The sequence below is a fragment of the Amphiura filiformis genome, chromosome 19 (assembly GCF_039555335.1).
Source record: "Amphiura filiformis chromosome 19, Afil_fr2py, whole genome shotgun sequence".
Classification (NCBI taxonomy): Eukaryota; Metazoa; Echinodermata; class Ophiuroidea; order Amphilepidida; family Amphiuridae; genus Amphiura; species Amphiura filiformis.
The window spans coordinates 47,543,997-47,616,085 of NC_092646.1; the positions used below are offsets into that span (position 1 = coordinate 47,543,997).

Genomic DNA, 72,089 nt, shown 5'->3' on the forward strand with positions numbered 1-72,089 from the left:
CTAAATGGGTTGCCTGTAGCGCGGCTTATGAACGATCTCCCTACCTCACGTGTGATAGACTTCTCTCAGATAGGGTGTTGATGTATATCATGTGGCTCATTGGGGTTAACGCACTTTGTGGGAATATTTTCGTGTTGTTTTGGAAATTTTCAAAAAAAGAAACCAACTCTGTTCAAAATCTATTTCTCGCAAGTCTTGCTATATCTGATTCGTTCATGGGTATGTACATGTTGATCATTGCGACAGCTGATCTCTATTTTGGCGAATACTTTCCTATGCAATCTGAACGCTGGCGATCCGGTATTACTTGTCGAATAGCAGGAGCCTTATCTATTATATCGTCTGAAGCATCTGTATTTTTAATTACACTCATAAGTGTTGACAGATTTATAAATATTCGATATTCATTTTCCACCAAAAAGATTGGTAAGAGTATGGCCAAGATATTAATACTTTTAGCATGGATTGCATCATTTCTTTTAGGTATTATACCGTCTATTTTAAGCGGGAAGACATTTGAATTTTATGACAATTCACATGTGTGTATTGGTCTACCACTGGCTTTAAACAAAAGGTTTGTATCCAAAGAGCAGTCAAGAATTGTAATGTTTGATGGGCTTACATTTACATGTCCTATATTTACTACCACATTTGAGGGTTACCAGACTGGTCAATTATTTTCATCAGGAATATTTCTCGGGGTAAATTGCATTTGTTATTTGATTATACTCTCTTGTTATATTGAAATAATTAGAGCAGCTCGAAAATCTGCTAAAGAAGCGGGTAGGACCGAAGATTTACAAAGACAAATCATGTTAACTGCCAAAGTAAGAGCAATAGTTGCTACAGATTTCATATGCTGCTTTCCGATCATCATACTGGGAATTTTGGTTCAATCTAGGGTACTCATGTTACCCCCATCTGTCTATGCCTGGTCAGTAGCATTCATATTGCCAATCAACTCAGCAATTAATCCATACCTATATACAATTGCTGAAATTCTCGCTATTCGCAATAAGGGCGCCGCCAACGGATTTGCGATGTAATCGTGATGTATCATGGGAAAAGGTCGACATCCAAGTCCGCGCAATACGAATATTACCATGCTATTACATAGGAACACGTGACAATATTTTTTAGTTTGTCAAAATAAAGGTGTTACACGCGAATCGATACTCAATAATACTTAATAATGTGATTTGAAATGTGCACAATTAATTTTTCTCTATCGATTTGCGTGTAATACCGTTATATTGACAAACTAAAAAATATTGTCACGTGTTCCTATGTAATAGCATGGTAATATTCGTATTGCGCGGACTTGATGTCGACCTTTTCCCATGATACATCACGATTTTCCCATGATACATCACGATTACATCGCAAACCGCTGGCGGCGCCCTTATTGCGAATAGCGAGAATTATATCAACTTACAAGAAAGAGGAGAATAAAGGAAAGATGCCAGATTAAAATAAAAATACGCCGATACAATTGATACAAATACTTGATCAATGCTCTGCGTGCTGGCCATGCGCTTCAATGGAAAAAGTTCAAGTTTTGACATATTTTCTCAAAATATCAAGAACTATCTTAAGAACTACTGAATCAATACTAGGCTTATTTGTACTCATTTTAATGCATTTTTATGCTGATTCCAATATGGTCATGAAAATGTACATTTCTGAAATTTTTGAATTTTTGAATTTTTTTTAAAACTTGTCGTCCGCAGTCGACACCCGCGTGAAAAGAGTAAAAGATGATCATCTGCCTTATTATTTTTGCAAATAATGTAAGAACGTTCATTTAAGAGTTAATCAACCCTGTTTCGATATCATAGCTTAGAAGTTGCAATTTTTACCTTTATGTCCTATCAAGTTCGATAAGGAATGACATCAGCAACATATTTACATATTCATATTTTATATATGAATGACATCAGCAACACATCACAGATCCTAAATACAATTTTGTTTGCTGATGATACCACAGTTTCTTATTCTCACAATGTATTATGTAAATGTGTAAACACAGAAATTCAAGAAGTTTCAAATTGGTTCAAAGCAAATAAATTGTCATTAAATGCAAAGAAAACAAATTTAATGTATCTTGGTACATGTGCACAGACTAGTAGTGTAATAAATAACAAAGAATTTGATATCATCTTGGATGGGTGTAAATTAAGTAGAGTCAGTGAAGCAAAATTTCTAGGAATTACTATATTACTTTAAATTTAAATTATTCCTGCCAAGAGACGCCATGTATAAATTATATTGTACTTTAATATTACCTTTAATATTGGACGCGAGAGGCTTCCTAAGCCATCAGGCTGAAGTCTATATTAGTTCTATATCATGATATACCATGTTTGCAATTTCACATCGTACATCACCTAGAGATAAAAAAATCAATAACATGGATTGGTCGGGCTAGCCTGCTGGCTTAGGAAGTCTGTCCAATAGCCAGGCTTCAAAAAATCGGACCAGAGAGACTTTAACACAGTTAATCTTGCGATTAATGTGTTTGTTTGTTTGTTTACACCAATTGTCTAGAATTTAGTTCAACTTAATCAGCCCACTTTAGTTACATCTGATTTGTACAAAAAGACTCGCAAAATTAGTAGTTTTTAGAGACATTTATTGATTGATTCCAAGATTAATTCCAGGATATCAAAAGCTTTGTAAAAGTCACAAAAATGATAAGATATTCAGATGACTTTATATTCGTTTTGGAGACGTATATTAATAAAGTTGAGCTCCAGGATATCAAAAGCAGTCAGATGTGACTCTACATTATTTGTAATTTCTGTAACATCTTAACCGTATATGTGGCCGTACACTACGAATGAGCCGTAAAGTCGGCAAATTGTATTCTTAGATTCTTCTGCGTCTAGCGGCTCAAGAAGCACTAACATTTGACTATTTTCTTTCATTCCTTTACCAAAAAGTATTCTGAGAAATATTATGTTATTAAGATATGCTTGGAACCAAAAAAGATTTTACCGTGGATACAATCAATACATGAGGAAAACATCCCGTGATTTTTGCTAGTTTCATAACAAAATCGTCACAAAAAATATCGGAAAATAAGAGCAAATATAGAGGACCAACCACAAGTGAAAACGAATCCATCCTACGCCACGCGAACGCGTCTTAACTCACTAGGTGGTGCAACGAAACCACTGCGAGTATATGAAAACAGGAATAATTGTGATGCGATCAAGCAAAATCAGTCGGAACTCGGAAATATTAATTTTTCAGTTTCTCATAGAATAGCAAATAGCTTTTACAAAGCTTGATTTTTGCAGAAAACCCCATTGAAATTGAACAACTAGTTCCAAAGATATGAGCAATTGAAGAGTTTCCAAAAGAAAAGGAAACAGAAGGAAATATAACTTTTTGTGGCTATATCTCAAAATCAATATTTCCGAGTTCCAACTGATTTTGCTTGATCGCATCACAATTTACCTTATGGCTTTGTGTCCTGAACTCACCACACAAAAAAGGTGGCGATGTTACGTTTTTCCAAAGACGACTCAAATTAAATGATGATATCTCTGCCAAGCAAAAAGTTCTTGTCATGCTTGTAGTCTCATTTTATTGCTAAATAAATGCACTTTTAACCCTGTAATAACACTGACACTGTGCTTCATAGAATTCAGAATGTGCAGGGTGGCGGAGGTGGGGGATGTGGAGGTGGGGATGTGGTACACACAAACTCTATGGGATTGATATTTTTTGATCATTCGTTTTGAACTTTGCACCGCATCTGTCCAATTCTTTTATGTAGCGAAATTAATTTGACATAAAAGGCCATACTCGCCGATCACAAATCGTTCTTTGAATTTTAATTTGATGTCAATCAACCTTCCATCCCAACATCTATCATGCACTATTCAACTTAATATTATGTATTAGTCTTCCCATGATGCAATGCACCATGGGAAAATCAACTCTTTTCGTGATGCATTGCATGACAGTAATCTAGATTACAGTAAGCAAGATAATTGCGGTACCAGTTGTGTATATACTAAATAAAGACAAATATGTCAAAATTAAAACAAACAGCCAATACATGTACTCTTTAGCTCTGATTTAAGATCTTATTTGTTGAAATTGGTTAAGAATTAAAGAAACGGTGATCCAAAACCTAATGAAGATACGAAATTAAAAAGTTGCACTTTTGTGTTCTAATCAAAGGAAACACAACACTTGTTTTTCGTGCTAATCAATGGAAGCACGGCACTAGATCTCTTGTTCGCGAACGCTTTGTGTACAAGTCAATAGGGCGTGTAATGTGGCAAACTGCAACTTTTAGATTTGCTTCTTCCTTGGGATTTTGGATCATCGTGTCTTTATTTCTTGAACAATTTCAACGAATGAGGTGTTAATTTGAGCTAAAAGATGCAACTATTGGCTGTTAGTTCCACTTATGACATACCTGTCTTTGTTTAGGATATACAGGGTGAACATAACTGGCACCTTAATTATTTGGCTTACTGTATACGTGGGCCTCAAGAACCTTGCTACTTTGCAGTAGTTTGATTAGCTGGTTGTCTAGTTAGCGGGTCATTTTTAACGAAAACGAGGGCGCTATTCAGAAATTGACGTTCTGAGTGACGGTTGCCCCCTGTACATAGCAGGTCAGTTGTAATTCTCATCGCAATCGTCGTAGTCAAATATATACATTGGTAATGGTTTGGCAAACTTAAGATTCCTCTAAGACTCTCTAATAAGACACGGTAGGAAGCACGAATCGCTGCCGGTAATCAAGCTCATTTTAAAGCTGAATTCATAATTGATCGCTTTTGTAGAAAAAACAAATCGCACATCAATGACCATACGCACACTGAGCATGCGTACGATTTGGGAAGAGAAATAGTAATGATGATGGTGATGATAATTCACACATTAATTTTAACAATCAAATATCCCTGGAAAAATAAAATGTGGTACCAAGAATTTAAAGCCGGGCAAATTACACCGTTCTGTTGATATCGACATATGACGTATAATGACACACTGCTTTCACAGTTATATGAGCTGATATCTGTGAAGCATTCAGCGTGTCTTCCGAATTCTCCTCTAATTCTATTCTTGTAGAAGTTGGCTCCAAATTATCACTCCGCCGTGACTCACCTCGTAACCCCGATGACCACCGGAAGTCTTGATTTACTGCGATCATATCGGCGGTTGCTGCAATTGAGGGCGCTATTACATCCGGTGCACAATCCACCGTGCTGTGGAAGGCCTTTTGCCCGCATATTGCAACAACGAGAGCTCGGCGATACTGTTTGCTTCGAAACACATAAATAAAAGGATTACAACAGGAATTAAACGATGCAATTAAAACGGTCGCATGGTAATACCAGCTCTCAAAATCCATGTCTTTCCATCCTAAATTATAAGCTAGAAATACGAACTGATTCGGTGCCCAGCACACGGCAAAAGTTACACAAACTATAGCCAACATTTTTACAAGTCGTTTTCGCGCTCCCTGTAGCTCCAAACACGCTCTTGATGCCCTTCCTGTTGATTCGGTTGTCCCTTCCTCGCTTAATGATAAAGCTTTCATCATGCGTACATAACAAACAAAAATCACTGTTATTGGGATGGCGTAAATAAAAAAAAAATTACCAACACCGACTAGCACTTGGAGTCCATAACTTGGCCATTCAATTACACACGTTCCATCGTCAGGAAAAAATATATACAACATATAGCTATTAAGAAAGAAAGCTATAAACCATATAGTCACGATCATAAAGAGTGCCCTTTTGAATGTGAATATTGTATCGTATCTCAGGGGATAGACAATACTGAAGTATCGCTCCAAAGTGACACATGCGAGGTTCAGTACAGAGGCGGTAAAACTTGTCCAAAGTGGAAACTTGGAGAGAAGCAGACGACATAGGGCTTTGCCGGCAGCGCCCTCAGGAACTGGGATCTCGATGCCTGCAGAAAGGAATGAAAAATGTGTTAATACTTTCATATAATTCGAGAATTAAAAATTCTAAAACTTCAGCAACCCACAAAGTACCGTACTGCACAGGTCAGCATCCAATCTCGCCGCGCCTTACCCCGACACCAGACACAAACTAGTCTTTATTAGATTATAAATAAGATGGATGGTCAGTGGGATAAAAATTCAGTTATTCACGGTCGGATGATGTAAGTTATTTTCGGCGTCTTGTATTCCAAGATTTTGAATTCAATAATAATGTTGCTCCAGTGGTTTTCATTTTAAAAACCTCGATGCGTATGTGGCATACCACCTCACTACCATCTAAATGCAAAATATCCTCGACTGGGTTGAATATAACGTGAATAAAATAATAACATGAGACTTTTAACAGCAGAACATTATATAGAATACACTAGCATTATGATAATTATATTTTGCCTTTGAAACGCCCATTTCATACTAAGCAATCGCGTGTTTTCTTTATGTGTTACGCAACTTCCGTCGGAAAAGTGATTGTCGATATCGGATCAACGGTTGTGTGTAGAACTGTATTCATTTTAAAGCAAAGTTGAATACCGATGGCGCTATTTATCTTTAATCTTGTTTGCATCTTGTGTAATCAGAAAAATGAGTAACAAATAGCAAGAACATTTTCTAAAAATGTTTATCACGAAATGAAAGAAATATTTCATATATTTGGGCTAAACTCCCGGGGCTAAACTAAACCTAAAAATATAAGTAAATAATGCCCTAAATCTGCGCACAAATATACAATGTATAGAATAAACATTATCACCAAAAGGATGAAAAAAAAAATCATGTTAAAAATAGCTAACAAATATTATGTGTAAATTAGTATGATAGCTGTTAGTATTTTCCAGGTGTAGAATTGAAAATTATACAATATTTTGTTGAAAGAATCAATAAATGATCACATCAAACAACCGTGGATCGTAAGTCGCTAGTATATGCCCGAGCGTCAAATCACAACCAGTTGACTTCAAGAACTTTAACGCAACGTCATTAGCAACGACTGAACATTCATAACAATTCGTCGGGCGCATAACATAGTGCCGGATCTACACTTCACGTTAAAATTCATAGTGACGGATATTGAGCTCTCAAAAAATTGCCCAAAACATAGTGATGGATAACATTTTGTAAGATGCACGATTTTACTAGATTTTAACGTTTTGAAGATATCTTTCAAGGGTCTGCTTTTAAGAGACACATGAATTGCTGAACAATGATGCCAAGCTTATAATATATGCCCATACAATTTACCGTACCTACTTAACGTTTTCCTGATGCCCATTTTTTTAAAACATTTCGATCAACATCCGTCACTATGTAATGTACCCTGGGTTTGACATCCGTCAGTAATGCCCCCGAAGAATTGTGCAAACGCTACTAATTTGTTATGTTGATCGCACGCTTCTACTGCTAATTATGATACGGGCTTAAAAGTTGCCCGACACGTAATCAATTGCGATTACCAACGGGCAAGTAGAGAAACTGATTCATGTCAGTATTAGGTTTCGTCTCATTATCCTGAAGCTCTAATGTTGTGTTTAATATACACCAGGCACAAAAAGAAACTCGTCAGTTCTATTCATCCTTTCTGTTCAATAAATTTATAATTTTGGATTATTCTGAAATATACATGTTGTTAATTGGACTTTGCTTTCTCATTTGAAACCCTGTTCGTGAAAATGAACAAGAATTGACCAAGATATGCGCCTCCAAAGCCTCAAACCCTAAAATCAAAAGTTGCATTTTCAACGATTTTCAATGGAAACGCATCGTTGTATTGCACACAAGCACCACGGGCCAATCAATAAAGCACACAGTGTAACAGGCACAATTGAATCGTTAAAATTGCAACTTTTCATTTTGGGGTTTGAGAGTTTGGAGGCGCATATCTTGGTCAAATCTTGCTCAATGTTCATGAACAAGGTGACAAATGAGAAAGAAAAGTCCAATTAACAAAATGTATCTTTCAGAATAATCTAAAATTATCAAGTTATTGAACAGCAAGGATGAATATAACTGACGAGTTTCTTTTTGTGCCTGGTGTACATCAATCTGTCATTGCAACTCATTGCATACTATGTGTCGCATTATGTGAGTTAATTACAGGGTGACACATAAGTATTAGACGATCTCGTGAAATCGTTTTATGGCTCTTATCTTTTTTAATAAATTACTATTTAATAAGTTGATAAGTGAATAGACGTTTCTCCACATACCGTAAAACCCCGCCTACAAGCATATAGTGTGCTTCTGATGAAAGCTACATTAATCCAGTCCACATTATGGAGTTTGAGCAAATAAATTACGGATCCAAGCAAGTATTATTTTAAGACCGATCTATTGCATTGGTATATTAACGCTTGCTTCGAATTAATTAAGCTTTTATAAAAAAAACCACTATATATGCTTGTAGATGGGGTTTTACGGTATACCGTAATGATTAAGTAATCATATCATTTTGATACTTTAGATAAAAGAGTATTAGACTTCCGCCTCCCAGTCGTAAAGTTGCTGATTTGGCAAATGCGAAACTTATGTCTTTAAAAAAAATCGGACTTTTTTCCTAGAGTCTGGGTGTCTGAGAATGCGTAACTGTGTCCAACATGTTGAACACGTATTTCTAAAACTTCAGAGCAAGATTCTGTCACAACGGCGTGGTAAGACATGGCGACGATAAAGTTTGTTCAATCAAAACTTACCCAAGTGAAGTGGGATTAAGACTCATCGGTATATTGCATTGTTGGATATCGTGATAGGTCCAAGAACATTGCATTGTGGGATATGAGGACAGGGTTATCAAAACTTACCCAAGTGAAGTGGGATTAGAACCACACACGTGATGAAATCTGCTATTGCCAAACTCACCAAAAACAAACTCGTCAAATTCCGCAAACCCGCAACTCTGGAGAACACAAATACCACTAATGAATTCCCAATGATGCCAAGCACAGCAATAATGCTGTACATGATCTGCCAAAATAACCCTGGAAGCGGACCTGATGACCAACTGGAATAAGATTCCACCGTAGGTGATTGATTATCAAAAGGTTGCCGGTTCGAAACCGATATCCAATTGGATTCTGGTGTCATTGTTGCTGATATGTTGTCCATAGTTAAATGGACTAGGTTTGAACTGTTTCTGGTGGTTCAGTTAAATATGAATAACATTAAAGCTACAATTGTTTAGAGCACTTGAAAACGGTATGCAAAAATGTGTTTACTTGAATAATATAGATGCATTGAAGTCCATTATACTTCTATTTATTTACTTGCACATTCCTCCCAATTGATATTTTGTCGATTACTTTCAAGAATATTGCAGTATTATCTCATGTAACATTAACGCTACATTTGCTTGGATCACTTGTGCAATAATAATAGTCACCAACACATTGGTATTGTTGAAATGTTGTAAATCTATAGAACGCAGAATTTAATCACATTCAGAGCTTTCATGACGAAGTAGCACTTTTCGTTTTAAATATTAACGATGGCACCTAATGCACGATGCCAATGCACAATATGTCTAATTTCGTTGGGTCTTGATCAGAGTCCTGACGTAATAATAAGTGGTAAACTCTGGTACGTTTTTGATACCCGAGTCCATGTTGAAGTTCTTGCTATTATGTATTGATACGTAATAATAACACTTCCACCAAATCTTTGGTTTTGCGATACGGAGTGCGATGATTTGTCACTCGCTTGATGAATAGTGGCTCTGTCACAAAATGTATCTCCAAAGCATGTTTTCGTTTTCAAACCATATCAAGAATTTTTCATTGAAGAGTCACCAATATCAAACAACAACAAATTCATTATTATCCTTATCTATGTATCTCAATTGACTGGCTATGTGAACCAACGGTTGAAGTTTCCATTCTTTACAAAATAAAATCGTTATAGAATCAAATTGAACGTGCTACCCGATACCACTGAGCGTCATAACTGTACACTAACATAGGTCCTGTTTAGTTCGTTGTTCACCAATTAAATCTTACAATTTCTACGCAGCAGGTCGATATTGTCGAATTCGTTTAATCAAGAGTCACGAAGCAAGAATTTCTTTAAATTATCCAATTTTTGGCACAGGTACACACGCAAATATACATTGTATTTCATAAGTCCATCACACAAGGGCGTTTTTCACAAATCACGATTGCTTAGTCATCTTAGGATTGCAACATTAACATGCAAGAAATGGTATTTCCCTCGTCATTATCACTGGTTCTTATTCAATTGGACATTAATACGATCGCAATTGTATTTCGTATACGTTGATAACACCCAGTCTGTGTTGCCAATGTTTTAAAGCAATGAATTTTACAATGTTGATGTGCACCAAGGTATTTCATCTACCATAACTTAGAATAACGCAGCTCGATGTCGCCACGAATAAATTCTTAAAATCTTCCGATTTCACCAAACATACGCAACGGTTTTATTTTCATGTAGTCGATAGTATTCATGAATCCAATTGTATACAATTATTTGTTCACACATTCGACTACGATTTAATGCCAGCTATATACATACAATATTACTTTCGTCGATACCATCAGCAATTATGATAATGAAGTCAGTATTTCCAATTGTTGAATTAAAATGCATCAGTAGCGCGCGCCAATGTCACTAGGATCCACAACATACTCATCTATCAGGGCACAGTTCTTTAACCCCAATACATTGGTACAGTTGTTGAATGACCATTGAAAATTTGGGTACAAACACTCATACTCTGCATGCAACTTGAGGTCAAATTTGGCACTATGATTTTTAATTGAGGTTATTGAACTATGCCATTGAGATGAGGCCATTGCGCTCCAATGTGTGTGTTCAGGTAATAATACACAGAAAGCATACTCTGCATCCGGGCAACGCGGGATTGTTCCTGTTTCAGTTTCCATACTTCTGCTCTGATTCACTTAGGGATTGTGTAATAATTATGTGTCTGGGGATGCTAGGAACAATTTCAGAATAACGTGCCAAACATTGTTCACTCTCCTTCACATATGGAAAGGTTTGACTGCAAAACGATTCTCTTATAAACGCATAATACAGTACACCATTTCGTCCAAGCTTCCAAGCAAGCGGTGAATTGTCTCTACACAGTCTTTGGTTATACTACACGGTTTAGTGCATAGCATTATAAGAGCTGTGTGAGCTTCTAGCTAGAATCTAGGCATCTGTGATTAGATTTGCCAAAACCTCAAGTGTTCCCTTCATCCAATCAGATTGTTTTTATATCGAACGAAAGCTAACACTTCCCCTGAAAAACAGCTTTTTGCATTAGGTCAGTAGATAACGCAATTCAATGCTTATAGCAAGACGAATGTGGTAGATCTGTTGCAAATGCAAGTTACTAGTTTCGCCTGTTTTGCCACATGGTTGTAGATTCAATGAACAATGAATTTGCTTAAGGGGGCACACAGGATCACTCAAAGTCGGACATTTTAGACATTGTTTTGTATTGTATCTTTAAAGGTAATGATGATAAGTACATAAAAGTATACATTTTCAGAAAGGAAATGACACAAGGAATCCAACTAGAGCAGTTGTTGAGAAAAGCGTCAAAATTGTGTCATTTGCTTTCTGAAAATGTATACTTTTATGCACTTAACATCATTACATTTAAAGATACAATACAAAACAATGTCTAAAATTTCCCACTTTGAGTGATCATGTGTGCCACCTTAAAGAACGCTTACAAATTTATATGGTGCGCCAACAACTGCTTTACACTTTTAATCTGGCAAACATTCTTGTCCCCTAGCCGCTCTCCACTTGCCTATGTTGTGAAATACACTTTTTAAACTTCAAATACAGACGATGCGGACATTAATGATGCATGAGTACGAAGATAAAGCTTATTTCACCATTTTCATAATACTTTTCCCATGTTAATATCGTGCCCTAAAATTGTGAGCCCTTATCGTCAACATTTTTCTTCAAAACATTTTTAGAATTGTAAACTTTCGAGACCATATTTGGAATCAGTATGAAAATGCATTAAAAAGAGTACAAACAAGCCTAGTGTATTGGTTGAGTGGTTCTTAAGGTAGCTCTTGATATTTTGAGAATGTATCTCAAAACTTGGACCCATAACATTAATTTAATATCCTCCCCTACTCCTCGCATGTAATAATTGCACAGACACTTAACTTGTTCACATGTTTCGTTTTTCCTCCATTTCGCCATCATCAAAATGCAATAACCACGAAAAGATATTAGAGTAGCTCAAACATAGCAATGAATTGTCAAAGAGGTGGGAGACACGTCCCACTGCAAGTTATAAGGTATATAGGAGGTGGGGGAGCCAGTCGGTAATATGATCTGGGAAGGCGGGGGGATGGGTTCCGTGCCAATATCACGCTACGACATTGCTAAGTTTCTTAACCCCAATATGTGTGCGCACATTTCTACTACACGTCTTATAATTGCAATTCACCATAACACGTCACTATTGTTATTGTGTAGATGTCAAATTATACTACCCTGCGCCAAAATTTCAATAACCTTCCATATTATGAAATCTCACTCAATTAAGGAATTTGAATGTGTTGAGCGTAAAAAACTCATACATGAGGTCACAATTTTAGATAATTATGAAACTTAAAATTGACGTTACTGTCAGAACTGTGACATTGGCGATGATATTATATTTCCTTACTGGTTTCGAGAATTGTTCAGAACTTGAGTGGCTGTTTTATTGTTACGATTATTAAATTAAGTTATGTTTGCGCTTACTAATAATATCAAACATACCTATCTGACATAGAAAATATGTGATCGAAATAGGCAACAATACGAAATATTTTCAGAACTGGAAATGGGCTTTTTAATTGTAGTTATTGCGTAGCTAGTTGTATTTAATTGCCGAGCATTATTGTGAGGCTGCAGACATTTGGATTCGTTGTCATAGCAACAGGAACGCGCTTGAAGTGACGACAATATCCCGGGCTTTAAAGGCCCATTCAGTGATTTGCTCATCCGGATGATCGTAAAAATCATCAAAATTCAGATTGTGGTACCTTTGTCATTGTCATAGATGTGCTAACATAGCCTGCTAGTGGTTTAGCCGAAAGCTGTGTATTTGAGGCAAAATATTGGGCATTTACATGAATCTGTAATTTATATACTGACCATGCTGACGACATATATAAATTAGCTACATGTACTTGAACGGGGCTTCAATTTTGTCAATACTGCTGTTTTCTTCGTTTTTTGCCAAATTTGTCATTTCAAAAATACCAAATGACAATTTGAATGATTTATCCTTCACTTTTAAGCAATATTTATAAAAAATATTTTTAATTTTTTACACTTCCGCTGGGATCACTGAATGGGTCTTTAAACACACGGTAGCTAGCTGCGATTCAAATTGCAATTTTAACATTGTAAAATGTTGTCGATGAATTACAATTTAAATAATCATGCACTGGTGACTTTGGAAGCATATAAGCATAATCACCGCATAAACAATTTCAATCAATATTTCATTATCGAAAAGCTCAGAAAGACATGAAAATGTATTATAAAATCCGTTTGAATCCAAACATTTTATTTCAATTTATTTCAAGCATTATGAGCTGAGAGTATGTGGATTACAGTTAATGTGCATGAAGGTAGATAAATCACAGCAGATAGCAGATTTAGCCATCGTAATAATATAATGATGGTTCCTTCGTTTTATTCAAAATCTCGAATTTTGACGAAACTACAGCACTTAGAGTCTTGTTTTTTGCAGGGCATGTTAGTTTAATAAAGTACATAACAATCGTGTAAAAAAAGCGCGTCCTCGTCAGCAAATGTTATAATATGGCTTTAATGAACATTTCATATTTATAGTTGCACTAATAATTGAGGGAGAGAAGAAAAGATATAGGGACGATAGAAGGAAAATGCCCGCTTTATATTGGTTACGCAAATAATCAATCAAGATAAATTGGACGATTAATCCATCAAATTAACGAACAGGGAATTCAAAGCACTTACGCACTCTCATCTTTAAGCAACGTTCTATGTATCATATTATGTTATCATTAGATCATCGCGCTAAGAGAAAATATAACGATACCCAGAATACAAAGTCCGAGATATAAGATGCATACCACAGTGTAGATTGCTATTGAAGTTGGTCCTGGCGATGAGGATTTATTGAGACCTGTTGGACTTTGGTTGACGATTGAGTAAATCATGATTGACTATTAACGTCCCCTGTAACATCTTGTTTGACAATAATATTTGAGGAGCGTTTATAGTGTCTCTTACAGGGTGTGTCAAACATCAGACGATTCTTATCATCTAAGGCTAGTTTGTTTATGAGAAACAGAAACTTTCCTAGGCATTGGGGACACGTTGTTTTCAGGAAAGAATGCTTTTTAATATTAAGACCTAACCTTTGAGACGGTTTGCATGTTTGAACAGTGTACTTCCGTTATATCTATAACTGCGCTTTTAAAAATGCGCACGTGACCCATGGGCACGACATACCAAGACCAACAAGCGTGACTAATCCTCATGCATACAAAAAGGGATAGGAACTCTGTAGATAAATATCATCAAATTTAATAAGTATTAATTGAATTGCAAAATGTGTAATAATTTGTAATATGTTATCAAAAACAACATTTTGGCGACAAAAAAATATATAACAACGTTTACTATATAATAAGTTGAACAAAATAGTCAATTTTGCTGCACAACAGTCTTTGCATTCAAATGTATAGAAAGACCACCGCTATGTAGAAGGTCACTTCGAGACTTACTGTCTATAAGCAGTTGTGGCAGCGCAGAGGTTGTCACGTGCGCATTAATAAAAGCGCATTTATATATATAACCGAAGTACACTGTTGAAAGTGAACAAAAAAACAACAACACAGGGCCTGCTGTGACAGTGTTTCGTTCACAAATTGATCATCACGACATAGTTGTAAACAAACCGTTTATGAGTTTGCGTGACAGATGACGTCAATAAACAAGTCTTTTTAATAATTCTGTCTTCGATTATAGTGCAAAGATAGGTAAGAGAACTTAATTCAGATTTATTTTAAATCTGGTCAACCAGACATACCTATTTTTGATGGACGAACCAACGTTGCGACTGAAACTTTCAGTCTTCAGCTGGGTTGTGATGCAAATGATCTTGAGTACTGGACACATCCGATGTTGATGATAATCGGAGAGGAATGTCCTTTAAGATCTTGTCCCAGCCGCTTGAAAGTTCGGACCGGACGTATCATCAACGGTTAAGGGATGGTTGCTCAACCTTATCACATGGTTTACCTCGTTAACGTCCCGCTCAAACCAACGTTGCTCGCGATCAAAAATTCGAACATCCTTGGTGTCAATATGGTGTCCACTGGATGAATTCGGCTGAAAAGGTTATACTCGTAACATTCCCAAATGTCGTATGCATGGACGAAAAAGATAACAGACCGCGTTCAAGCAGTCAAATTCTCAGCATCACCCGATAATGAGGACCGATTGTTCCATGAAATGCGACAGGTGAAACTGGTACGCACATACCTCGTATTTTTACGGTATATCGCGTAAACGCGACTGCACGCAAGGCTCTAACGCGTTTACGCGAAGACACGCAACGCTAGCGAGATTGTTAGACACGTCACGATCGCATGATCGACCCTCATGAATATGCGTGAATTCACAGCATACAATGCACGGGGACTTTGACTATTGATACGTGGTCTGTAGTAGTCTATGGTCGTATGTATTAACTGGTTCAGGGGTGACATATGCGTTTTTTTGCTGTTTTTCTTCTAGATTTCTAGATAATTTTGCAACAGTGGCATAAAGGTAGAAATATTCAATGTAGTGGAATATGCAAATAGAATATTCAAACATCCTGAACATGTAACGGTTTGCGTCAGCGCAGTTTTTATACGGCTAGTTTCCTGTTGCTTGTTCACCTCTGTGGTGACCAGTTGTGCACTCTCTCCTCATTGACCACTCGTGCTCAAGATGGTGGTTAGAGTCAAAACTGGTCACTGTATTTAAGCTTCTAGTATGTGGTGTCTAGTCCGTGGATTTTTGAATAGGCTTGTAACTTTGCTTCTTGAAGTCATATTGGATTCAATTGGGTGTCATAATGTGCAGGAATTTTTTGAAATTTTATGCCACTTTGTGACTATCGTATGTGCCACTTACGATAGTCTTGCACGGTAATCTTGTTTTCCATCTGCTGCAAGACCATCGTATGTGCCACATACGCTACTTTCTTGGACCTAAACAACAAAATCATCGTAAGTACAAAACAGTCTGTAACACATGACTGACTGTGACCCTGACGGCTGTAGGCGTTGTCACCAAGCTGGCTAAGTTCATAGCTCCCGTGACTGGTAAAAGGAGTCTTGCTATTGTAAATATTATGTGCCAAAATAAATTTACACTTGTTAAGAAACATAAAATGACAAAATATTGGACATTTGAGCCGATATTACGCATATCCTAATTCAGCAATGAATGCTACACTGTCGTGTTTGAGTGCAATACTATCGTATGTGACACATACGATAGCGTTGCACTCTACACTCATTTCTATTTGAGTGCAACACTATCGTATATGGCACTTACGACATCTAAATAAGTAAATAATTCATCGATTTATTAACTTTAACACCATTTATATAGATTTATATTATTAAAATTAAATTGCTTTATATTCCCATGTCATTTTATGGCTACTTGGAAACAAACGGCTACGCAAAACACAAATATGCTCCTCCTGCAAAACTGTCCAAACTGCACTTACGATAGTGTAGCACTCTGCCTACGATTTGTTATTCAGTTTCAAATAAATGGATTGACATTTTAAATGAAAATTTACCCTTCTAAACAAATCAAAACAATTTCTTTGCTGCTTTACATTTTACAGAGATTACAATTATATGAAATTGTAGGCACCTATACTGAATTTATGCAATTTTGCTGAGTTTATACTCGTTTTACATTCTGATGGGTGTACTTTTTCATCGAGCTGTAGCTATAACAATAAAAACACAATTTTAGTCAATTATATGGACTTATATTTTATTAAACGAAACATATCCTTCTAAATAACTCCAACAATTTTTTTTTTTTTGATTAACATATTTATAACACAATACCGTTAATTTGACATAGACCTATTCGTGAATCAGGTGTGAAGCTAGGTTCAATAAATGACAATACAAATCTAGTCTTGCACTTTCAAAATATATATATATTATATAGCTAATTAGCTACGGCAGAAAAATGTCACATTATAAAATAATGAGAATGGTGGTCTAACGAGCCGTTTGGTTAACATGTTTATCATGTGCAAAGGTCTTAATCGCGTGACCAATCGGGTAAAGTATTCTTAGAAACAACAATGATGTAATGATATTACACCAACGTCTGATAATTTTCAAGAAGTTGGATTTTACCATGGAAAACACTGGCATGATCGACGGGGATTATATATAATAAACCATTTTTTACCAAGTTCGCCTTCGCAAATATTTAAGGAGACAAGTGAAAAACGTGATCCCGCCTGGGAATCGAACCCATGAGCTCAGGTTTACAAATGTTTACAAAATCACGAAGCTCCTGTGGCCAAGTGGTTAAGGCACAGGTCTTGTAATCCTGAGGTCGGGGTTCGATTCCCAGGCGGGATCACTTTTTCTACTTGTCTCCTTTATTATTTGCGACGGCGAACCTGGTGGAAAAATTATGTTTATTATAATTTTGATTTTCTTTTCTAGATAATAATTATGTTAATAAGTTGTTAAGTCTGTCAATGTTATGGGCAGATATCCCGAAACCGGAATTGCAGTTCGTCAACTTCTTTAGGAATGTGAAGCACGATACCTCCATCGTCATTAAAGCACATGTGTGGTCTTGGTTGACCAGCCGGTGGGTTACAAGTCTCGGGTACTAACACAAATATAAAAATACACATTTGATCAGTTAGTGATAAATGGGATATTACCCCAGCAAACACAAAACGTGTTAAAGGGGTTATATTTTGGTTTTGGATTTGGTAAAATCGTTTTGATAACATAAACGTCGGTTATAAAGGTTATGAAAACGTTTTAAATGTTTTGTATGAAACTACACTACCACAATATAGATGTTGGCATGCCGAGTGAGAGGTGGAGGATAGAAATCATTTTATGACAGTCCATTTTGAAATTAGAGGATGGATCATTAGAATTGAAGACCTGAGCGCAAGAAGACCTTAAGCATGGTAAGTCCACTTGGCCCCTCAACATGTATACACTAAAGTTACGTATAGTTTCTTAGGGTTTTATAATGTTTAATACATGTTCCAGGGTGAAAACATCATGAAAGGTTGTGAAAGATCTGAACATGTATAAAACATTACCAAACTATACGAAACTATACGCAACTTGAGTGTATACATGTTGAGGGGCCAAGTGGACTTACGGTCTTCTTGCGCGCAGGTCTTCAATTATGAACATGATTGTTTTGGCGGTAACAGTAAAGATCCGTTGCCGTTTATTCTTGTTTTTGTGAAATAAAAAATTGGTAAAGATACTAACTCTTATTATATACAATATCCCGTATCAAATCGTTGACATCGTTGAGTAGTTCCTGTCCAATTTCTTCACGTACTAGAAAGCCTAAAAATCAAAAGGCAAAGTAAAGGAGTATAATCATATCTGATACAAACAAATCACCAATTATAGACTAGCTAGGCAGCAACTCTTAAACAAATTCAAGGTATAGACCTCTGCTAAGGCAACCGTTACTAATAGTTGCACGGCATACCCTCACTGACGATCAATATACATTGTTTAATTCATTAAATTGAACCGAAGCTGGCTTATACTCATCCATGTCTGGGATTTTTTTTTTTTTTGGGGGGGCGGTATTCATAACATTTTCATCTGTTTTGTACCCGGCAACTTTTTTACTTCCATCATTAGATTTTGCAGAATGTTTGAGCGACTTTTCAGCAGTCATCCAGACTACTTTATTTCCAGAATTCAGCATACTTAAGGTTTAAGCAAGACACTTTTTAAAACAAAATAAATGCTATTATGGTTTTAGAATTCCGAGGCCTCCAGATAATTTTCGGACAAGCACAAAGACATATATTTGCGGTTGGAATACTCACCCCTAAACTTGATAACTGGTCCCAGCACATCGCATATGCCACGGTCTGTAAATCATAAATTAAAACATATCAGCATTACGTGTGTGTGTGTGTGAAATCTCGGGTTTTTTTTATCTTTTATTTTATTTTATTTGCTTCGTTGATTTCATCACATTATATTTTTACATAACTCATTTGATCTCACTTTACTAATTTCTGACTTTACTAATTACTACAATTACTACATAAGCTTTCTGATTCTTAATTCAGAATGTAATAGACTGATCAAATCGGGATATTTCCCGTAACGATATTTACTAATTGACAATTTACTAACACTTATTATTTTAATTTCAAAGTTTTAGGGGCCTGAGCTTTCGATCCTAGCAGGATCTTTATCAAAGGCAGAGACCGCAGAGTGACAAGACAATACACAAACATGCATATATACGGACATGGGCATAAAGGAAAAGGAAATTAGCAAGACAATAGGAGACATGAGTTTTTCTTGGGAAATCAATTGGGGCAGGAAGTGGGATGCCATGAATGGAAGTAAGAGACGGATAAGGATATGAATGAAGACAATGGGTTGAATAGAAAAGGAAAATGAATGGTAAAAATACAACTACATGAATATATTACATAATGATAGATGTAAATAGGAAATAAAAACTAAAATAATAAAGTGGAGGGAAAATATTTTAAAATGATTAGAAAAAAAAATTAATGGGGGGGCAAAATATTATGATAATGAAAAACAATTTAGTCGTTTCCCTCTTGGATGTTGAGACCGTGTGGCTGGATGGTACGAAGGCGCTTCATCCAGAATTTCTCCCTGCTGGCACGGACGGTGTCTAGGCGGTTACCTAAAGACTCAATGCCCTGTAGGATCATGTCGGAGATGGAGCGGTTGGGGAGGTTAAAGTGATTACCAACAGGGGTGTCAAGCTTCTTGGCGTTGACAGTAGATCTGTGTCCATAAAACCGCCTCTTATGTGCAGTCTTAGTTTCTCCCACATACTGTATTTTGATTATTCTATTATTTTATTGATAATAGTATTACATTTTCCTGCATGGTAATAACCAAAGGTAACACATGCTTGTGTGGTTTTAATTTTAGCATTGTAGTGTTGCAAAATTATTCAATATAGTCTACTTCGTTACAAATTTCACATACATTACTATTTTCTTTTCCTATTTTGTTAAGATAGACTTTTGTTGCATAAAAATTACTGGTTATTTTCCAATTTAATGTCTTTAACCTAAGCTCTTTTGTTACACGAATATTTGTCCAAATTTGCTCCAATTGAATTTCATGTTTTTGAATTTATTTTCCCAAAAGGTTTGACATACAGGGTGTCCCAGAAAAAAATACCCAGGAAATAAAATTGAACGTAAGTCGAGAAATAGACATCAGAATCAAATAATGTAAAATGTAGCACATAGCTTTTGTTGTTGTGCATCACATACAAAAAATTATTTGATTCGGCTGACTGGTTGCGAAGAAATGAGCGATTCCATAATGCGTGCATCAATTCAGTTCATTCCAATTTTGATCAACAGGCGCTTTTTTCATAATCGGACGGTGTTAAGTCATTCATGCTTTCACTGAAGATAAATAACAGTTTGTCCAAGAAAACGTTGATTTCTGCAATTGGAAGCTTTCCATTCTTTATGCTGTGCAAATAATATTTTATAATATGTTATATTTTAACTTTCCAAAGAACATTTGAGCCAAGAATAACAATGATCAAGTGCGTACAGCTTTATGTGTGATTTTTGACACCAGGCAACATTAAGTTTTTAAAGATTTAAACTTTGCATTACAATTTCTTGGAAATATTCCAAAAACATTAATGTGTGAGAGAAATGTTTTTAAGCCAAAAAGAACGAAAAGGATTTCACAGAACAAAATATAAACCTCGTTGACCACTAGTGTGCATTGTGTTGAATGATCTTTCTAACAAAATGCTTGTTTTAGAGCTAAATATTGTATACAAACACTGACTGGCTGTGGGAACCTACTTTTCATTTCATCTAGTGAATGAAAGACACTGTTTTGATCATACAAATTTGAAATACATATTATACCTCTTTTAGCCCACTCTTTGTAATAAAATGTCTTATCCCTGCTAATTACACAAAATTGTTCCAACTTTATCTCCCCCAGTTTGGCACTTGGGTACTTTTTGTTGACAACCATACCTTGATTAGATTTCGGTAAAACATGGGCATGAAATCACAGTTTGCCTGCAAATCCAACCCAATCGACTATAACAAACGTCTTTTGATTCACAGTGAAATAAGTGTCTAGAGATAATTTTATTGTGATCTTTTATATTTCAATGTTTAGAATTCTGCCGCGAGCTGTTTTTTAGACATTAAACAAAACATGTGATGTATACATTAACAAAATATAGGGGTGGTGTCACGGGGTGGTGTGTGTTTGATAAGTTTGCAAATTGGATACAAGAAAGGTATTCGATCTCTAGTCATTGCAATGTAACTTCAAAGCAACTTCAAGTTTTACCCCATTGGTCATCTAAACACCTCAAAAGAAATAAGTCCCCCTCTGAACATGTCGTCATAACATCGTAAGGTTTCGTTTTGTAGCAACAAAACTAACTTTTATATAATCATATGACTGTTTACTAAGTGCTGTGTGCAAATGAGAGATTTCCATGACTTCGGGGCTGAATGAGCCTAAATTGAAGACAAAAAGTGCCCTTTCCAAAAGTCACAAAGTAGGCCTATGCTTGTTAACTGCAAGGCGTATTGGGACAAGGAATGGAACTGACCATCTTACAACTCACTGTGCTGAACTCTGCACCAAGGGGATTTGCATGGCTGAATGATCAAGAATCGATACACATTACAGTTCACTTGGTGAGGATTTTAAACTGCACTCAAACACATGGGGTTTTCCATTAGTAAGAAGCCATGAATCAACTTTTGTGACAAGCATAGGCCTACTTTGTGACTTTTGAAAAGGGCAGTTTTTGCCTTCAATTTATGCTCATTCAGCCCTAAACTCATGGAAATCTCTCATTTTCACGCAGCACTTAGTAAACTGTCATATAATTATTTCAAAGTTAGTTTTGTTGGTACAAAATGAAACCTTACGATGTTATGACAACATGTTCAGAGGGGAACTTATTTCTTTTGAGGTGTCTATATACAAATACGTAGTAGACTAGTTCTTATGGAAATATACTTAGTTCCATTTGATCATTCGATACCATGTGTTGAATTAAGGGGGCTTTCAAGGATGTTTGAGGTCATTTTGAATAGCGTTTGAAACCGATATTTTGACGCTAATATTTGAACTATTGCACTAATTGACGCGTCATAAAGCGGGGAAATATATTTTACAAATTGGCCTGTGATAATTTGTTTTGGAAATAAAGGTCATTAAGTAAGGGGCTAACTGCTTTGTTTGTGAGTTTATTAGTTGCTAGTGATAAGACTTAAAAAAGAATGCTTTGTCTTAAAGCGCTTGGCAGTTTCAAAAATGAATGTGGGATGCATTTTTATTTTATTTCTTTTTTAAAGATTTTTTAAAAACTTTATAATTATTTTGAATGAGTGTTCAAAAGTACACAGCATAAATTTGTAGCTCATTTACACAAATAAAGTACACATAGCAATTGTTTTATACCTATAATAAAATCGAGTAAATTTTCTTAAAATATCATGATTTTATGGCAAAAAAACTAACGCAAAAATAGTTTGACATTTCAGCTGGGATGGACGCGCTAAGAAAATAAATTGCAGTTGACTAAAAAGCCGCTTCAAAAATAAATATTGCTCCTTCTAAAGTGAATTAGGTTGCAATAATCAAATATTATGATGCATTAAGCACCATTACTAAGTGTATATGGTTAAATACCACCAATTAGTGCTGGGCAGGGCGTGAAAATAAGAGAGGGACTTTTTTCCTGCATGGCATTCTTAAAAGGTGCTTAAAAATCACTGAAAAATACCAAGCTGTATAGTAAAAAAGTGCAAATTTCAGAGTAACATGCAGGAAAGGCATGTTTTCTACCATTATTTTACAGTTTTGATGAAAAGTTCCCCGAAATTCATCCGCTGCATATCGATTTTGCCCCCCAACCAGTTGGCCAAAATCTGTTCACAAAAAATGAGGGCGCACTGTAAAATTGTGGTCTTTCCACTTCAGTGCTTTAAAACAAAAAAAGTCTCAGGTCATCATATGTTGACATTTTGGTCATTTGGGGATTCATCCTTCTACTCTTAATTGAGAATAATGTCATTTCACTGTGAGAGTTCATTATATGAGAAAATCGTGCTTGAAATCACCTATTTTTCCATTGAAACCTGTGTTATAGAGAATTAGTGGTATTTAACCATATGTCGTCACGTTATTAACAACATTGCATAAACTGTGATTCAGCTCAGGAGAGTCAATTTCAACGCCTTGCCGTGTTCGGCGGCAAAGTTTGAAAAATGTAAATCGTAACATGCGAACCATACCTCAACAAGACACCGACTATTTATGGTAATGGTCTGTTTTGAACCGTTTAATCTTACATATACGGCGAGCAAAAATAAACGAATTTGTTGTAATAGTTTCCAAAAGACAAAATGAAAAAGCTGATGTACCGGTATTATCTTGTAAAAGTTTAAGGTTTTTCCCAAAATAAAAACACCCCGAGACAGTGTAATATTCTTTCCATGTGTCCTGCGTTCGAGGCTATGGGTCTATCTAGTGACAAATGCAAGTGATTTAATCAAATCAATACAGAATTGATTCAAATGATTTTACGGGAGATTCTATTCAATTCACTTGTGGTCCTATCCCACTCGAGAGCCTTATTAATACCTCATTAATTCATAATATTAATAATGAATATGTAAATAGTTCGAAGGTCAAATTACCAAAGTGAGTGGGTTTTACCTAGACAACTCTTTTAAGAAGGGGTACTACACCCTGGCCAATTTTGTGCCTATTTTTGCATTTTTCTCAAAAATTATAGCGCATTGGTGACAAGTAAGATATGTATATTATAGGGGCAAGGACTACAACTACTGCACTGAAAATTCAGCAACCCAAGGCAAGTAGTTATTGATTTATTGATCGAATATTGGTTTTCCCTCATTTTTGACTGTAACTCCACAACTGTTGTCTGTGCTGAAATAAAATTTCCAGGGCAATAGTTGTAGTCCTTGCCCCTATAATGTACATATCTTACTTGTCACCAATGCGCTATAATTTTTGAGAAAAATGCAAAAATAGGCTCAAAATTGGGCAGGGGTGTAGTACCCCTTAATACCATAGAATATATATTTATCTTTGATATACTTTTAGAATAAATGTCCCGAACCAAATCAACGCATATTCCTGGGTACCCTCCTCGACCTATTTTGGTTGGGGTTAGGCCGCGGATTGTTGTAGGTTTCCTACATCTAGTCTTGTGGCCTGTAATGTACTGCATTTGAGTTGCACAAAATATCCTTGGTTGAACTGATGTAAGACCTCATGGCTCTTGTTTTGTAACCTAATTTGTCGGAATCTGCGTTTTGTTGGGAGAGGGGGGGGCAAAGGTAGATTGACATCCTCGTCCTAATTATGCAGGCTCAAGAGACATAATACAAACTAATTTGCATTATTCAATAGAGGTGTTCTTGGTGTCATTCAATATACCATCTTCATTTAAATATAATATGCATAAACTTGCATAATAATTTATGCTGATCATGTAAAATATATAAATTCAAAATTAGAGCCCTCTATAGTTTGATCAATTCATAATGTACTTTGATGCAATTTAAGTTTGTTGAAATGTCCAAAAAGTCAAATAATGTGGCCAGTGTTTCTAAATGCGAACATGTACTTCTCTTGTTCAAAATTAACTGACCTGACCAAGATTATCTTGACCTGACCAAGATTATCTTGACCTGACCAAGATTATCTTGACCTGACCAAGATTATCTTGACCTGTCCAAGATTATCTTGACCTGTCCACATTACTTGATATAATCGACAGTTGACCAGACTTTTAACAAAAGAAATACAATAGATAATGGAACAAAAGAAGAGGGCTAGACGGATATGGCTAGGTACACGACTTCACTCTATCACAGGAGAGTAGTTTTAAACCTCTATTATGTCAACGTTTCAAGATCGATCGTCAGAAAAAAAGTAACACAGCACGGCTTTTCAAAATAAAGACTTTAAAATTATGATTGGTTGATAAGATTGATCGTGTTTGATTGAGTGGACAGGGGACATCATGGCTATAGACTCACCTTGGCTCTCTCCGTCTGGGAGCTGACCTTCTTCACCCAGGCTCGATTTGTCCTGAACTTCACGATAGCATTGAATTATGTCACAGATATTACCTGTAGTTTAGAACAGACATATTGTGCAAGTGGTTTAAACTGCGCGTAACAATGTGTTTAATGCTGAAATGGGGTGCAACAAACTCGATTTTAATATCCTTCAATGAAAACTACACGATGCAGCTTTTCAACACAGCAAAAATGTAAACAGAGAAACACCCTTATTTCAACTAAAGCGAGCATGTTATAATTTTAAATACACATTTTTAACCCCATGAGAACTATCTTCCGATTGGCCAAAAAGAAGTTTTCATTATTAATTGGATTAATCAGCAACATTGCTAGAATAATTTCACCAATTGGGGGTGAATTATTTGCAAAGCTCCATTCTGATTGGTGATTAAAGTGAAGATATTATGTAATTGACCATTCAGATGCAATGTTAGATCGGCAGGTAGTGCTCAGGGACCTAGTCTTATTAGATTGAATGTGATTTGCTTTACAGCGACGCACACCGACATCGCCTGGTTAATAATTACTTGGTACAGCAGATACACTCAAATCAATGCCCGGGATCGATACACGTGAATGTGCTATGCACGATTTGATATTCAGATGATAAATCTGTGGATACCGGGGTAGAAAATGATGAATATCTCCCGTAATTTTTTTATTCTAAAGAAGCCATATTTTTTCCTTGCACTTGAATATATGTGTTGAAAGGATATGATAGTCGTTAGCTTGCGTATTGCGAAAGAACCGTGCGTATTCAGCTCAAAAACTGACAAAAATTATGATTTCATATTTGCCGAACTATAGCGCAGCGTAGGCCACTCGTGGAGGCAGTCTAAAAGCAAATGACCTCATGGCGCATACCATGCTCACTCACACACAGAGAGTTCAGTCACCGGGCTATTGTCAATAGCCTTAGTCGGATGTCCCTCAGCCCATTATGCATCTCAAAACTATTAAACCGTGCGTGGCTGTGGATTCAACCTACCATGACGATTTCTGCCATGAAGATATCAGGGCGATGACACTGTGCGATGTCCTCGATTTTTCTTTTTATCCAATTATAATACACAATTCGTCGGCTGTATTCCATAGTGGCGTATAGTGATTTTGGTCATTTTTTGAAAATTGGCACATATGTTTTTAATGATGTTCTCTTTCATTTTTCTAAGTCTCATCAGTCATAATTAGCTAATTAATTAGTAATTAATTAATTAAATGTGGCGTATAGTTACAAAGTGACATTTTTTGTATTCCATAGTGGCGTATCGACCATACGCCACTTTTATACACATTTTATAATTATGAAATATCGGCAAAAATGAAAAACATCGTATGTCATAGTGGCGTACGCGTATCGGACCTATACGCCACTATGGAATACGAACGACGAAAAGTAACGCCATAGGGATTACACGGCGACCGAGGTGGCGTACGGTTAACGTAAGGTTAGGGTATTGCGTTTTGTTCGTTTTCCATAGTGACGTATAGTTTTATTGTCAGTTTGCCAGCAATAGTATGTATTTATTTCTTTTGAAAATATATAACAATAAAATCTATTTAGTTTACTACAGAAATTTCACATCATTTACAAAATATAATGAATGTCTGATTTACACAACTCGATTTTAAATTGGCATTTCTTCAAACCCGATTTTCTCGAAAAGTTGTTTATTCGCGGCGCCCCACTATACGCCACTATGGAATACGGACGACGAATTATGTATTTACTAAAATATCTTAAAGACATGCTTTATTTGCTGTGAAATTTAAGAATTTTGATAAAACCCGGGGATCCCAACAGGGTTTCACATTTTATATTATTATATCAAATTATACATTATGTCGTTTAAGAATACCAGTTTTTATTAATTTTTTCCACCCGACGTCCCCGGGTGACAAATCAATAAAATAATTAAATGTCCAAAGCTAACGCTAAATGGGGCGGCTCCGCCTATTGATTGTCCTTCCGAATAATTGTTCAACTATTTTCGTGACTTTGGTGTTAGTTAATATAGTAGCCCACCACAATTTCTATTATGGTAATCCTATACTATTATAAATTGTAGCTTTTGCAGACACTTTGTGTATTTGAAAGAATTTTAGCTAAATATTATCAGAGAAGTCTCTTCAAATATCAGCGCACTTGTAAGAGCTGTATTTATCGGATGCAAACTAGCTAATTCGTTTACATCAACGGTAAGATAGTGAGTGGGTAGAACACAAGGACGTGATACATGTAAACTATCTACAGATTTGGAGGCATATAATAACATTTGCCGAGGAGGACGTCCTCAATATTTTTCAAAATTCTGATTTTTACACGACTGTTATGTAGTTTAGTAAACTAACGTACCATGCGAAAATCAAGACTTGAGCTGCTGTAGTTTTGTCAAAATCCGGTGGAAATACGATGAAAATATTAGTCGAACGCATACACGAGGTGCATAACAGAGTACGTACATGGCATGCGGGCAGTCGTGACACATCAAAAGAACCGACACGACTCACGTTCGAATGAGTGGCTCGCATTGGCGACATATGCGCTGGTATTTTATATTTGTATTGCCTCATCTGCTTGGGCCAAATTAAAAAGGACATATCTGACGATGAAAACATTTTATTAAACCCCAAAAAGGTCTTCAATTCTATTTCTTATGGAAATGTTATAACATGGCTTTAAGTATTTTGGGTTGATCAAAAATAGCGTATTCTACAGTGTACTTTACGAGTTGCTATCCATGGACCCGAAGCTCTGAACTTATCAACCGGTTGGCTAGTAATAACACTGCGTAGCGTGCCTGGATGTATATTCGAGTCTTGAGTTAATGTGCTGGCCGTGTCCAAGAATTAAATATAGGAAGAGTAGTAGTGTACTCACCTAATAAATCGGGAATATCAGCACCTGTTGATCATAAAGCAAAATTAATTCAAGCAATTATTTTATGATGAAAAACTCAACACGGCTATCGTTTGATCTATTCTCTGCTTTATACAGGTAGTCGACCGAGTCTTATATTTCCAAATGTAATAAATAAGGGGACTGTGCAATAATTATGAAGGATAGGTAAAATATCCAAACGGCGTGCCAATAATTACTTACCCCCCCCGTCCTGCCCCCCCCCCCCCCCCCTTAGACCTGCCAAATAGTGCCCTCCTCGGCTTACACTTATTGTACAACACCTAAATAAAATCATTCTATAGAGATAACATTTTGCTCAAATGAAGTCTAAAAATTGCGAATTAAGAAGTTCTCGATATGACATATAAGTAGTATACTATCCAAGCTACAAATATAATAAATGCTACTAATATTGTGGAACACGTCTATTCACAGATTTTATGTACAATGTATTACAAAACTACACCAACACATGATAAGCTATCTAGCAAACACAAAAGGTTTATAAACGTTTTTAAAACGTTTATAAACCTTTGTGTTTATAAACCTTTGTGTTTATTAAAATAACATTCAGAGCACATTTTTTGAACTTCATGCAAAACGCATTCCTGGTCGAATACGATAGGATTTCGGTCATAAAGCACGTTAACACGGCTACCTAATAGGGCTGGGGTTGAAGCAGGTAGTTGAATTCGGAAGGCGATCATGCAAGGAGGCTTATAGGCTTGCAACATGCACTGTCATTGATTGGTTAGGGTTAGTTTATTGTTATAGTTAGGAATAGGATTAGGGTTATGAATAGGCTTAGGATTAGCTTACACAAAATAATTACATAAAGGTTGGACACCGCCCCCCCCCTCAAGTAGGTTGTTGATTCAAAAGCTAGTGAGGGCTCACACATGTTCAGAGTGCCCGTCAGAAAATTTTCTATCTATTTACACCTGAAATCCTATCGTGATCGACCAGTAATGGTTGTAACATAATGTGAGGGTCATTCAACATGTTCTTCCCCCACCATCATATCTCTTTTATCTTATACGCGCCAGGATATTGAAATTACCCATGATTATACTCTAAATATTTGCTACAAAATAAAAGTTATTTGATTAAAATGTGATTTTTGATTGTTTAGATATGTTGCTTAACATGCTTAAAGCGAATATAGATTTTGTATGTCAGAACTGTTAAAAACTGAAGCCAAAAGTTCAGTAAGTATCATATTGTAGCTTTAAATAATCTCCATACAAATGTTTTTAAGATGCGGTTGTCCAACTGCATAATCAGGATAAAAATTCTTTTCCTATTTGAGCTCACTGACATCTTGGGACTTTAAAACAAAATAAAACACATTTTACATGAAACGAAAACAACGAAGGGTTGAATTGACTCATAAATTTAAGTAAAATTTGCCATATTTCGACTAGACAACGTATAAGGTAATTCGTAATTACGCCGTTTTTTATGTTAGGCCATAATATATTTATATAATATTACTGCAAAATGCTTCTTTCTTTCTTTCGCGAAATATAAGCATGTACAATTCTCGCTATTCGCAATAAGGGCGCCGCCAGCGGTTTGCGATGTAATCGTGATGTATCATGGGAAAATCGTGATGTATCATGGGAAAAGGTCGACATCCAAGTCCGCGCAATACGAATATTACCATGCTATTACATAGGAACACGTGACAATATTTTTAGTTTGTCAATATAACGGTATTACACGCAAATCGATAGAGAAAAAATTAATTGTGCACATTTCAAATCACATTATTAAGTATTATTGAGTATCGATTCGCGTGTAACACCTTTATTTTGACAAACTAAAAAATATTGTCACGTGTTCCTATGTAATAGCATGGTAATATTCGTATTGCGCGGACTTGATGTCGACCTTTTCCCATGATACATCACGATTACATCGCAAAATCCATGCTGGCGGCGCCCTTATTGCGAATAGCGAGAATTAAAATACTGAAAAAGCACTGAAAATGATTTCTTGCATAAAGTAAGAAATACTTACAGTTTAATGCTCCTTACATATATACTCAAAATCTGAATTTCGAAGGGTCTAATATAGTTGCTCTAATCACTGATGGTCCTCTGAAGGGGTTCAATACATTACACAGTTATTCACTTAATAACACTTACCTTCTGGCAGCGACGGTGGCCATGGAATTGTTACTACACGATCTCCGTCGTTATCATGGTTATTAAATACGGCACAGACACGGGCAACTTAATAATGTGTAAAGAGAGATATTGTAACCCGTTAGACATTACAGCATTTTGTTACATCCATGTCGTCGCTGGGCGGAGAAATCATCATAAACATATCACAAAAAGTAACTAAACCCCCTTAAATATTGACCATTATTCAAAAACGGGTGAATTACAAAGCTGTAAAGTGCGTTGGAAGCAGAATTTATTTCTGCACATTTTGACACCTCATTTGACTAATTGACTAAATATTGACGGCACAGTGTACATTTAAATCAATGTAGCCCAAGATTTGAAAGTTGCAGTAAATTCTATTGATTTTGCATTCAGTGTAATGGAAGGAAATTTGTGTAATGATATCTGAGTGTTTTTGTATTGTAAAAATTTGTATGTAAGTGCAACTTTCAAATCTGGACCTCACTACATTAAATTGACCGGTGATTTATTGTTTTCTGGGCTATTGTATCAAATGAGGTGTCAAAATGCGCAGAAATAAATTCTGCTTCCAACGCATTTTATCGATTTGTAATACAATAGCCCCTTTTTGAAAAAAGGCCATTATTTAAGGGGGGTTAGTTACTTATTTTGATATGTTTATTTATGGTCAAATGCAAAACCTCATAAGTAAAAAGTGGGCCCCAATTACAAAACCTCATATGTAACGACTTTGTTATTTTGCGTGAGACGCAAAAAACGGTTAAAAATTAACAGGATTTACATAGAAAATAGTGTTGCTCTATTTACATACACTTATACAATTTACAGTTAAAAGGGAAGCATCAAAAGGTGTGTTGGGACATTTTCTTTAAGTTGACACATAAAAATAGAATTTTAGCAAATCGTCGGCCGTATCACAAAGTGACGTATATATTTGCAAAAAACGCCTTTCGAGAAAATCAAATTTTAAAATTTGCTGCATACTCTTGATTAAAACATTATTGTCGTTTAAAACCAGGTTAAAAGTAATTCAAATATACCATATTTTTAATGTAATTCACTTATCACTATCAGAGTATTACTTATTGTGTTAATTTTGATGGTTGCTTATAATCAGTACTTTTGGTGAAAGTTTACATCTACATTATACTTACAAAGTGGATGTAGTGGTGGTGGCTGACCATCCAACCCAAGACATTTCAACAATTCATGCTTAATATCTACCACCTGCAATAAGTAAAATAATCCGTGTTTTGTTCACATTTGTGACACGATCTGGTCCATGGGGGCAAAAGGAGGCATTTTTGTACTGTAATTATTACATAATACATAAAATCATACTGAAACACCATTTCCATACAAAACTATGCGATGGAAATAAATAAAACTCAACAACATTACCAGTATAAAAAGTACATACACCCGTTGTTTAATTAATTTAAACGAATTATAATTAAAGTGTACCAATAATGCTTCGCATCCTCCGCGCACAACATACACGCAACGAGCAGATGGTACTGAGTGATATACAATCCAAGTTGTTTTAGTACTCAACCAGACAAAACTGGACAAGACGAAACTGGGCAAGACAAACCCGTTATACACAAAGTAAAATCAACCTTTTCTTCAGACTTAGAAAGCGACATAGCAATGCACCAAGTAACCAAGATAAAGAAAAGATTATGAACAAACAAATACTATAATTGAATAACTTCTCACCACTCAACGTACATAAATGATATAGTTAAAAGAAGATTCCACTGACCAACCAGCATTCGAAGCTGATACCTTTAGATTACCAGTCCAAAGCTCTGCCAACTGAGCTAGTGAGTCAGCTAGGAAGAGCAGACGATTTTTAATCTATAGGTAGTCAGTTTGATCCTCATCCTTTAATCTCAAGGATAAATACGAGCGTATATACATTTAGGCCTATATCTTACCGATTTTCCATTTGCCCCTATGGCAATACAGACCAACAATAGAACCACAAACACACGCATGATGAAGTTGTCGAGTCAGTAAGCTGCGAGCAATAAACTCAGATTAACTGCTTTTGGAGGAGAAAACCTTCCAATTGCGAGATCCGGTCCTTACGTTCTTCCTTTTATCTGAAATTTGGACATTGCATTTCAATGTAATGAACCAATGAAACGTATTCGTGGGAGGAGACTGGAATAACATGTCATTGTGTCACCTCAACAATACACATTTGAATGAGGTTGAATAGTAAAAATAAATTATAATAATTATAGTAATTATTATAACATAGCTTATGTGTAAATAATCATCAACTAAAAATTGTCAAGCGGGCATAAGAAAAAGATCTAAGTTTTAAAGGAAGGTGACCTGATATATTTGGAAAATCAAATTCTTTAAAACTTATTAATGTGGTATACCATATTTGAGACTAATTCGACAGTTTTTTAATGATTTCTTCGGAAATATACCGATTTGAAACGCCTAATTTCAATATGTTTATGAGAAAAATATGAGCTTCCATCTGATACCAAAATCAGCATTTTGATGAGGTAAAGTAAAAATATTGACACTATTGAGAAAAATGTTATTGATAATGCTGGTAGTCAAGTAGCCGTGTTACCTAATCATGATTATGATTCTTTCATTAATTTCCAAAGCAGATATAATATATAAACAAGTCGCAATACAATGTATTTGTGTAAACGTAACTAGAATCGTGAATTATGGTGACAACATTTTGTTCGATAGATTTTTTGGTAATTGCGGAACTGACATATAGATTGCTCAGAATATGGCACGCACTCTTTTGCTCTCAGTTAAAGTCTTATACGAGTTCGGACAAATTTTAATTTGTTTATTATTATCAAATACTATATTATAAGTTTTCTGGCAATTTTAAGCCATACTAATGAGGTGAAATTAAAGAAAACTCACTTACAACCTTAGCCACTTAACAGTTGTATTTTATTGGGGTTTAAAGTCCTAATTATGACTTTAATAAATGCATTTGGCTGAATTCAATTGGAGCTAACAATATTCTGCACACGACCGTATCAATTAAGGTTATTATTTATTTTAAACTGTTGTGATTTGATAGTTCACAGCCTCTTACGGAAAAAAATGAGCTTTGGCAAAAAGTACATTGCTCAATTCATAGCGATTGTGTAGAAGAATGAAAATATCACAGATATACTTTTATAGGTGCTGCGGTTCTTTAGTTACGTTGTAAAGAGGGCTGAAACAACAACACTTTTGTAAAACGTTCATAACTCATTTACATGTACAACAAAGTATACGATTTGTAGAATGCACTTTTGCAAAACATCAAGGTAGGGATAACCATCAAAATTTCATGTTGCCCCTATTGCTACAAAAGATTGTTTTCTGGATAGAACTCATCAACAGAAGTATTTTGGTGGTTAAATGGTCAAAATCGGTCAAAAACTTTTCGAATTATGAATTTTCAAAGTTTCCCATTCTGACCGGTCATTGGAACCGAAATAAAATGACAAGGTCCAAAAATAGCAATTGGGAGCAAAATTGGCATAAGCATATATTTACCTTTATATATTTCTTTATTTTAACATATATGCAAACATGAAACAAGCATATTGTGAAAGTATCAAAGGGTTTCTTATGAAATGGCACTTTACTAGTCAATGGCATAAATTATTTTTTCAAACCGAGGCATTGAAATCATGCATTTAGAGAACATTTGCCAAAAATCATCCAAGATGGCCGATATGGCACAAAATCAAAATTGCACTAAGTCCAAGTGAACTTTTTTTTCACAACCAAAAATTTCAATGTTATTGGGTTTAATATGACCAATTAGCAAAATCTTAAGTGTCATTGAAGGTCATTGACTCATTCACAACAATAGAGGTAAATCCACTTCACTCATCATGCTCATGTGTGACTTCTAACAAAAGGTGCTGGTTCCGGTAGTATTCTTCATTCAAACCAATTCAATGCATGACCTCGGAGTCACCTGTATGACTTTCGCGGGCTATTTTGAAACAGTTATGGTTGCACATTCAGGTACTTCTTTTGAAAGTTCTAAACAAGGTATAGCCAGCAGCAAGTTGTAGATGGTATAGGCCTAAATATAAGAAAACGTTTAGGGTTGAAATCAGGTGAAAAATACATCAAATGAGCACGAAACTTCACATTTATGTTCAGAAAGGTGTCTTCTTAGCATGATTCGAAAGGAGTATGAAAATTCCAAAGGGAAGTTGGTGATTTAATTTGTAACTCGAGATCTACTTGTTCATTTTGTTTTCCTTTTTACAGAGGGTATGATAGAGGTATTACTGACAACTCTGCCAAATTACAGCTCAGTAGGCCACGTTTTTCACCTGAAATTATTGACATGAATATTTTGTGCCATTCTTGAGCAGTGCTGAACTCAGCCACTGGCAATTAAACGCACTGTGGCGATGGACCAATTTTGACTCGCACTTACAGGAAAATGAAATCAGTTGTGTTGCTGTAATTTGCAAGATAGTTACAAAATATAATTGGCAGTCACTTCTCCAATTTTGCAGAAAAATATTGAAAAATAAAAGAATGAGATCAATTTAGAAATGTCTGTGCAAGCAGTGCACAGTTGAGCTCCCTGCATGTCTATGGGAGCGTTCTAATCAAGTTGATGGTTCATTGGTCATCCCTAATCAAGGTGTTGTTTTTCAATAATATATTGATCTAGATAATGAAAATCAATTTTTAGGTTGCTTCGACCAACAATACCTCGTCTACCCTTAAATCGTCACAACGTGGCGTCGCGGGTCGGGAATGTGGGGCCGATTTGGGATCGGTCTGTCTGGTGATGGATGTGGCATGGTGCCGTGGCCATCATGGGTGGTGGGTCCGGTTGGGTAGGGTTATAGTTTGGTTCAACTATCTTTTATCATGTTTAAAATTATGTGCATTGGTAAATTTTTTTAAAAACATTATTGCTGCAATATTTTGGTTGTTTTTAGATTACTTTTAAGGTGTAGTTTTTAATATACGAGTGTCAATTTTATATTGTATATTTTATGTATGTGCATTTTCCTTCTCTTTGTAAAGCACAATGGGGCATCTGCGATGCAAATTGCGCTATAGAAATATTGGTTTATTATTATTATTAACATATAATAAGCAGGTTTATGAGTATGACGGGTTTACTTACGTATTGTGGTTATAGCATTATAATTGTTGGGACCCACTGTTTTGGGCCCGATTGGCTCTACCCAGCAAACACAAAAACGTTTTTAAAACGTTTTAATATTGGAAAAGTAGTATATTTTGGCTTTTGGTTTAGGTAAAAACGTTTTAATAACATTAAAATGTCGGGTTATATAAAGGTCATGATAACGTTTTAAAACGTTTTGTATGAAAACACACTACAGCAACATTTTTAAAATGTGTTCAAAATGTCATTGTAAACTATTTTTGCAAACATGTTTTGCCAAATATTTTGTTAACACTTAAAAAACATTATGTTAAGATATTTGCACCCAGCAAACACAGAAATGTTCTTAAAATGTTTTTTTACAAAACGTTTTAAAAACATGTAAATGTCGGGTTATATAAAGGTCATGAAAACGTTTTTAAAACGTTATTGCAAATATTTTGGGCAAACATTTTTCGCAAAATATTTTTTCAACCCCCAAATAACATTCTGTATAGAATGTTTTGTATCAAGTTTTCAAAAATGTTTTTGGAATGTTATTAAAACGTTTTATACCCTTTATATAACCCGACATTTAAACGTTTTCTGTAAAACATTTTGTGTGTGCTGGGCAGTAGATTATCAAAAAATGTTATGAAAACGTTTAATACCCTTTATATAACCCGACATTTAAACGTTTTTTGACAACCTTTTTATAACCTTTTGCGAATGATGTCGGAAACGTTTTGTGTTTGCTGAGATGTTTACGTTCGTGCAGTGAGAATAAAACATTACCCTACAACGCCTCTCTAGCGACGCCCTTTCTCTCCAATTCTTCGCGCACTCGTGATAATAACCCTCGGGACGAGCAGATCAGTGATATTTGGATGCTTTGTGCACCATTATAAGGAAGACACTTCATGGTTTTTGAATCTTCATGGTTTTTGAATGTTCAAGAGAACGTTTTAATTTTACTGCCGATATTGTAAGTTAAGTCCCCAATCCACAGGGCCTATTTTTATTGAGACATCATGTAGACGCTCCTGAACACTAATGATAAACTCATAAATATTAAACGATTATGTGTATTGCTTGTAGGATGTTAACATCCTGACATTTTACATGCTGTATCCAAAATGTCTCTACCACCGCGCAGAGAGTCGTATTCGGGGTCGAATACGCATTCAGCTACGTGTGAACCATATAGCACGCACCCTTGATTTGGGGCTGTTGTGTAGAAATTACTGGTTGTCCTAAGGGTATGTATACTTAACTTAGTATATAAGTTATAAATAGTCATCCCTGTAATATTTAGCAAAACCTCGAGGATTTTAAAGCAGAAATAACAATATTAGCTTATATTTTGCGTATGATTTTCTGGGATTTTCCAATTTCTTGGGGTGCACTCACATTATTAAGCCATGGCGATATCATGTGAGAATGTTTGTACTTATTTTGGTATCACTGGATAGAGGATACCTTCAGCTATACGTTAGTATCAAATATATTTGAAGTATGTGACATTTAATACAGACAATTCGGGGTTTCCAGCTATACAATACTATACATCCACCTGATTTGTACAGTTATGAATACGATTCGTCTCTTTGCCGAATTCATCAAGATTTCAATTTCTTCATCGGGGAGTAAGATTTGTCATTAATTTTGGATGGAAATAAAAGATAACCTGAAACATAATCATAAGCATACAAAAACTCAATTTGCTCAAAATTCTCGGTTCGTCACTCTGCTGAATTCATAACGATATGCATGCAGCATTTTTAAACACTTTGTACTTTTATACAAAGTACACAATCTTTCATGCGTCAAGATAATGTGATGGTTAAAATACATAAATACTGATCGCTTGATTGAAATTTATGTACAATATCATGCATTTTGCCAGATGTGTATAGTAGTTAGTACCGGAAGACTATATCAGATGAACCCGTATATTTATTTATTGCAGTGTGATGTACTAAAATAACAACATTAATGATGTGTTTTAGCTTCCATTTTTGCTTACTTGCTTGCTTAATTCGAGTGGTGTCCTCGAACTGTGATGGCTTTCCACAACTTCCTGTCCTCCATTGCTGTCTTGAAGTCTGCTGCCTCCAGTCCAGTGTCATTTTTCAGAATGTCAATGTAGGTCAGAGCAGGTCTTCCAGGTTTCCGCCTCCTCCATGCTTGGGTGTCCAATGAACCATTTTTGATGCGGGCTCATCACTTCTAGAACAGTGGCCAGCAAACCGGGTTCTTCTTTCCCTGATCTTGTGGCTTAATTTGGGAAGATCTCCATATAGATCTGCGTTTGACCTATGTTCTTTCCAATGCACATTCAGTACAGTTCTTAGCATACGGGTGTAGCAGCCATCCAAACCCTTTGCAAGTTTAGGGGTGATGGTCCATGCTTCGCATCCATAAAGCAGCACCGACTCCACTGTTGCAGCAAAAATACGAAGTTTGAAACTCTTGGTAAGAGTTGACCTCCAGATTTTCCATTTTTACATAAGACGTATACATTTTCATGCACATATATTTTGATCAAGGTTCTTCATTTTTAAGCCTTATAATAGTAAACATCTCAAAAAAGTAACTAACCCTCTGAAATAATGGCCATTATTCAAAAAGGGGCTACTAAGTATCGTATTACAAATCTGTAGAATGCGTTGGAAGCAGAATTTATTTCTGCGCATTTTGACACCTCATTTGATACGATAGCCCAGAAAACAATAAACCACCGGTCAATTTAATGTAGTGAGGTCCAGATTTGAAAGTTGCACTTACATACAAATTTTACAATACAAAAACACTCAGATATCATTACACAGATTTCCTTCCATTACACTGAATGCAAAATCAATAGAATTTACTGCAACTTTCAAATCTTGGGCTACATTGATTTAAATGTACGTTGTGACGTCAATATTTAGTCAATTGCTACAAATGAGGTGTCAAAATGTGCAGAAATAAATTCTGCTTCCACCGCATTTTACAGATTTGGGATACAATCACCCGTTTTTGAATAATGGGCATTATCTAAGGGGGGTTAGTTACTTTTTTTGAGATGTTTATTATGGAGAATTATTATAGAATAGATAAGTTCCATATTCTCTGTTAATTTCATGATTATGATTATGTTCATTTAATCACTCAATATATTGAGCAAAATAATCATAATAATCTATTAAATTTGTACTTTGGGGTTTCATCACTTTCATGATGTTCATTCGAAATAAGAGCTTATCAATTGTCAAAATAGTAACAAGGTTTGTTGTTTGTTTACACAGTCAAAAGCAGATCGGGGCAGGTCCCCTCCTCTACAAAATGGGAACTTGTTTGTTGTACGATTTTGAATCCCCCACCTCAAGAATGGTTAAAAGGGTCGCATTTGCGTTAAAATTTGGGATCCGCCCCTTGTTACAAACATAGGCCTACTCACTTAGACCTACGTGCAATTTAGCCTTAAAGCTCTTCTCTTTTGCTCCCTTTTCTCTGCACTTTTCTATCCTTTCCCATTCTCTCCTCTTTTTCCTCTTTCTTCGCCCTTTCTTGGAAAGGTCGATACCCCCCATGTCCGCCCCTGCTCTAAGGTAAAGTAGCGGTTCCCAAACTATTTCTATATGCATCGGGCTCTGTGAAATGAGGTTTTCAAGAAAAGGGATGCTGAAGTTTCGATGAAGTTTTGAGTGCTCTCAAAAGCGCCAGAAAGAGTTATCATTTTTACCTGAAAGTTGGCGTAAGTAAGTCTCTACAGCATCTCAACTGCATATGTTAAGCACGGATTTTTAATTATCACTGCACGGATTTTTAATCTCACTGCACGAATGTACCAGGAGGCACATTAAAATAGACCCTGAGACAAAGGGAACAAAAATGGTAAAGGAAAAAAGGGAAAAGAAAAAGAAGGAGACATTAAGAAATACGTAAGGAACATCCAGAAAGATTCTCCCCAAAATTGCCTGGTGCATCTTCTTCTGTGTCGCCCTTTTGCCAAATAATATAAGGGATTTTGCGATATATAACAACTTAAATATCTATATATCAGAAATTTTACGAACCGTTTTTGTAAACTGCTGATATTTTAAGTTAAGTCCCCAATCCGCATGGCCTATTTTATTGAGCCATCATTTAGACGATCCTGAACACCAAATGTTAAACTCATCAATATTAAACGATTATGTGTATTGCTTGTAGGATGTTAACACCGTGTTTATAAACTGAGCATCTTAGTATATAATTCTAAGCACTAGTTGGACATTTAGTTCACAAACAGTAAGTTTAATATTTTGTAATAGCCCAGCAAACACAAAACGTTTTCGACATGATTCGCAAAAGGTTATAAAAGGTTGTCGAAAACGTTTAAATGTCGGGTTATATAAAGGGTATATTAAGAGTATAAAACGGTTTCATAACCTTATAAAACATTTTTTGATCATCTACTGCTCAGCAAACACAAATGTTTTACAGAAAACGTTTAAATGTCGGGTTATATAAAGGTTATAAAAACGTTTTGATAACATTCCAAAAACATTCTTGAAAACTTGATACAAAACATTCTAAACAGAATGTTATTTTGGGATTGCTAAAATATTTTGCGAAAAATGTTTGCCCAAAATATTTGCAATAACGTTTTAAAACGTTTTCATGACCTTTATATAACCCGACATTTAAATGTTATTAAAATGTTTTGAAAAAAACATTTTAAGAACATTTCTGTGTTTGCTGGGTTCAAATATTTTAACATAATGTTATTTAAGTGTTGACAAAATATTTGGCAAAAATGTTTGCAAAAATAGTTTACAATAACATTTTTTGAAAACATTTAAAAATATTGTTGTAGTGTGTTTTCATACAAAACGTTTTAAAACGTTATCATGACCTTTATATAACCCGACATTTTAATGTTATTAAAACGTTTTTACCTAAACCAAAAGCCAAAATATAACTTATTTAAAACGTTTTTAAAACGTTTTTGTGTTTGCTGGGAGTACTTGTATACAACTTTGACATATTTTACACAATTTGCAGATATCTTATGCACCTTTGCATCACTAAAGTGACGAAATTTACGGAAATATTATCACAATTTGAAAATTTTACGCAGCTGTACGACATTTTAAGAAATTGTAGGCATCTTTGCCTACAATTGTAAGAGGTATTGGCTCTGCCTAGATAAGCTTACCGGGGATAATAAACTAATCAATAATCGAATCATCTTCATCAACATGCATCGTTTATGTTTGGCACAAACAAACAAATCCTCCCTCAATATACGTGCATGATTTCTAGGCCTAAACCTCGTGGTGTAATTTTACGGTGACATGAAAGTATGCCACTTACGATAGACCTATCTGAAGTAAGACTAAATCAAATTTCCAAGAAGATCAACTACCGCCCGCGGTAACAGATATCCGATAAAAATTATGTTGGCACGTGACATTATATACTTATGGTTATATACCCCATATACTGTGTCATCACAGGATACACACATATGGTTGAATCCAACCAAAAGTGTCCACGGGCCAAAAATAAAAGTCCAAAATAAAAATGTCTCAACAATTTTTTCCTTTTGCCCATCGATTGATGGCATGTTGGCCTTATAGGAACCAAAAGTGCCATCACTTATCTTGAAAAATAAATCCAGGACGTGTGATAGTAAATGTGACATCAAAACCCAATGTTACCTACGAATACCACTAGGATGATTTCACTATCGCAATACTAATCAACCTAAAACAAATGGAATATTCCCATTAACACGTTTTTCGTGTAATGTAGACCACGGGGTGTCAGGAAAATGCTAGCTCAACCAGAAAATATTTGTTTTTATTTTTATAACGCGATCAATATGATCTTAGTCAATTTATGCTAGTTTATTTTTGAAAATGAAGTTTATGTCAGTTTCTGTATTTTATTTATCAAATGAGTATGAATAAATTTACATATTGTATAAGAACGAGTGGGATATCTGTTTTCAGGAATATTAGGAATTATACGCATACACCTAATGCTTTATAAAATGATAGGTGAAGAAACCCGGGTATTCGTAGGTAATATGAGCGATTTAACAATTTCTATATTGAGTTTACATTTCGTTTTGGATTTGGAAGATACCTTCTCTTAAATAACAGTACTGCGAATTCAGAGGAAAATATTGCAATTACACACCTTATTGCCTTTTAACAATAACCAATGACACTAGCACATATCAGAGAAGATGTAAGAAAAGGAGGCAGAACAGAATTATATCCTTGAGATAATTCCGTTGGTTATCCTGTTGCACCTTTATTCTCAAGTGGTGGGTTAACCAACAATTAACAATGAGAGGACATTCCTGAACCTCGTTCAGTTGGGGATGATTTGAAGTGACCGCCAATTATGACCATTTGATATTTAATACCAGCAATGTGAAAAAAAAAAATAATGTAGTGCCAAAATAATGTACCCTTCTACGGAAGGAGCAAAGTTTAACAAGTTATAACTCCGCTTCTGCAGTACGAATGTCAGCGGCGAATGTCAGGTTATTATTTCCCAGTCTTGAAAAAAATTGCAGGCAGAGGTGGGAATCGATCTCGGTACCTTCCGTTTAAACAGCACTGTGCAAGACCACTAAGCAACTAAATATCTGTTGTGAGATGTGTGACATTAATCTTTGATATTGCTTAATGGAACAAATCGCGGAATTAAATCAGTAATAAAAGAAGTAGATTCTTATATAGCGGTCAAATTGGATAAAAGGGGAAATATTTGTCCCTGCTCTAAAGAAAATATAGGTTAGAAAATTATTTTAAAATTAAAAATTGAGATTTTATATTTATTTCTTTCACGAGGCGGCATTATCACAGACAAACACTGTATAAGCTAAAAACTCGACCCTCATCACTAGATGCTGTCATAGCTCAATGGTAGAGCATCAGACTGCTGATATCAATATCGTTGGTTCGAGTCCTCCTGCCAGCAATGGTTATATTTATGATTTTAATGCTACGCTAAAATGTGTTCAATTTTTTTCGTTTATTTATTTATTTATTAATTTTTGTTTATTTATGTAAATAATTTGATATTATTATTTGAAAGAGGTAGGCCTATTTGAGCAATTTGAAATTTTGATTTTATAATCCTATGGGGTCATTTTGAACCCCCACCCTTCCCAAATTGCGGAACCCACAACACCTATGAGTTTGCATCATACATAATGATCAGTACGTCCATGTCATCATCATAAAAAAACCCATTCTATGTATATAATACCTGACGCCGGCAACTATTGTCTGTCCAATTAACTTAGACACCCAGTTTTTGTTACTTATTTGAAAAAATATCCACTTTTAAAGAAAGTCATGAAAGAAAAGTGTTAACATTCGCTGAGACCTAACGGGATTTTTGTGTTTCCAAAGCATTGAGTGAGAGTTTACCAGAAATTCTATTGAAATTGGAAGGTTTTTCTCAACACTTTAAAAATAATCCGGTAGAAGTTGGGTACCATTATTTTGGAAGGTCTCATTATACAGATTTGTAGGTATGGTGATTTTGGATAGTGAATGGATGAATAGTAAATTAATTATACTCCTCACCAAAAACATTTTATAAAAATGAAAAATATAATTCAGTTCATAAAATGCAGACAGTGTTTCTAATTGGCATATTTATTCTTAGTGTATTAACTATAAGTGATCCCAGCTGTCCCCAAACCAATTACAACAATTCGGCGCGGTATTTGAATCTTCTTCTGTGCATGCTTTTGGCTTGGCCCAATTTTAAGAAAATAACAATTGTATAAATGTTCTGATGTTATTGGTGAGGAGTATTCACAATACACTCCAGCCACATAGTAACTTGCTCTATCATTTGTTATAATGCACCAACTGTGACATCTTTTGAGTTAAGCGCGCTTCAGACTCCATATTGTACGTACAATATTGTATGTACAATACTTTTCGTGACGTCAAAAAGTATTACACGTGCAATAAATAGTATGTACCGGGAAAATATATATTGTGCTACAATCATTGGTTGCTTAATTGATACGTAGTTGCCAAATTTCTAAGAGTGGTAAATTTAGTGAGTGTTCGTGCACGGAATGATGAACATCTTTTCATGTCTTTTGTATTCAACTGTACTTAATATTAAAAGGCCTATTAATACTAACGATATTAATAATATTAAAATTGTAATAATAATATAAATGGCACATTCAGTTCTTATTTATTTATTTATTTATAGATTGATTTATTTAGGCCTATTTGTTTATTTATTTATTTGTTTATTTATTTATTTATTTATTGATTGATTGATTACTGATTGATTAATTGATTTAGCGATTCATTTATACTGACATTTAGTCATATATTGATTTAGTCAGTTTCTTAAGTATTATTTGTAGGCCTATGTATTTATTCTGGTTTTGATTTGATTGATACTGATATTTTCATTGTTTTTTAAAGTTTTGGCATGTAACATTATACATTATAACACGTTGTGTTATGAATTTGCAACAGCTTTTTACATGTTGATATCGTTGAGGCATGTTATGATGGTGTATGTTATAGACCTACTTATGATCATCCCAATACATCCATAAACGTGTTAATGTGAAACGAGATTACTTGAAATACATATTTCAGAGTTGAAAGAGTTTCAAATATACGAACATAATTCTGAAATATGCCTCTCTGATTGGTTGATGGTCAAGAGGATTACGGCATCCTCAAAGCCTCTTGCTGTAATTCTCTAATCGATATCTATTATAGGACCGATCTTCTGAAATCCATACAACCGTGTCAAATGAAATAGTCTCGAATCATAATTTGTGCACGATACAACGTTGATACGTCAGATTTCGGAATTTTATTAAAAATAGGCATAAATCACATTTGAACAGGTTGAATGCTGGCAAAAGTAGATAAAATAACTATGGGTCGAATTTACATTAATCAGTGTCCTGGGGCCAGGATAACATTTAGGACTCCTTCGAATTCTAAAACAATACTTCGCCAAATGTCCTTGCTTTCATTTTCTCATTTAATTTGTTTTAATTTTAATTAATTTCTTTATCCACTGGCTCTCTGGTAAATCCGGTATTGCCAAATATTTCTTGTCCATTACCCGTGTTAATCTATTTATTTATTAAAATGAACCATCTATTAAATTCCTATAATACAATGTATAGGCCTAGTGTATTTGATAACAAATTTGTTTTTATTTTTGATTGGAATTTGGGTTCCACTTCCATTACACGATTTCATAATAAGATATGTTTGGGCATGGCGGAATTAGTATATGATTAAAAATAGACATACTCTTAGGCCCCTTTTTTAATGTTTGTAGGCCTACATTATTGATATCAATATTTATGTACAAAATGCAAAAGAATGTATATATATTTGATTGTTTTGTAAACATTAAATTTGATGTTTACTCATAATTATGTCTGGAAAGTCAGGGAAAAACTAAGGAGTATCGCTATTTAGTTTCCTGGGAAAGTGGATCAGATGAGCAGTGAGTAAAAACATTTGCCCTAAATCTTTATTTGATTTTTATTGTTTTATGAATTTATTAGGCTACTGGTAAAGTGCAGAAAGAACCTCCAAACGCACTCTAGGATTTTTCATCAGCAGCAGTAGAAATTTCTCTTGCATAGATTTTCTGGTGACCTCGCTTGGATTTAGCAAACAATGAACCGTCAGGGTTATAGCGCGTTATCTAATCTGATTCAACTCGTCGTGGCACGTATATTTATTGCACGTGTAATACTTTTTGACGTCACGAAAAGTATTGTACATACAATATTGTACGTACAATACGGAGTCTGAAGCTAGCCTTATAGAGGTTGTGCATGGAATTATTGATTGGCTCCAAACAAAGGATTTGAACCGGTGTCCTTCACCGAAATCATGGCACAGTGCAGTCCATTCAATCAAATATTGTCATCATTTGATCGTAGTGTATTTGTTATGTGTGTGAGACGACCTCTCGTGGTAGATTGCAAACATGCTTTTCTTGAATGCATTTGAGTAGACCGCCATTATTGTGAATTAGTAAAAGGATCAAAGAAAAAAGGGTGGAATCACTGATCAATATGCATGATTATAATGTTCAAACACCCCTTACTGTAAATAGATTATCCCATCAAAAGTTTCAAGTCATTAGGAATATTCGGCTGGACCCAGATATCTTGCTGTAAATCGGTCAAAATTGAATAAAAGTAGACAAGGAAGAATATTTTTTCATCGCTTTACTAATAATTTCTGTTAGGTCTGACCGTGTTTAGCAACTTTTCTTTCATGACTTTTTGCCAAAGTGAAAACTTTTCGAAATATATCCTAAAAAGCGGGTGTCTAAGTTATTTGGACAGACAATAGACTACTATAAAAAAAAAATCACATCTTTCCTGCTCAATCAAAATAATACTTGCAAATAGATCATAGTTTACTAATCTAATCCTATAATATAGACCTGTAATATCACCTGTAATATAGGTGATCATTGTTTACATGGTTTGTTATGGTTGGGATTAGTGTCCGATCTCTGTAATGTAATGTAAATGAAGCATATTGATATGCAGGAAGAATCGATCAGGGCGCTAGCTTTATTGTCTTATGAGATGTAGGGCCTGGTGCGAACTGCCCAAGCTGATTGTTCATTTAGTATCATAATCTATTAGGGAAAGATAAACACTATTCAAAATATCAATTGATAAGAAGATAGGGATTTAGAGATTTGTAATTGAGTCATGCATGATTTAACAGAAGGTTCTTTCCAAAACCCAATCGTAATGAGAGATTCAAATTTTGCTACTATGGTAATGAATGAATAAAATGGTAGTTTTTAGATCTCTTTCAGATGGTACGTCCAAATGAATAAGTGCTTTTACCTTAGATCAAAATTTTTTTGATGTTTTTAGCAAGATTTTGAACACTTCATTTTGATATACAAGTAGTTAAACAGCAAATTTACATAATAAATAATTGTTGAATGAATCTGTATATGGGTAATAATATTGTTCGGGGGTACCGCTTAAAGTTTTTGACAATTAATTTCCATTGGTAGGGGCACTTCTTTACACATGTCATGTATTATGCTGTATTCGTAAGTAACATTTCAGTATTTGTAGGTAAGAATTAGACTTTTGGTGGATATCGCAATCAAATCTTCATTTTATAAAGCACTTTGAATGTATTATTTTCTTTATGTACGTTTATTGATACTTGAGACCCTATCATGCATATTTAATGACGGTTCACAGTGGTTGAAAGAGGATTGAAGTAAGAAACAAAGGCACTAAAATGACTTTAATTTGCTTAATTGCACAAAAATCGCTTAAAACCGTTATTGCAGACTTGTGAAGTCTATCTTGGAGTCAGTTACGTCTTGTGACCTTTCGTTTGAGGGCAACTATAATTAGCTTTATACTAGGGTCCACCACTGTGTTGCCTAGATCATGAGACAATGAGAAAAGTCGTTTTTGTCCATGGTATTCGTAGGTAAACTTAGCAAAAACGTCAAAAGTTACCTTCGAATAAACCAATTTGGACACAAATTGCGCAAAAACCAGAAGGTCGGTAAAAGTTTAAAATAAAACACACATGACAGCTGACAAATCCAAGTATTTATCCCCTTCTAATCTTCTTCGAATCTGATTTTTCTTTCAAATGAGCAGACCGTCATCTATTTCAGTACATATTGTTCAACAATTAAGCCGTACTCAGTTTTGCATGGTGGGCATGTGTGTGATAAATAGTAATAAATAGCTATAATAAGCTATCTAAGCAGGTATGGTGCTGATGTTAATGCCTTAGATAGGTCAAAGGGGTCAATGAGTTCATATTTGGCACATATTTGTCCTTGTTTAAAACATTGAAGTCTTTATTCACATTGGAATCAATGGAGGCCACCATCTTACATGAATGGCTACATCTGAGTGTGAGGTATAACAATGATATAAACAGCTTTGATTATGTTTAATGGGAAGATGTGGTCACTTATTCATCAGATTCGTAATCATAATCCTCATGATCACTTTGCTCATGACAGTTTCTGTCCATCTGACAACCACAGAATATCATCCTGAATATTTTTTTATCAGGTGGATCCTGGTTTAACACTGGCTCTAGATGCTAATTTACAAATACGCTCGTTTTTCATTTTCAGCAAATGCCCCGGTTGTTGGTGTCAAGGTTTCAACTTAGGTGTGGTTGTCATTTTCCGTTTTGTAATTTTCGACAACCAAGTGCTGTAGTACCAAATCGCTCACATTGTCCCAGTTAACTGCTTGCATCACATGATGCATCAAAGTTGGTAGCCTCTGCAATTATGTCATCCACGGCTTGCTCCATAGTACCCAACTTCTTACTTATATGGCCCTTTAGAAGCACTTTGATAACAGTAACTGTTGCCTTTCCAATTTCCCAACGATATGCCACAATGTCACAGCCAGGGAGGATATGAGCAACCAGAAGTTGTGGTACAATATCTACATGCTTCTTTGCGGACGATGCATGACTTTTATGTTTGCACGCTTGTAACTAGTATCTTCCATAGAAATGTTACAGGTAGTAATATGCCTTCCATAGAAAGGTTACAGGTAGTAATATGTGGGCAACATATGTGTCATCACACATGACTTTGATATTCTCAATCCCTTGGTTGGCAATAAAGACAACCTGTTGGTCATAGAAACATCAGCTTCGCATGGTTCGATTTTGTACAATCATTCCGCTGGATCACAATACCCAAATTGACTTCTTGTGGAACAGTCACAGCACATCGATGAGTTACAGTGTTTGTTTGCCGAAGATCTTTCACACGATCCCAGAGCTGTTGGCAAATGATGGCGATGATCTGAACATTGTTCTTAACGCCATTAAGTGTGATTTTCTTCTGTAGCAGGGAGTTGATGTTGAATAATGGCTTGTTTTTCAGCACTTTTGTTGAATGCTCACAAAATGCTTGCCACTGCAATGCAGTATTGTACTCATCAACATCTCAGCTTGTGTACACTGATTTGTCAAAATTCTTTCTCGTAAATATAGTTTAGTGCCGAAACCCAAAATATCGTCTTAATCCACACCATGTTTTGTTGTAAAGTGTGAAAAAACAAACACTGTAACACATCGACTTGTTGTGCAAGATCTTATTCTGTCCCACTAGAAGTCAATTTGGGTATTGTGATCCAGCGGACTGATATGAAAATAAGCCATGCGAAGCTGATGTTATATGTCCCAGAAAGTTGCCTTCGTTGCCAAGATTAAGAATACCCAAGTCATATGTGATGACACGAATGCGTTCCCGTTGCTCACATATAGCTACATCATAGCAATCTTACCTGTAACCTTTCTATGGATGGGAAGGTACTTGTTCCAAGCATACAATAATAAATATTTCAGCAACCGCAAAGAAGCATGTATATATTGTACCACAAATTCTGGCTGCTCATGCCCTCTCTGGTTGTGACACTATGGCTTATCTTTGAAGCAATTGGTAAGTGCTTCTAAAGGACCATAAGCTAGACAAGAGCAAGCAGTGGATGACACAATTGCAGAGGCTACCACATTTCAGAGGTTCGGTACAGCACTTGGTTGTCAAAAGTTGCAAACGGAAAGTGACTGACAACCACACCAAAGTTGAATACTTGCCACCAACAACTGAGGCATTTGCTGAAAATATAAAACGAGCTCATTTGCAAGTTATCACATGGAAGCGAGCATTTTCTTTCTCCCCGATCATCCACCTGATCTGGATCCATGTCAGTTACATTACCAGATAATGTAGTTGTACCTGATGAATAAGTGACCACATAAGCTCCTTCAATACAATCAAAGCTGTTTATATCACTGTTATAGCTCTTAAGCACACTCGGCACTCAGTTGTAACAATTCAAATATGAAATTCGTTGACCCTAAAGCCTATTTAAAGGCACTAACATCATCACCATAGCTGTTTATATAAGCCATTTTATATGTGATGGTGGGCATTTTGGCGTCCATATTGGATTTCAATGTGAATGAATACTTTGATAAGGCCAAATATGAATTGGTTGAACCCTGAAGCCCATTCAAGACACTAAAAGCATCACCATACCTGTTTATATATAGCTGATATATGGCTATGTATATATGGCGGCGGTCATTTTGGCGGCCTTATTGGATTTCAGCGTGAATAAAGACTTATGTGGTTTAGATAAGGACTAATATGAACTCCTTGACCTATAAATCCCATTCAAAGGCACTAAAATCATCACCATACCTGTTTATATGGCTATTTATATGTGGCGGCGGTCATTTTGGCGGCCATATTGGATTATTTCAGCGTGAATAAAGACTACTGTTGGTTTTGATAAGGCCAAATATGAATTGGTTGACCCCTAAAACTCATTTCAAGACACTAAAATCATCATCATACCTGTTTATATAGCTGATATATGGCTATTTATATGTGGCGGTGGTCATTTTGGCGGCCATATTGGATTTCAGCGTGAATAAAGACTTCTGTGGTTTAGATAAGGACTAATATGAATTCGTTGACCTCGAAAACCTATTCAAAGACACTAAAATCATCACCATACCTGTTTATATAGCTGAGATATGGCTATTTATATGTGATGGCAGCCATTTTGGCGGCCATCTTGGATATCTCGAAATGCCCAAGGGTGCTGAGGTGGCATCAGTCAGTTTCTGTTTCAGTAGGTCTTGTTGATATAGAAACAAGAAAAAAACATTGTGCGGACGCTACTTTTGGGTTTTCGGCTTGGGCACCAGACTATACGGGAATCAGCGCCTTTTGTTAGAAGTCACACATGAGTGAAGTGGATAACCTCTATAATGTTTTGATAGCAGACCAGATATGCGCCACGTTTTAATCCCTTGATTTTTGGTTTCTAAACAAAAGAGAAACAAAAACTTATAATTTGAAAATGATGGAATGGTATCGATTAGTAATATTCGATGATTCATCGGTTTATTATTGATTGTTGATAACTTGAAAACTTGATTGATTGATCGATTGATAGCCATTTCACATATTCCTAGTTTCTATGGAACGTCTATTTGAAAAGCATCGTACATTAGATAAATATCAGTATCGATTAATCTATTCAGCATTATGAAGTATTAAGCGCGCTTCAGACTCCATATTGTACGTACAATATTGTATGTACAATACTTTTCGTGACGTCAAAAAGTATTACACGTGCAATAAATAGTATGTACCGGGAAAATATATATTGTGCTACAATCATTGGTTGCTTAATTGATACGTAGTTGCCAAATTTCTAAGAGTGGTAAATTTAGTGAGTGTTCGTGCACGGAATGATGAACATCTTTTCATGTCTTTTTGTATTCAACTGTACTTAATATTAAAAGGCCTATTAATACTAACGATATTAATAATATTAAAATTGTAATAATAATATAAATGGCACATTCAGTTCTTATTTATTTATTTATTTATAGATTGATTTATTTAGGCCTATTTGTTTATTTATTTATTTGTTTATTTATTTATTTATTTATTGATTGATTGATTACTGATTGATTAATTGATTTAGCGATTCATTTATACTGACATTTAGTCATATATTGATTTAGTCAGTTTCTTAAGTATTATTTGTAGGCCTATGTATTTATTCTGGTTTTGATTTGATTGATACTGATATTTTCATTGTTTTTTATATTTTTTGGCATGTAACATTATACATTATAACACGTTGTGTTATGAATTTGCAACAGCTTTTTACATGTTGATATCGTTGAGGCATGTTATGATGGTGTATGTTATAGACCTACTTATGATCATCCCAATACATCCATAAACGTGTTAATGTGAAACGAGATTACTTGAAATACATATTTCAGAGTTGAAAGAGTTTCAAATATACGAACATAATTCTGAAATATGCCTCTCTGATTGGTTGATGGTCAAGAGGATTACGGCATCCTCAAAGCCTCTTGCTGTAATTCTCTAATCGATATCTATTATAGGACCGATCTTCTGAAATCCATACAACCGTGTCAAATGAAATAGTCTCGAATCATAATTTGTGCACGATACAACGTTGATACGTCAGATTTCGGAATTTTATTAAAAATAGGCATAAATCACATTTGAACAGGTTGAATGCTGGCAAAAGTAGATAAAATAACTATGGGTCGAATTTACATTAATCAGTGTCCTGGGGCCAGGATAACATTTAGGACTCCTTCGAATTCTAAAACAATACTTCGCCAAATGTCCTTGCTTTCATTTTCTCATTTAATTTGTTTTAATTTTAATTAATTTCTTTATCCACTGGCTCTCTGGTAAATCCGGTATTGCCAAATATTTCTTGTCCATTACCCGTGTTAATCTATTTATTTATTAAAATGAACCATCTATTAAATTCCTATAATACAATGTATAGGCCTAGTGTATTTGATAACAAATTTGTTTTTATTTTTGATTGGAATTTGGGTTCCACTTCCATTACACGATTTCATAATAAGATATGTTTGGGCATGGCGGAATTAGTATATGATTAAAAATAGACATACTCTTAGGCCCCCTTTTAATGTTTGTAGGCCTACATTATTGATATCAATATTTATGTACAAAATGCAAAAGAATGTATATATATTTGATTGTTTTGTAAACATTAAATTTGATGTTTACTCATAATTATGTCTGGAAAGTCAGGGAAAAACTAAGGAGTATCGCTATTTAGTTTCCTGGGAAAGTGGATCAGATGAGCAGTGAGTAAAAACATTTGCCCTAAATCTTTATTTGATTTTTATTGTTTTATGAATTTATTAGGCTACTGGTAAAGTGCAGAAAGAACCTCCAAACGCACTCTAGGATTTTTCATCAGCAGCAGTAGAAATTTCTCTTGCATAGATTTTCTGGTGACCTCGCTTGGATTTAGCAAACAATGAACCGTCAGGGTTATAGCGCGTTATCTAATCTGATTCAACTCGTCGTGGCACGTATATTTATTGCACGTGTAATACTTTTTGACGTCACGAAAAGTATTGTACATACAATATTGTACGTACAATACGGAGTCTGAAGCTAGCCTTACTGTCAAACTTCTCACAGCTAGTTAGTTGGCTTAGTGGTAATGCGTTGAGTTTCACAACCGGGAGGTACCAGAGCTTTTCAAGTTTGATTCCAAGCTCTGCTTAATTTTTCAAAGCTGGGAAAAAAGTTGCAATTTCTGAACTCTCTAAAACTTATATCGCGCGCGGTCTGAGCTAGTCCTTTCTGATGGCTATTTCTCTTACACACACACTCCCTCTGGTATCCAAACCACTTTCCCGCCCTCTTTACACCAAAGACACGATTTTTAAATGCTGCGTTACACATGTATAGTTCTTAAGTCCTGCATGCGATTCAAGATTTTTGAAGCTTTGCAGTCTCAATCAGTCACTTTATGACATAATGATAAATTACTTTGCTACAAACCATTTCAGTTTCACCTGCCTTAATGGCATACTCACAATTACAATTGGGCGGCGTTTATTTGATGGGGCGACCATTCGAGGAAATACGGTAATGCTATCCATTATACAATAAATTGCATTTTTAATATATAGGCATACAGGCATGCATCAAGTACCTTATATGTTAAAGACATATCTCTTTAGACGGACAAATGTTAAATCTGTAAAATAAAATAACAACCCCCCCCCAAATATAACAGTACTGCAAATATTAAAGTGATTGTTATGATCTTTATTTCTGAAATAAAATCATAAAGCCATTTATTGAAACAGCACCACCATAATGGTTAAAAGGAGCTATACATAAATATGAGGGCGTGTTATTCGCGTGTTAAAAATTCTACCAGGCTATACTAGGGAAATCTTGTCAACGTGCCTAATTAGGCGGTTAATTGCCGGCTAATTGACTGTGGTGTAATCTTTAGTATTGCGGTATCACAACTCTTGCATGGCTAGACATCAAACAATAACACACCAGGAAAGGTGGTTTAGTGAATATAAAGTTAGAAATCGAAATTTACTAATTCACGTAGCAATTCAATAAACATTCCAAAAAAGTAACTAACACCCCTAAAATAATGACCATTATTAAAAAAACCGAGCGATTGTATTACAAATCTGTAAAAAGCGTTGGAAGCAGAATACATTTATGCACATTTTGACAGCAATTGACTGAATATTGACGTCACATTTAAATAAATGTAATACAAGATTTGAAAGTTGCAGTAAATTTGATTGATTTTGTATTTAGTATAATGAAAGGATATCTGTGTTACTGTGTAATGATATTTTGAGTGTTTTTGTATTGTACGCATTGTATTGTAAATAATGTCCATTATTTAAGGGGGAGGGGTAGTTACTTTATTGAGATGTTCATATTGGAATATAGTAAGATATTTTATGGTAATAAAAAAATTACACTCGCTTTTTTATATGCAAAGTTACCGTTACTCTGACAGTCGTTGCATTAACTGATGAAAAAAAAAAAAAAGGTCAACAGGCTGGGTTAAGCAAACCAACAAAATTGTGCAGATAATGTATAAATGACAAATGTTAGCAACGGGAAACTGTTAAAAATGACCGAAGTACCATTATGTATATCACGCTCGTATGTAAAATTATAAATTACTATGAGCATACCGTAAAACCCCGTCTACAAGCATATATGGTGGGTTTTTTTTATAAAAGCTTAATTAATTCGAAGCAAGCGTTAATATACCAATACAATAGATCGGTCTTAAAATAATACTTGTTTGTATATGCTTGGATCCGTAATTTATTTGCTCAAACTCCATAATGGCGACTGAATTAATGTAGCTTTCATCAGAAGCACACTGCTTGTAGACGGGGTTTTACGGTAGTTTGTGTATCATGCGTGTATGTTAAAAAGCTGTTGTCAAAAATGAGCAACCCTATTGATGAAGACTATGATTCAGGTTGAGCATTGACAAAAGTTTTGAAACAATAATAATAACTGAATTACGTATATTAAAGTTTTATTAACATTATTTAACAATAGATGTATACAATATTCAAGTCATGGTGTAAACATCATTTTTAACATCATCTTTAAGTGGAGATTAGTTGATGAGGTGGTGATACTGATATGCTACGACCAAGCCCGTACGCAGGATTTCATGGGGGGGGTGCTGATTTTGACAAAGTGGACCTTTTTTGCAAGTGAAGGGGGCGATTTTGTGAAAAATGGACCAAATTTGGATCTTTTTCTCCAAAAAAGCGTAAAAAACCTGGGGACTTTTTGTATACTTTTTCCAAATGGGGGGGTTGCGTCGCCCGCACCCCCCGCACCCCTTGCGTACGGACCTGTAGCCTACGACGAGTTGTAGGAAAAATAAACAATGATAGGTTTTAACAAATAACACTAAAAAGAAAGAAAAGGATTATACACTAAACAACATTTGTAATGTAGAATAATACGTTTCTGTGTTTGCTGAGGTCCTGCATCATGCATCAAGTATGTTATATTGTTCAAGATTTTTTATTTTAATATCATATCCCTTAGACTGACAAGGTTGTATTATTTTTTATTTCAATATCATATCACTTGAACTGGCAAATGTTATAACCCCAACACAACCTACAAAATAATTTCTTGAAATAGCACCACCATAATGGTTAAAAGGAGCTACATGTATACATAAATGTGAGGGCGTATTATTATCATGTTAAAAAGTCTAGCAGGGTATGCAAGGGAAATCTTGTCAACGTGCCTAATAAGGCGGTTAATTGCCGGCTAATTGACCGTGTTGTAATCTTAAGTATTGCGGTATGAAACTTCTTGCATGGCTAGACACCAAACAATGTCACACGGGGCAATGTGATGTAGGTGTATTTAAAGTTAGAAATCGTAATTTAATAATTCACGTAGTAGTAAGATATATTAAAGGTAATACAAAATTATACTCTCTTTTTGTTAAATTAAAAATTACCCGATGTTACTCTGAACGGTCTTGGCATAAATTGATCAATATAATAATAATATAATAATAATAATAATAATAATAATAATAATAATAATAATAATAATAATAATAATAATAATAATAATAATAATAATAATAATAATAAATGTCAACAGATTGGGTTAAGCAGAAAAAAATGGCAGATTATTATAAAATGTCTTATAAAGTGTATTATAAAGTTTTCAAATGTTACTGTCAGGGAAACTGCTAAAACATGACAGTTTAATTCGGAATACCGTTTATATATATTACGCTCGTGTGTTAATTCTTATTAAGAGATATGTATGATCAAAAGCTGTATCCAAAAATCAATATTAATCACTCAAAGTCTCAATTACAAATAATGTTAAGTTACTTTTATTAGCATTGTTTGATCAAAGCGAAACTTGTATAGAATAATGTGACACGATCTGGTTCAGGCCAAAGGCGGAAATTATGTAAGAAAATACGCATTACAAAACCTTAGAAATGCAGAACCAAGTATGCTAGACACCTGTGGCGTTTCATGTAATCCGGGCATGTAATACCGCAGAATTCCGCCTACAATCATATATGCTTCTAAACGAGAGGTTCTTTACAAAAGAGACGAAACGCAAATACCCCCACAAACACATTATAATAGATTGGTCTTAAAATAATACGCGTTTGTACAGCCGCTTATATCAGTAATATAGTTGTTTAAACTCCAAATATGGTTTTTGTGGAGAGTCTCTGCCTCTCGCCTCTTTTGTCAAAAAAACCTCGTTTAGAGGCATATAACAAAAATGTGTCCCGTGGCCCATGTATTATATCGCGAATTTAAAAAAAAATCTAAATTATTTGATATCAGAATGACATTCCTCGTATTCAGAATGCTATTCGATATGTCTGATAAGCTCTCTTGTCCAACAAAAATACTTTGCAAACGTTGCTATCCGACGCCTTATACTACAATCAACAAGCGGTGTATGTGGGTAAATGTAAATAAATACCTGATCTACCTGGGCGCATAGGCATAACAGCTATATAGGACTGAAATTGACGAAAAAAAGAAAATCCTGCAGTTCTACGGGCTGATGGTTTCTGATGCTAGATTAGTGGGTTGGATATGACACAGTTTTTTCTCCTCAAACAACCCTATCAACATTATGATATTATTCTGAAAATGAAAGCCCTACAATATCCTGGCATTATTGTTTTATACGCATTGGGCGGGTGCGGGTGTGGCAGCAACCTCCCCCACAATAATATTGAAAAAGTATAAAAAAAAGTCCCAACAAATCATAATACCAGGTTTTTATGCGTCTTTTTGGTCAACAAATGGTCAAAATTGTGGGAAGAAAGTCCACTTTTCACAAAATCGGCCGTGGGAAGAAAAGGTCAACCTTTTCAAAATCAGCATCCCCAAAAAACATTATGCGTACAGGTCTGGTTTTGTTACACAACGTCAGCATCAGTACAATAATCTTAGCAGATCATTTGCTCTATTTTAAATACTTATTCTAAACTAGAATACTCTTCTATTATTATTATTATTATTATTATTATTATTATTATTATTATTATTATTATTATTATTATTATTATTATTATTATTATTATTATTATTATTTTTTTTTGATATTTTGATCTAGTTTTTAAAAATGAATAAAAAAAACCCCGTTTTTGGGATTTTCTCCAAAAATTAGCATTTTGGCCCAAATTGGACCTCACAGATGAATTCATCAAGTCATTTCCATTCTAAAAATGTATACTTTTATATTCTTTAGACTAATAATTTAGCAGTTATGAGGCCCGAAAGTTGTCATAATTCCAGGGTTCAGACCAACCTTAAGGCACGATTCTTTTCTACTGATATGACTGATGCTTTGGTTCACAAATCAATGCTTGTCGCAAATATATTCCCCGCAATACCTCGTAGAGCAAATATATACATATTGGACTGTTCCAGTTGAAATCCACCCCCCCCCCTATGAAAGACATATCCGTAATCTCACACACAGGGGTTGTAGATTTCAAATCGAGTCGCCCATGCAGGTAACCCCATTTGAAATCCACACTCCCTGTGTGGAAGATTAATGACATGTCTTCCATAGGGGGTGTATGTATTTCAACTGGAATAGCCCATTGCCCTTTAATGGTACAAGACAGTTCATATTCTTTATTCCGAAGATTTTCAGATATTTATATCCAAAATTTAAAAAACAACAACAAACACATAGTTTAAAGACTGCTAAATGAACTTTGTTTGCGTACATTTTAGTTTAAATTGAGTGTTACATTGTCAACCTTTAATATTGGTTGGGTTCAGTGATCCCAGCGAAAGAGTAAATAATTGAAAGTATGTATAAATCATTATAAGAAATTTTAACTTTGAAATAAAAAAAAAAATTGGCGAAAACAGAAACAAACAGCTGCAGTATTGACAAAGTTGATGCTTCCAATCAAATACATGTAGCTATCTAAGTTGAGATGTTTGAGTTTCATGTAGAGTGTCCTATTTTCTCGTTAATATTACGGATTTTTGCTTATCCAGTAGCAGGCTTTGTTAGCACATCGTCATCCTGCTGCTATGATTTAATACTACCAACTATGGTTATTTAATGTTTATCATTATCATTTGTTCAGCGGCAAATATTGGTAAATATTATGTGGTTAAGGGCTGGGGTATGAACGTTTGGACAGTATTTATTTTGGGGCATTAGAGCACATCAGACATATCGAATTGCATTCTGAATACGAAGAATGTCATTCTGATATCAAATAATTTTGATTTTTGAAATTCGCAATTTAATACACATTTTATGGCAAATCATTAAAAATTGATATTTTTGATATTTAACAGTACTTGAATTAAATTTTATAAATCTGATGATTTATACTTAAGGCGTATGTAGGTGGGATGAAAAGCCGACGATCAATTGAAAATTTTGACCTTTCGTATTGAAGATATGGATTTTTTCCCAAAACACCACAAAAAAAGGTCTTTTTGGGAAAAAAAATCCATATCTTCAATATGAAAGGTCAACATTTTCAATTGACCGTCGGCTTTTCTTCACTGCTACATACACTTTAAGAATATATCATTCGATTAATATAATTTACTTTGAGGACTGTTATATATCAAAAATTTGAAAAATATCAAATTTTTATAATTTGTCATAAAAGTTGTATTATATTGTGATTTTCAAAAAATGAAAATTATTTGATATCAGAAAGACATGCTTCGTATTCAGAATACAATTCGATAGGTCTGAGGTGCGCTCATGTCCCACAAAAAATACTGTCGAAACGCAATAAACGCTCATTTTAGATCCCTTAAGTGCATGCTTGAACCATATTTTGTTCTCAAAAATACAAAATATTACTTAGGCAATTATTGTAGCAGACTGAAGACATCTATTATAACAGAGGGCATTTCCTGACCACAGCCTCGTCCTCCACTTTTCTCAAAAAGTTGAGCTTTTTATACCACTAGAAACGTTTGGTTACATAATGTTATATACAAAAATTTCTTGCAGATAAATTTGTTTAGCAATTAATATCGTCAAATTTTTATTACGTTCTGGTCAACAATAACGGTCTATGGAATCATACAAAATGCAAACGCAAAATGGAAACCAACTGAATAGGAATGATCTTTTTCGTGGATATCTGCTGGAAAAAAATGTAATAAAAAGATGTTGCTAGGACCACCAAATACTCTTTCAATGAATTTTGGTATTTCAAAAGTAAAATATTCTGCGATGGCCCCCTTTGGAAGTGGTGCAAAATGCCTGTTTTTATTTATGTAATAATAATTTAATTGCATTTCAAGTACCCATAAGATAAGATTCACAACACCATACTTTAAAGTTAAATTATAAAGTTAAATAATTATTACTATTATTATTATTATCATTATTATTATTAGCACTCAGCAATAATATAATATAATAGCATAAAATGTAAATCTGGGTCGGTCGGGTCGACACACACCGCTCACACCTCCATCACACCCACAAGACACACGCCTACGAGCACCCCATAATATAAACACTAATTTACCATTACGCCACTCGGACCTTTTACATAAGTACCAGTATTGTCATTGCCTTACGTAAATCTTCCGTATCATGTCACAAAGTTTGACTTGTGTTAAATTCCCATGTCTAAATTGAAATAATTATTTTACGGCTGCATTACCCTATTGTCTGCACCATGTTTAGGTAACCTTATCGCTATATCAGCAGACTGATCAACAGGTGCCTCTTACAGTAGACCAAGCGTGGGTTATTTCTTTTGTCTTTAGGTGTTTCATCTCAAGTTTCGTCTAGGCACTTGTTGTTACTATGTAGTGAGCAAATTTGCGTTGTCCACTTGTTTGGGATGTGTTTATTCCAGGCACTAGGATACACAACATGCTCATCTATCAAGGCATAGTTCCTTGACCCTGATACATTTGTACATTCATTGAATGACCTTTGACAATTTGAGTACAAAAACTCATACTCTGCAACTTGAGGTCATATTTTACACTATGATTGTTTAGTTGAGGTTATTGAACTATGTCATTGGGATGAGGCAATTGTGGTCCATTGTCTTACCCTATCCACACGGGTGTCGACTGCAGATGACAAGTTAAAAAGTTTCTTAAAAAATATGAAAATGTCAGAATTGTACAATAAAATGACCACATCATTGGAATCAGCATGAAAAATGCATTAAAATGAGTAAAACAATGCAACCACTGGTTCAGTGGTGCTTGAGATAGCTAAAAACGTATATATAAATATTTTTAAAATAAGTTTATGGCCAGCTCGCATAGTTAAGGTTACATCTAAGGTTATATCTTATTGCGGTCACTGCCTTGTGTAAATCTCGCAGAGCCCGACGATTCAATTTAACAAATAACTATTATTTGGTGATATAATGTATTATTACTAAGGGTACGTTCTCATGGAGTGATTTTATTTAGCAGGACCGATCATGTATACTAGTACTCCTGTATGTATTTATTAGTTTGGCTTCATTATTAGGGAACAAACCCAAAGATCGATGATGTCCTATAATTTCCGTAACTAGTTTCGTTTCTCAGCCGACCCCCTCCCTCCCTGCCAGAAACGTAATAATGAAATGTTGAAAATGTTGACATAATAATAATAATGACACATTCTTCAGACCGATGTTTTTGTACAAACGTAATCGAGTATTTGTACCTCCTCCCCCCTAAATGAAACTAGTTTCGTTTATAAAATGTCATAGATCTTTTGGTTTGTTCCCTTATATGGTTACTATTCGTTAAACGGTACCTCAGGGCGGAGACACTTTTGAGCCTTGGTTATGTTGTTGGGATTTAAACCAAAAAGGCTCAAACTAGACTGAAAAAATAATCATGCAGATGACGCTTGTCTATATGGAAAGATAAAAAAAAAATTGAAAACATGAGCGCAAGAAGACCGTAAGTCCACTTGGCCCCTCAACATGTATACACTAAAGTTACGTATAGTTTCTTAGGGTTTTATAATGTTTAATACATGTTCCAGGGTAAAAACATCATGAAAGGTTGTGAAAGATTTGTTTTGGCCCCTGAACATGTATAAAACATTAACAAACTATACGAAACTATACGCAACTTTAGTGGATACATGTTGAGTGGCCAAGTGGACTTCTGGTCTTTTTGCGCTCAAGTCATTCAAATTAAAGATCAAGGGAAAGAAAACCTCGAAAAATCCCCCATAAACAATGACCAAAATGGTACAAAAATACCATATAGTTACCAATGATAAAAGCACGAAGCAAAAATATATAATGCATATGTGACGCGGCAGCACAAACGAGCCGTAAATTCCATAAATTGTATTCTGTGTTACGGTGTAAAATGTGTACGAAGGTCGTATTCATCGATAACTTAAGCTGGCCCGACATCCGTCTTATTTTGATAGTCAAAAACTAATCAATCCTATTCTTGAAGTGGATAATAAGCTTCTACCTTAGATGGCCGGCCATAGAACTTTTAATAGCTCTGGTCTTTGTTTGCTTTTGCTAAATCCTGTTCAAGTGGTGGGCTACCAGGCATTGTATTTTGTACAGGTATGCATAACCAACAATTAACAATGAGAGAACTTTCTTAAACCTCGTTGACTTGGGGATGATTTGAAATGACCGCCAATTATGACTGTTTGATATATATTGCCAGCAATGTGGAAAAACAGACACATGTAAAAACGTAAAAAGCTATAATTTTGTTGAAGAAGCAAAGTTTAACAAACCATAACCCCGCTTCTGCATATCATTTGAAGTCAAATGATATACCATTTTTAAGTTTATGATGTTTATTTTTAAACACGAAATAAAACAAAATTGACCGGGGAGGAATTTACGGCTCATTCGCCGTGGACGGTCACATATTGCAAGGGGAAAACAGCAACTTTGGCAACATACTGCAGTACAAACAATTCCATAGCTTCTGATTATTTGTATTTTTCTCCGATGCACTCTCACATTGCAAGTCCTAGGAACCCAACCTAATTAATCTCATCAACATTATATCTTAAAGATAGTACAAAGGTAGAAACAAAATCTTGAGTAGAAAAAAATGTATTAGCCTTCCCCCAAAAATGGTGTAAACACCTTACACACATAAGTGGTAAGTGTAATTTGATTGATCGGGCTATTCCAGGTGAAATCCGTATACCCACTGTAGAAGACATGTCAGTGAGCAGTGAAATTCAAATAGGATTACCTGAATGAGATTCTCCTTTTGTTATCTATACACCCTTTGTGGAAAGATTAACATCATGCCATGCATGAGGGGTGTATGGATTTCAATTGGAATAGCCCATCACGTTATTCAAGCACTATGTATGCATTTTTATATTCATTTAGTTTTTATCAGCAAAAAGACATATAGATAAACACCTCCAAACATATGGGAAAGTTACACCCCCCTCGTGACTCACTTGGTGCAGGTATGAACAAAAATGTTCGACGATTGTAGCACCATAAATGATGCATTAAAATAAAATTGCGCAAACAAAACGCACAACCAATTTCACCCCTTGAAGGGACCCCTTAACATCTCAGACCCCAACCAAAGGAACCGCGAGATGAATGCCGAAAAATGAATGACATACAGAAACTACATTTGGATTGGATTGGAGTGTAAAAATATCATTTTTGGAAAGCGGCTTGGGTAGCGGTAACATACCCCATTCATTTTCGTATTCCCCCATATTCCCGCTAATATATACCACCCCGTAATTCAAATATGGACGAACAAATGATCAATATAACTTGTTTATAATATTCTAATTTTCCATTTTTGCTCCCCAGGGATAATTCTTCAAATCCAAGATGTTTTTATAGCATGCTTTTCAACATTAGGCATTTTAACACCACCATAAGATTGCGTCATTTGTTCCATTTTAATTTAATGAGATACCGTATCGAAAGCCTTTTCAAAATCAATTAATAACATCATACCTGAGATATTAGCGATTTCAGCATAGCTAAGTAAATCATATATTAGACAAATATTTTCTCCAATATATCATTCTGCCACAAAACCAGTTTGATCTTCATTAATAGCAATTGGTAAAACAGTTTAATTTAATACAGTTTGCAATACATGCAGAAGCCTGTTTGTATGAGACATTTAATAGTGGTATTGGTCTCGAATTTCATATGAATTGTCTAGGTTTATTTCCTTTCGGCATAATGTGTCCATGCTTTTGACTTTCTGACAAGTCGTCGGCTGTATTCCATAGTGGCGTATAGTGATTTTTGGTCATTTTTTTGAAATTTGGCACATATGTTTTTAATGATGTTCTCTTTCATTTTTTCTAAGTCTCATCAGTCATAATTAGCTAATTAATTAGTAATTAATTAATTAAATGTGGCGTATAGTTACAAAGTGACATTTTTGTATTCCATAGTGGCGTATCGACCATACGCCACTTTTTATACACATTTTATAATTATGAAATATCGGCAAAAATGAAAAACATCGTATGTCATAGTGGCGTACGCGTATCGGACCTATACGCCACTATGGAATACGAACGACGAAAAGTAACGCCATAGGGATTACACGGCGACCGAGGTGGCGTACGGTTAACGTAAGGTTAGGGTATTGCGTTTTGTTCGTTTTCCATAGTGACGTATAGTTTTATTGTCAGTTTGCCAGCAATAGTATGTATTTATTTCTTTTGAAAAATATATAATAATAAAATCTATTTAGTTTACTACAGAAATTTCACATCATTTACAAAATATAATGAATGTCTGATTTACACAACTCGATTTTAAATTGGCATTTCTTCAAACCCGATTTTCTCGAAAAGTTGTTTATTCGCGGCGCCCCACTATACGCCACTATGGAATACGGACGACGAAGTCACCTTTTTCAAAACCATAATTTATAGGCCAGCCCTTAAGGTCGACATATTCCTAGAACAAACTTAAGAGACATTTTCAATTGTTGTTTTTTGTAAACACATTGGGATATATCATAAGAAATCCTACAACCCATAGCCCCTATTCCCAAAGAAATGCCTGCCACGATCTCTAAACTGAGGCCTATCTCTTTAACTGCCCATTTAGCTAAAGTGTGCGAAGAATTTGTTTCTGAATGGGCACTTGATGATATGTTTCATTCTATTGATCGCCATCAGTATGGCAGTATCAAGGGCTCTTCTACCACCCATTGCTTGATTGAATTACTTGATATTTTTTACAAAGGTACCGATAAGTGCAATAGTATTGGCTCTTTGGTGGTAACGGATTTCTCCAAGGCTTTTGATTGCGTCGACCACACCCTTGCCATCCAAAGCCTGTGTGATCTTGGTGTGAGAGGTGAAATAATTCCATGGATTGAAGACTTTCTCACATCAAGGAGGCAAAGAGTCCGCTATCACTCTGCCACATCAGATTGGCAAACTCTTTCCTGTGGAGTACCCCAGGGTACGAAGTTCGGGCCTATCACATTCATCGGCATGATCAACAGCGCTGCTGTGAATGCCAGGACCCACAGTTTCAAATATGTTGATGACATGAGCCTTGCAGAGATCCGTACCACCAATCAGCCAAGCAAGATTGATATGGATGTTCGGGACCTTGATGATTGGGCTAACAGTAACTACCTCAAGCTTAACCCTTCAAAGTGCAAAGCGATGCAGATCACCTTTAAGCGCTGCCCACCTAGTCCACCTGTTCTCAAGATTGGTGGGAAGGAGCTTGAGGTGGTTACTGACACCAAAATTCTGGGTCTCAGCATCCAATCAAATCTGGGTTGGGATATTCAGGTAAACAATATGATCAGCAAAGGTAGCCGTAGGCTATACATGCTCAATCGTTTGAAACGATTTGGACTTCCAATTGAGGACCTAGTTTCTGTGTTTGTTTCTTATGTGCGCCCAGTGGTTGAATATGCCACTCCAGTCTGGCATAGTAGTCTGACTGCCGAGCAATCTGACAGGCTGGAGAATATCCAGAAACGTGCCTGCCGAATTATTATGGGTATCAGATATGATTCCTACACGGAAGCTTTGGAACTCACTGGACTCCAAAGACTGTCCAGCGGGCGTTTGCAGCTTTGTACCAAGTTTGCTGTTGAGTGTTCTGAGTCAGACAGATACTCTGATTGGTTCCCCATGAACAGGAGTAGCCATAGTATGAGACTAAGACAAACAAAAGTCTATCAGGAATTCAGATCAAGAACCAAAAGATATGGGGATAGCCCCATTCCATTCATGTGCAGGCTTTTAAATAATAAGGATTAATCTGTTTGCCAGCTTCCAGTTTATCTGATTATTCTTCTGTTTTGGCAGAGTTCACATGGGATTGTGTTGTAAACAGCAAATTTGGTGCAGAGTTGTGAGCGCCTGCTGGATTGTCTTTGGAGTCTGCTGTTCACATGGGATTGTGCTGTGTGCGGTGTACGATGTTCGCTGTGCGATGTGTGCCCGTTCGGTCTGGCTGAGTTCACATAGTATCCGAGACTATTATACTCCTATGTGAGCTCGGCCTGATCGGGTGGGCGTGTGTCGTGTGGCGGGTGACGTGTGCCGTATGCAGTATACTCCTGTGTGGGCTCAGCCTTATGTTCCCCGCATGTGTTGCAGGGGGAGATTGAGCTTTTATTGACCTTGTCAGCATCTCAGTATTATATTTATGTTGCTTCACTGCTCGAGGATGAAATCAACGTGCAATATTTTCATTTTATTCTGAGTTAAGCTCAAAAAATCTGTTTTAATTCTTAATATATAATGCCCCATGTGATTATCTATGTAGTTTTGACGTTTTATGATGTATGTGCAATATTCCATGTTGATTATAAATGTTTCTTAATGTTTTAAAAATGTAAACCACATGTAATTTGGCCTTTGGCCACGATTTTGTGAGTGAAATAAAATACAATACAATACAATACAATGGAAGACATGACATTAATTTCCCCAAAACTGGAGGTGCAGATTTGAAATGTATTCATCTATTATCTCGCCCCATCCCCACCCCAGAGAATATCTTAGACGCGGTGTGTGGGAATGGTATCGGCTAGTGGCGTAAATTTATTTTTGAAATGGGGGGGGGGGGGTGGATGGAAAAAAAATTCTTGTATAGTGAATGCAGCACCTTTTGGCAACAAAATAAGGTTACGTTATAAATGTGCGCGGAGCGCGAGAAAAAATTGGCAGTTTTAAACTAAACGGTTGAAATATGCTGCACAAATGGGGGGGTCAACACACTCTCGGGATCTACGCCTATCGCATCCGCATACTTTGTTATTAAGTGAGGCCGATTTGGTGCCCCTAGTGCCCGGGGCACGTTGCCCCTCCCCACAGTTACGCCACTGTCATTCCGGAAACCTCATTTGAATTGCACACTACCTTCCATGATTTCAACTGTAGTAATTCATTGCGTTCAAGAAAGAAAGATGTTAATTGGTACAACCTCGGCAATTTTAGAATAATGTTAGAAGACAAGGTTTTAGAATAGTCAGGTAAAACTCAACAGCTGGAGAGGGACATTAGATATGATGATTCAATCGCAACCTGTTTTTTTTCCTCAGATTTAAATTATGTAATTCATCTTGACCAGTACTTTTCTTACTAAATAGTTTGCTTACTATCTTTATTATTTCGTCTTGGAAAATGAATTAGATTACTGCTTTGAAGAAAATGAATTAGATTACTGCTTTGAAGAAAGACAAAAAATATGTCTGAATGATGAATGGTGGACGCTAGCGAGAGCAAAATACTTATTACATTCTGTAACAAGTTGTACTATATCAACGTAAAATTTGCATTTCCCGAAAGATTTTATTTTTCAAAAGAAAACCTATTTGACTTTATTGGATGATTGAATTTCTATATTTCCAAGTTGATTCTTCTCATGGTAACTTAAAATAGAAGTTCACAAAACTAACACAATTTTACTAAAGTAGTGTAGAATTCAGCGTGTGCCTCAATACTTTGATATCAACAATATCATCGATATAAGCCTTTAATATATATTTTATTATATACAAAATGTTTCTTGTGGTTTTCAATAAACCACACAATTGCTACAGTGGTGGTGACTTTGGCCCGGGGACTTGGGAGTAGTTTTTGTTGAATACACTAAGATCCACAACATGTTCATCTAACAGGGCACAGTTCTTTAACCCCAATACATTTGTTCATTCATTGAATGACTTTTGACAATTTGGGTACAAAAACTCACACTCTGCAACTTGTGGTCAAATGTTGCACTATGAGTGTTTAATAGAGTTTATTGAACGATGCCATTGAGATGAGGCCACTATGATCCATAGTGATAGACTCAATTCTTGTTCTTGTGCATACAGTTGTAACGATGATTGAATTTGTCTAGAAACTTAAATAAAGTTTTATTTACATTATTTGAGTAACAGGCAATATAGCAAGGAGCGTTCTAGGTTTTTTCGGCGCGACTCAACCCTGCTGTTTTACGGCTGCCAAGTTTCCCGGGTCAAGTTTTCATATTAAATCATCTGGAAAATTAACTATACTTATTCATTGAACAAACAAACTTTCTACGTGCGTATATGAGCATGACGTGTGGAGGTCAAGAAATACAGTTAACAAAAATTGAATAATTGTGTAACAGATCAATTAATATTGGGTTGTGTAAGTGGTTATTTATTATATTATTAAGTCGTTATTATTAAAGTTAATATCAAAATTAGACGTTTGAACTATCCAATAATAGGTTAAATACTGCGTAGTAGTGTGGCCATTACTTTAGGTTAATTAAAGAGAGTGATAAAGCCAATATTTCACTCAATTGGCTTTAAATGACAAGAGTAACTTTTACTCCATTGGAGCGATCACTGTAGCCAATTCATGAAAGAGTACAATTTCAGTTCGGGGGCACTGCTAATTCAAAGACGTCTCTGATATCAAATACTCTTGAAGCGTCATGTCACCTTACAGTATCATATTTCAGAGACGTCTCATAAATCACATACTCCCTAGTTTCAAAACCCAGTCGCAAACGATATAAGTAATTTTGATGAACGTGCCAGCGCAGTGGGAATAATTTTGTGTATAGGCCTTATCAGGGTTGTAGCTAGCCCAAGTTGAGCATGTTGAGTGCTTGCTAATTTTACTATCCAATTCATGAATTGGATAGTAAAATTGGGATTTTTTTTACCTCAAAACATTTGATTTTAGCCATTGCAATCTAAGTGTGTTCTGGGACCATTTGTCAGAATTTGCACAGATAGATATAATTTTTGCACAGGTAGATACTTGCTAAACATAGGAAAGCTTATTGTAATACACTCAGCTTCGTTCCGATGTGCTGCATCGAGTGCCGAGCTGTCAACAAAGCTCGACGTATGTGATATCACAGACCCCCGTATGTGAAATCACTGACCCGTCTTTGAAATCAGAGACGTCCGGTTATTACGAGTGCCCCCGAACTGATTTCACTCTATGAAATTTATAGAGGATAGTGTTGAGCAGTGGCGTAGCTGTGGGTAGTTTGCCCGTCCCTCCATGTTTATGCCTTTACAAAGAAAAAATTCCAATCAAATCATCCAATAAATATGTTTTCCTAATCAAAAATAGCAGCCAATCAAAAAGCGACGTGTACTGATTGATATCGTATTCATTCATTCATTCATTCATTCATTCATTCATTCATTCATTCATTCATTCATTCATTCATTCATTCATTCATTCATTCATTCATTCATTCATTCATCTTTATATCATTCAAATATTTAAAAAACTGCACAACAACAAACATATACATTGAATGAGGAGGTTCTTAGAAGGCTACCCAGCTAGCCAAAATACGTTTTTAAAACGTTAAAAAATCGTTTCACTTTGGTTTAAGAAACGTTTCAATATTGCGTTTTAAAAACGTAAATGTGTGGAGTTTTGAATACGTTTCAATAACGTTTGCATGAAACGTTTTGATTACGTTTTTTTCACGTTAATATTACGTTTCACTTTTGTTTAAAAACCGTTTCAATATTGCGTTTTTAAAACGTAGTTCTAAATACGTTTCAATAACGTTTGCATGACACGTTTTGAAAACGTTATCAGACCGTTTTCCAAATGCTAATAAACCGCATCACTTTGGTAATCCAAGTTATCATGGTTATGACGTTAACACTTCGATCTCTTGTGTAGTATATAAGACATGAAACCATGAAGAAATACATTAACCATGAAAGTAAAAGATGTACACCATGAGATAATGTATAACTCCATGTCCCCAATGTCTTCGACATCAAGACATGTTCAGCGTCCCAGTCCAGTCCTGTTGCATCGATTATTCTTGCCGGCAGCTGGCAGCATGATTCGGATAACCAAAATATGAAAGCCAACCTTAGCTAGGATATTAAATGTGATATTAAAATACATTAATGTAAATGTTTTCTGCGCTAAAATTATAAAAGTATCCTTACACTTGGAAAAAATCAATTCTACAACTCACTGAACTGAACTGAACATGTGAATTAAAACTAAACCATATTTGGGTAAATTTATTTATTTAATAGATGCGCTATCTATTTTTCTTCCAAGTGTAAGGATACTTTTTGGCGCAGTATATAAACCAACAAGAGACTTGCAATGGGCAACTAGCGTGAATATTATATATGATTATAATCAGAAACAAATGGCACATTTATACCATGTCATGCTATTAAAATTTACAGAATTAAGAAATAAAAGGGCCTCAATTAAAACTGAAAATGAAAACTTACCTAAATGAGTAGACCTAATGCTGTTATACTTTACTCTTGGAGCCGGAACACTTATCATTAAATACAACAAAAATACATGTAGAATTGTATCGCTTTCTCCACACCAGAATCAAATTTGAACAGCTAATATATACAACAAAAATACATGTAGAATTGTATCGCTTTCTCCACACCAGAATCAAATTTGAACAGCTAATATATAGTTAGTAGTAGTTGAGCAGTAACCACGTATAGGCTAGTCAAGTATAAGGTCACTGAGATCAAGGATACTAGTACTATAGTACTGTGTAGTAGTCACCATTGCTCGCCATCAGTGCAGACTAAAATCATATGTCAGTAATTCCATTAAAAACGCAAATGTTTCGCCCAAAACATAGCTGCAACTTGTCTACAAAATCAAAGGCCTATACACGTTTATCTTTTGATCTATAAACATGATTAAAGGTTAGCTAGGCCTATTAAATTCCACCGTAAACAGTCAGCAATTGAGATTCACAGATATATCCGTTGATGCATGGTCAAAACGGTTACAATTTGTTACTAGTATTTCGAAACACACAAACCGCACTAACCGGTGGGTAGTCTTAGTCCCAGCCGGCTTGTGCTCCTTGAGTAACGAGGAGCACAAGCCGTCTGGGACCGAGACTAACCGCCGGTTCATTATTTTACGAAATCGAGACCGTGCGTTGCCATGGTTACATGGTTGAAAGTTGATATATAAAATAAAGCAATGTAAATTTACCGGTACTTTTTACTTTAATTTGCTTACGTTTTTTATTCATATCTGTCATCATTCATGCAAATAACGTACAGTAGGCCTAAATAAATTACAGAAAAATAAAATGCAAGTCTCTTGTTGATTCGATAGCCTACTTATTATAATAAATATTAAATAATTATTTAATATCCAGCTAATTGGTTATATAGTGGAACCCCAGTCGAATGGAACGATCTATGAACATTGTGATTTGAATTGTTTTTTTCGTGAGTATTTTGTCTACAATGGGTCTACGTTATAAAAACGTTTTTATAACGTTTTGGTCGAACTATTCTGCCATCAGATAACTCGATGTTTATCAAAACGTTTTGGAAACGTGTATTTAACGTTTTAAAAAACCAAAACCAAATAAAACCAATTCAAAACGTTTTGGAAACGTTTTGTGTTTGCTGGGTAGATGGCCTGTATTAAGGTTAGCATTTATTTCAAACTGTTGCAATTTGGTAGTTCACAGCATCTTACGAATGGTAGTAACCTTTGGCAAAATATGCATCGATAATTTGTGTAGAAGAATTCAAATATCACATATACTTTTGTAGGCCCGGTGTTTCTTAAGTTATGTTGTAAAGAGGGCTGAAACAGCAACACATTTATAAAACGTACATAACTCATTAACAACAATAAATCAATCAAGTTTTCAAAGTAGAATGAACTTTTGCAAAACATCAAAGTGTTATTTTTTAATAATATATTGTTTTTGGTAATGAAAATCGATTTTATGGCTGCTTCAAACAATAATAAAATATGTACCCTTAAGAACCCACTGGCTTTACCTAAATTAAGTTTCAAAATAGCAACGACAACAATAATACAGTCTGCGTATTATGTGTAGTGGTTAGAACGAGTTCACATAGTGTTGGATATATTCATTTTGCTTGTGGGCCAATGCCGTTTATATTTGCTCGTACTTTCCGTAATTGTTAGTGAAAAGGTTGTGATAAGAATAGCAGGATTTTTTCTTGTGCATGAACTAGGTTGAAAACTGGGTATTACTTGTTCTTCGAGAAATTGTACAAACTTATGAATTTAATATACTGAGATAATGATGCGCCTTATGCACTCCCCTGTAGCGTCTTGTGCATTAGATACATTGTACAATTCCACTCTGAACAGATAATACGCAGCTGACAACATATTATAAAATTATGAAAAGTCTAAGTGACATTTCGACTGCAACTCTGTGTTTTTTGATTTCACACGTATGCTGGTGTGAATAACATACCGAATGCGACTGGACATTCAGTATGTTGGACATACACGCACGTTTCTGTTGCGTTATACGACGCGATTTACATGCGTAAGCACAATATTTCGCATTCTCGTATATTTTCCCGTTAATTTGCTTCAGCTGTCTAGAACCATGTGACCTATGCTCTGCGTGCTAGCCAGTTTTGAGACATTTTCTCAAAATATCAAGAACCACTGAACCAATACTAGGCTTGTTTGTACTCATTTTAATGCATTTTACATGCTGATTCTAAATATGGTCATGAAAATGTTCAATTCTGAAATTTTTGAGTTAAGAGTGAGAAAAAGTAAATTGTGATTTT

At 35.2% G+C, this 72,089-nt stretch overlaps 1 protein-coding gene and 1 long non-coding RNA gene across 2 annotated transcripts; both read right to left on the minus strand.

The window, feature by feature from the left end:
* Positions 1-4,882: 4,882 nt before the first annotated feature.
* On the minus strand, positions 4,883-9,264 carry LOC140141634 (galanin receptor 2a-like). Its single transcript, XM_072163544.1, has 2 exons — positions 8,803-9,264; positions 4,883-5,952 (listed from the first exon to the last, which is right to left on the minus strand). Exons 1-2 carry the CDS (start codon positions 9,104-9,106, stop codon positions 4,976-4,978), a joined length of 1,281 nt encoding a protein of 426 aa, XP_072019645.1. The 5' UTR covers positions 9,107-9,264; the 3' UTR covers positions 4,883-4,975.
* A 9,850-nt stretch (positions 9,265-19,114) lies between these two features.
* Positions 19,115-31,695, minus strand: LOC140141159 (uncharacterized). Its single transcript, XR_011857365.1, has 5 exons — positions 31,622-31,695; positions 30,462-30,548; positions 28,291-28,314; positions 25,365-25,457; positions 19,115-19,160 (listed from the first exon to the last, which is right to left on the minus strand). It is a non-coding gene; the product is annotated as an uncharacterized lncRNA (long non-coding RNA).
* Between the last annotated feature and the right edge of the window lie 40,394 nt (positions 31,696-72,089).

Coding starts and splice junctions, on each gene's coding strand:
- LOC140141634 (XM_072163544.1), bottom strand. CDS start 9,106: ATGGACAACATATCAGCAACAATGACACCAGAATCCAATTGGATATCG. Junction 5,953..8,802: donor TCTAATCCCACTTCACTTGG/GTAAGTTTTGAT, acceptor TCCTTTCTGCAG/GCATCGAGATCCCAGTTCCT.